This window comes from Monodon monoceros, unplaced genomic scaffold (assembly GCF_005190385.1).
Source record: "Monodon monoceros isolate NGI ecotype Baffin Bay Population unplaced genomic scaffold, NGI_Narwhal_1 Super_Scaffold_18, whole genome shotgun sequence".
Classification (NCBI taxonomy): domain Eukaryota; kingdom Metazoa; phylum Chordata; class Mammalia; order Artiodactyla; family Monodontidae; genus Monodon; species Monodon monoceros.
In genome coordinates, this window is record NW_021703774.1 from 38,209,010 (window position 1) to 38,281,098 (window position 72,089).

The following is a 72,089-nucleotide window of genomic DNA, read 5'->3' on the forward strand; positions in this document are numbered from 1 at the left end:
GTCCTGATCTATACATGAAAATTCCTTTCTGTAGAAAAGTTGCTGGAAGGTGTTGCAAAGTTGGGGTGTCAGAAAGCTGGCTGGCCAAGCAGCCTCAGAGTGACATTTATCTTTGTGAATTCACTCAGTTCTGGGTCTGGCCTTTGTGTTACATGACCAGAGATGCTGAATCATGATCATTAGAACTTGTGTATGAAAACCAAAATACCAATGTGTTAATTCACAATGAAAAATATAACTGTCAAGGGAAACGACTATTCATTTCATTCGGCGAAGACATTCCTTGTAGAAAAATTATATGGGAATTAAAATAACATTCAGAACTGTATTTGGTAAGGAATAAAAGGTTTAGTTTTATGATTCAAATATTTAATGGCATCATATCAGGTTTTGATAGAGATGAAATTACCTCCACTACCAGAACCAGATAGGTTTTGTACCTGCTCAGGAGACCTTCCCCTTTAGACTGAGACGCTGTCAAATACTTACTTCCCAGGCTTTTCTTGGCTCAATTCCTGATTTAGACATTCCTGCTTTAGGGATGTTGTTTCTTTCAGTGAACTATTTTCTGGCCAGAGAGGCTTATTTTTGGTTCGATCCATTCTGCATTGACCTACTACAGAAATCTTCCAGGACAATCTTTATTTTTAAGTGTTTGAAGAATACCTTACTGTGGACCCCAAATACCACTCTGCATACATCTGCATACTAGATGTTCACAACAAGTCCTCACTTCTACTTACTGGTGAGCAAAATTAAAAAAAACCAAAACCCCCAAAAAATTAAAAAAGAAGAAAATCCTAAGTAGCTCCCAATGCCAGGCAGCCTGCCGCAGAGCAGACGTCCTCAAATCTGGTGAACGAAAAATGCAGTTCCTACTCCTGCCTAATGAAATTCAGGAAAGCATTACAGAGCGCATCGCCTGCCAGGCTGGAAACCCTGCCAGACTGCAGCTCTGGCCTCACCTCCACTCCGGGCCTCCGCCCTCTCCAGAGTTCTCCTCCAAGGCTCGACCGCAGGTCAGCGCATTGAGAAAGCGCCAACAGAGCAAGGACCCTGTCCTAATTTTATTTAACAACTGACAGCACCCACTCCCCTAATGAAATAGCAAAGACCAAAAAAAAAAAGGTAAGAGAAGGAAAACGGAGGAGAAAGGTTACCAAAAAAACCCAACAAAAACAACCACCTTTTAGCAATATACAGCTGTATTGCTCGGCACTGGAAACTCATCTCGGAAGCCTCAGTCTCTCCAGGGAATCAGGCCCCAGTTCTGAGGATCAGAAACAAAACTGCAGCGTCTGGATGGTTAGGATCGAGCCTACTTCTCCGGCCACCTGGGCCTCGGGACCCGAAGACCGCCCTGTTACTCCGCCCGACTCCACCGCGGGCAAGCGCACGACCCTAGCTCGACGCTGTTGGAGAAGCCATGAAACTGGGCAGCCGGTCCTCCGCAGCATCTCAAGAGGGCCGCGCTCCTGCCGAGGCCTGTCCTGACATCGCGCCGCGCAACCCTCCAGAAAAAAGGGGGGCCGCTCTCATAACTCGGGCGCCTAGGGTCTCACCAGGCCCTTTCTCAGGCCGGCCGCGTTCCTTCCGCCCAGATAGGCAAAGAGTCCGGATGCCTCGCGTGCGCCTCCGCCCGCGAGCCGAAGCGCCCCCTAGAAAGGAAGCCCGAGAGGCGGCCGCGCCTCTACGGCGATTTTATTAGCGCTCGGTCGGGGTTGCCCGGTCCGTCGGCGAGCGGGGCTTCCCCTCCCCTCCCCCTCTTCCCCGGCGCCCCTCCTGCCCTCCCCCGCCCGGCGGCCGGAACCTCCCTGCGGGGCGGAGTGATACCGGCGGCGCCGTAGAGCGCGGCGCGGCCGAGAGGGGCGCCGGGGACCGCGCGGGGCGGCCGGCGGGCGGAGGAGGAGGGGAGAGAGGCGGGGCCGGGGCGGGTTGTTGTGAGGCGACTGCGCTACTGCCGGACCGGGGCGGTTATGGCGGCTCCATATTAACACCCTCCTCCTCCTCCGCCGCCACCGCCGTCTCCTCCTCCTCCTCCTTTCCCTCCCGCCCGCGCTCGTAAGCCATCTCCCCCGTCACCCTGACGCCTACCTCTTCTCCTCACCTTTCCCCCTCCCCTCTTCTACCATGCCCGGCATGATGGAGAAAGGGCCCGAGTTACTGGGGAAGAACCGATCGGCCAACGGCAGCGCCAAGAGCCCGGCGGGCGGCGGTGGCAGCGGTGCCTCGTCCACCAACGGCGGGCTGCACTTCTCGGAGCCCGAGAGCGGCTGCAGCAGCGACGACGAGCACGGTGGTAGCCTCGAACTCCTCCCAGCCAGCCCGCCTGCCCCCCTCCCTCCTCCCCTCCCCCAGCCCCCTCCCCTCGCCGCGCTCCCGCCCTCTCTCCCCTCGGAGCCCGGGCGCTGCGGTAGCCTCGAACTCCCGGTGCAGTGCAGCAGCACCCGCCGCGACCCCCGTCCCTCCGCCCTCGCCCAATCCTCCGCCCTCGCCCCCCCCCCCCCCCCCCCCCCCCCATCCGCTGCCATCTCCCGGAGTGCCCGGAGTTAATATCTTCCCATCCACCCGCCGCTTCTTTCCTCCCTTCAGCAATTTTCATATTTTATTAAGTGTTTCTTCCTTTTTCTTTTTTCTTTCTTTTTCTGCCCCCACGCCTTTTTCTTTTTTTCTTTTTTGACCTTGCTTTGCAGATGTTGGGATGAGAGTCGGAGCTGAATACCAAGCTCGGATCCCTGAATTTGATCCAGGTAGATCTGTTTGCTTAAGCAAAATCCTGTCTCCCCTTTTCTGGGATTGGTTTAGGGTGGAAGGGGTAGAGGGCGGGCGGGTGGGGTTGGGGTCCGGGTGTGCGGTTGGGAGGAGATGCGGGGCTGGGATGGACAGGCATCTTTGGCGGGGAGGCTGTCACGCTTGGCAGGGCTGTGACACAGGGCGTGTGGGCAGATGTGTGCATTGCAAGGTTAACATGGTTCCTTTGGAGGCCACTTGCCCGCTGGTGGCATCACCTTTCTACCGCTTGAGCCCGGGGTGAACGGAGGAAGACGGCCCCTCGGCGGATTCGGGGGTCGGAGGCCGGGGGTGGAGCGGCTGCGGGGCCGAGAGCTTGAGGAGAGGGTGTGCGGGCTGTGTGTGGAAGAACCATGCAAATGTCAGTTGCCACACCACCGGCCCCCGGGAGCGGAGGCCCGCGCTCTGCCAGGGCGGCGATCCCCGAGCTGCTGTCACCGGCCGAAGCCGAGGGCGAGCCCTGCCCGACCCGCGCACACACGGGATTTTCTTTTTTCTTTCTTTTTGGCTAGGTGGTGTAGCTTTGGTGGCGACAGCTTTGCGGAGTGTAGGAGCCGCGGAGCGAATGGGATTGGGGGAAGAGGGTGGGGAGAAGCCAGAGGCACACCTCGCTCCAGAGCCAGCCCTGGGAAGTCAGACCACAGGACAGTGACTGCAGCTGCCAAGGAGACATTTTCTCCCCTAGCAGCCAGGTTCCAGCGTCCTCTGCCAGCCCAGCTTGCGGGCTCCCTGTCTACTTTTCTCCAAACAGGCTCTCTGGCGGTCACGGGATTTCAGCCTGGACGGGGATTGGGCGAGAGTTCCGCATATGGAGGCGCCCTTGTTGGAGCCTCTCGGAGTGGAGCGTGTTTCCTTCTCCCCCCAGCCCACCACAGACCCTCTTCAGTACAGGCTTTGGGCAGACTTTGAAGGGGCTTCCCCACCCCCTCGCTTCTTGTTTTTGCCCATTGCCCGCGTAGAGCAATGTGTCTCTGTCAGACTCTCGAATTCTATATTAGATATTAATAGGGCTTACTTGTATTTCTTGGGGGGGAAATAGCATGTTTATTTGATTATAGGGTCTCGGTGGGTATTTTCATTCCTCTCCTGCCCATTACTGCAATGCAAAGTGATATTTACCAACCATTTAAAGATTTTTAGGGTTTAGACAGCTTTTCTTGTCCCAAGGGAGAGGGTAAAATAATGTGTGTTAAAAGGATTGTCAATGCAGGCTATTTTCAACAGGTAAAAACAATGATACAAGAGTGCTCACTAGATCAGAGTTGCCTTCTAAATGACATGGCTTTGATACATTTTATTCAAAAGCTGCCTTCTAAATGACATGGCTTTGATACATTTTATTCAAAAGCTATCAGTGTGTGTGCTGGAGGGCTTCAAATAATTTTAACTGTTGTGAGACTAATTTTCTTTATTAATGTAGCTAGTAGGTGAATGGCACTTTCATATTACAGTGCCGCCTCAGGTTTTAGCTTGACATTTGGAAAGTGCTTGCTCTGGCTTAAGACAGACTGAATTAATCACTCATCTCTTATTTTTGTGCCCTGAGCAAGTCACTGGCCCTCCCTAAACCTCAGTTTCTCTAGCTGTAAAATGGAAACAAAAATACTTAGGGGAATTCTTGCCAAGGTTGTGTGAGTGGACAAATGGCAGTTACTCAATGAAGATTAAATTTCATAATTGTGAAGAATGATTCTGCATACATTTATTCCTTTCTGATTTGGGGCTTTCATTGGTATCCTGCTTTTTCTAGAATAAACTTATTTCCAAATTAGAACTCAGCAGCGTAATAAGCATACCTATCTTTTTGCCCCATTAGATAGGTTTATATTTCATAGACAGCTGTACACAAGTTGATTAAGGATCTTGTATTTAAGACCCAGACTTCATGCTAGACCAAATTTATGCATGCCATAGCCTGATCACTGTAGCAACTTTTGGAAAAAATTTCAAGCAAACAAATACTAGAACAAATTTCAAAGTTTGAAAAATAATTCATTGAAAGTACAGAATACTTTTTATGTGGTTTCACATGGCCACTATTTGTATTATCCAATTTATGTTATATTTTGTCTAAGTAGAATATTTGTCTAAGTAGAATATTTGAGGGAAAAATCACAAATATTACAATTTTTAAAGTTATATTCTCAATAATTTACTCAGACTATATAGTTGATACTTTTTATTAGAATAAGGACAAATATGATATTCTTTAATTTCATCTACAAGTATGCCTCAGAGATAATTGCAGGTTTGGTTCTAGACCATTGCAATAAAGCAAATGTCACAATAAAGCAAGTTACACGAATTATAGTTTTCCCAGTGCATATAAAAGTGTTCAATAGCATTAGGTCTAAAAATGCAATGTACATACCTTAATTAAAAAGTACTTTATTGCTAAAAAATTCTAACCATTTACTGCAATAGTAACATCCAAGATTGCAGATCACCATAATAATGTAATAATAATGAAAAAGTTTGAAATATTGCAAGAATTACCAAAATGTGACACAGACATGAAATGAGCAAATGCTATTGGAAAAATGGTGCTGATAGACTTGATGGACATATCTGTGAAGCACAATAAAATGAGTTATGCCTGTATTCATTTTCTCCTTAATAATCTGCAGAATATTCAACCCAAGGACACAACTAAAACCAGTTATCATTTAAACTTAGGTGGGCTTTTCTATAGTTGTTATAGGCAAATCTTGTCAAGCAAATGTAGATTATCAATTATTAGACACCTTTTACAAGGAAATTTTGAGCCTGTATGCCATTCAACATAGTACCACTGCTCTATCTTATTCTAAGTGTTGTGGTGGTGTGTGAAGTTTTTACTCCACGTCAATCAATATCATTGGGTGAGAACTTAAACATATTTCTTTGGAAGAGATAAAGAGGAAAAGATGTTTATTAATTAATGATAGAAATTGAGAAATGGTCAGCTCCTCTCCTTTTCTCTTCTTCATACTATTTAGTCTCATAAACCACTCAGTCTGTCTTCATGAAGATTGCCCACCCATAGCCATCCAAGTCATTTGGAAGAAAAATTCCTGAGGTATCAAGATTATGATGATCAGAATGTAGGAAAATTAAAAGAGGATTTTTTTGTGGAGGTTATTTTTATTGGAGGAGATGATTGAAATTAAGCACAGAAAGAATGAATTATTAAAATGAGTATTGTACAAAATATGAGAAGAACTGAGATTTAAATTGGAATTACTGAAGTTAGGACATTAGGAACAGCTTATGTTAATTGATGGACCATTGCTAAGAATGCCGTTATAAAAATTTACTAAGCGGATTTTTGATTCTTTTTTAGGTGACTCTTTTCCTTTTGATTCTTTGCTAGGCCCTCCCCAACTTTTATTTAGTGCCTACTGACTATGCTTACGTCACGAGGAGCAGTTTTGTGTGGTGATTAAGAGTCTTACCTCTTATCATATGCCTTTTAGCCACTATGGTGTAGTGACCTTGGATGAACTGGGTACCTGATGTGTCCAAGCCTTAGTTTTCTCATTTGTAAAAGGGAGATACTCTTAACTATATGACAAGATTAAGTAAAAATTCATGTATATAAAGCAGTGGCATTCAAAATATTTTGCCTGCATACTCGTAGAAGAAATTTGAAAAAACAGATTCACATATTTTTAAGTTGACATCTGTTATTTGTCACTGAGTTTATTAGTTGAAAAATGTAATCTTCAGTGTACTGAAAATGTTAACACTTTGAAATAAAGTTGTTATATACTTATTTTAAATGCATCCAATTAAATGTAAATACGATAGTAATGTGGTAGTATCTATTTTATAAAATATATGAACAGTCTTCTAACATTGTTCCTTTTGTTTTTGAAATCATTTCCATGCATTTTCCTCACAGAATTTTATAATACATTTTTGTGCTTGAAAGTGCTTTATTGATCACCTATCCAATTTCTCTACGGTCATAGTATGTATTCTTGTGAACATAAGGTTCTAAGTGTTAAATCTCTTCTGCTTTGAGTTGTTATAATTAATGTGTAATTAATTAAAACTGTAATAGTCATGGTGCCTTGAGTAAAAGAGAGCTTTGCTGATGTTCGTTTGGCATCATAGAGGTTTTTAAATTTTAGGCAGTGTACTCTTGTAAGATTTGGGATGGGTGAGAGACCTGCCTTTTTTTTTTTTTAAAGTGAGGGAAGGGTGTTTGTGAAGAAGGAGGTCAGAAGTAGAATAAGTGTACAGCTTAGACTGCAGGTGATTTCTCAGGCAGATTGTCTTGGGAAAGAAAACATAGGGAAGTTTGAAGTCCTGAAAACTGATTCCCAGAAAACTTATTAATGCTTGTGTACTGCTTGGAATGTCTTTGTTTACCTTGGTTTGAAATTGGTGAATTAAGTATATTTTAAAAATATTTGGAGTGTCTTACTGATCTCAGTATTTAAGTTCTTTATATAGAATATTTGTTCCATGATTTCCATCAAAATCCTTAGTTGGAATGTCTTAAATGAAATCTTAAAAGAAATAGAAGATTTATATTTTTGTACTTACTTTGAAACTTGCTATTGTATAGAAATCCTAATCAAAATTATACTTTTGTTGTTGGTTTTCCCCAAATTGGTCTCATAAATGTATTTTACCAACTGTAGTTAAGGAGATCTAAAAGTTTTCAGAAGGCTTGAACTTTTGCTTCATTTAATACTTAAAAAAACTGATTGCTCAATAATTTTATTTTCATAGCTGTTGAGCTACTATAGTCTTTTAAAATTGTGGTTACTTGCTGTCTAAGTTTTGGTTTGTTTATTTTTGATCCATTCAGAAGATAGGCTACTTCTAAGGCCTTGGTTATTTTGCTGCTGAGTCAAATTGGATTCTCAGTATTATTTCTGAATATCAGACAGTTTTGAGGTATAATCTTAAACATTGTTATAGATAAAAGCAAAATAAAAATCGTGGTTTTGTGTCCTTTAAATATTTTGGTTTACTTCAACTTTTATGATGGAAAGGGTAAAGCTTTACTGAATGCAAATCATCCTGAGAGGTAAATTGTTTTTAATAATGCAAGTTACTTTCTCCTATTCTTTTATAGGAGAGGAATCAGGTCTGAGTTGTCAGTAAAACAAAAAAGTCATTTCAGCTATTCAGTTTCATTTTCAAAGGGTTGGTAAGAGAGGTCATCAGCCGTTTGAGTTAGAGCCCCATGAGATTTTATACATTTATATTTTTATTTGATTGATAGGTAAGAAGCAGCCTTTCCAGAGTACAGAAAGAAGGGAACTTAAAGAACTGTCTTCAGTAAGCATATAGTAGTAATCATAAGTCTTAGGTAGTGCTTACCACATGCCAGGTACTTTACATATATGAATTCACTTCATTTTCGAACAACTCTGTGAAGAAGGTGCTCTCATTATCCCTATTTTTAAAGATGGGTTAAACTGACGCAGAGACAGATTAAGTAAATTTGCTCAAGGTGACAAAGCTAGGAAGTGGCAGAGCTGGGATGCAAACCTGGAGTCTGGCTCTATAAGTGGTTACACTCTTAACCATTATACTAAGCTATCTCTCATTTCCTATAAACATCAGTCATCTTTTGGTCCTAGTGGGACACATATATGATTGAAAATGGTGGAGCCCAATTCAACTCAGTAGTCAGGGAAAGAACATTGTGAAATGCCTAATTAGGCATTCTCTATACTCCAGATATATACACCCATATTGGAAGAGCTGTTAGTCCCCACAGTTTGGATGCCAGTTTCTGTGAGAAGATCGGGCCCTTAATTACAGTGCTAAGAATTTTTGAGGAAACTTAACTGTTGTTCTTCATGGGCAAGAATACAAAAAAAAAATAAAAAGTTTATATCTGTTTAAGAAGAGTTATTTAATGAAAATATTTTAATTCAGATTTTCTGTAATACAAGAATCAGATGCAAGGAAATATGTCTAAATATTAAGCATGTATGCTATCAAGACTTGAGACTTAATGGAAGCCTTTTCTTTGTTGCATTCCATGTTCTTTTAAGTAGTATTTAAATTATCTTTGTCACAGTCCATAGTGAAAATGAATCAGTCCCATACTAAAGGATTGAAGTTTAGGATACTCACTAGAAATAGCAATAGATTTTATTAATTAAATAAAGGCTTCTGATCAACTTAGATGTCTGTTTTATTTCCACTGAGTGGTTTAGCTATTTTGCTTTTGTGTTTTTATTTTATGTGGTTAAAAATTAAATATATATCTTAATATTTTTTAAAGAAGTTTTCTAAAGACAGCTTAAAATTTATTTTTATTGAATATAAATTTTAGATAATGTACTTCTAACTTGCATTTTCTTAAATTCTCAGCTCCTATTTTTATCCTCTTATTAAAGATAGTTATGACAAAATGCAATATGTTTTGCTTTTAGGTTTATTTTGTTATTATGCTTTTTTCTAATACTTTTATAGTATTCTCTCAATACTTTTTTCTCCATACCTAATTTTTCCTTATAGTAAGACATACATAACTTAACAATTTTAGCTTCATATTGCACTAACAGTGTGTCATTCTCTAACTAAAATTTGTTGATTGAATATACAGTAGTGATGTGTTATGATTCTCCAAAAATAAAGAACGGCTGAATGACATTAAATTATTGCTTGATAAAGTCTGTAGTGGGGAGTATAATAGTAGTTACTTTTACCCCTGGAAATGAATATTCTTTATTCTGAATATCTTATAACTTTATAAATGATTACAGTTTAACCTCAGAATTATATTAATGTTTTCTGTGAGTAATTTTGGAATTCTAGGCATTAGTTGCTGGTGGCTATCAACAGCTCTTAGTTTGTTTTTGTTTTTGTTTTTGTTTTTGTTTGCGGTACACGGGCCTCTCCGCTGAGCCTGCGCGTCCGGAGCCTGTGCTCCGTAACGGGAGAGGCCACAACAGCTCATAGTTTTAATTAACTTGAATGCATCTAAGAACTAGGAAGAAGCCAGGAAAGGACCATCGAGTATTTAAAGACAGAACCTACTGGCATGGACTTGGCTCTGGGATAGCTGTGTCAGGCCTTTCGTTCATTCTGTCTATTCTTTTTTATTTCTTAATAAATCTTTTTATATATATAAATTAATTAATATATATATTTATTTTTGGCTGTGTTGGGTCTTCGTTTCTGTGTGAGGGCTTTCTCTAGTTGCGGTGAGCGGGGGCAACTCTTCATCGCGGTGCGCGGGCCTCCCGCTATCATGGCCTCTTCCTGTTGTGGAGCACGGGCTCCAGACGCGCAGGCTCAGTAGTTGTGGCTCACGGGCCCCGCCGCTCCGCGGCATGTGGGATCTTCCCAGACCAGGGCTCGAACCCGTGTCCCCTGCATTGGCAGGCAGATTCTCAACCACTGCGCCACGAGGGAAGGGAAGCCCCTCTGTCTATTCTTAAATCAGTTTCAAGAGCTTGATTTTTCTGACTTTTTAGATTATAACAGATTAGAAATAAATTAGAAACAGCAGGCTTCCCTGGTGACGCAGTGGTTGAGAGTACGCCTGCCAATGAAGGGGACACGGGTTCGTGCCCCGGTCCGGGAAGATCCCACATGCTGCGGAGCGGCTGGGCCCGTGAGCCACGGCCGCTGAGCCTGCGCATCCGGAGCCTGTGCTCTGCAATGGGAGAGGCCACGACAGTGAGAGGCCCCCGTACCGCAAAAAAAAAAAAAAAAAAAAAAAATTAGAAGCAGCAATAGTATGCTTCTAGATTAGAGGTAGACTCAGATTACATTAAGGAGAAATAGCATTATTAACTTTTCCATGGTTTGACTTTGTTTTCCTCTTACACAGAGTACAAACTTTTATAAATATAAAAAGTAATAAATGAAATTAACTCTAAAAAGGAATAACTGGCAGATTCCTAGCAAGGAGAACAAGATTAAATAAAAACCATAAAAAGCATATACAGGTATTTAAAAATTATAATAATCTTGGCCCATTTAGATATGGGCAAAACAATTAACTCATCACCTGAGGTATTTGCTCTAGTTTTAAAGCCAGAGTTTTTAATGACTCCTAAGTAACGTATAGAAGGTTAAATCAGATTTACTACCCGTTAAGAAGTAGGGATATAAAATGTACTTAATAAGGTCTTTCTTTTTAATTTAAAGAGGGTAAGCTTCAGTGTTTGTGAAATTTCGTTGGTATCTGTAAGTGGTATATTTACTATATTTAGTGTATATCTGTTTTCCTTCCTTTGTTTTCCTGTACTTTGTTTCTTTGTCCTCTTTTGCAGGTACTGTACTAAAATAGAAATAAAACTTACTTTGTTTATACTTATTTTGAATGTAAAGTTCATCATATTCAAAATAATTAATTTTTTCCCCAGGTGCTACAAAGTACACCGATAAAGACAATGGAGGAATGCTTGTATGGTCTCCATATCACAGTATCCCAGATGCCAAATGTAAGTTTTCTGAAATTGAATGTTTATGTCAATAGGGAATCTATCAACCAATTCAAAATGCAACTTATATTTGTTTTTGGGTCTCTTAGATTCTCATAAGAAATCAGTTTGTCTTTGTTTTGTTTTGTTTTTTTGATGGAGCTTGTTATGTTAGAATGTTTTTCCTTTTGAAAGATAGTGGGTTGATCATTCCAATTTGTGTCAGGCCCAGGAAGACTGAAAATACCTAGGATCTGATGGCATTGCTGCTTAAATCCTCAAGCAGGGGAGGGAGTTACTATGTAGACATCTGCACAGGCTATTCCTCAGTATATGAAGCTGTAAAGAAATGCCTTCAAACTTCCAAGAGCCCACTATCATTACCATTTTAAAGAGGAAAGGGGAAAGAACTGACTTCAGCAGCCATCAATCAGGTCATCTTTGTGCTCTCCATTTCTGGACGGAGACCTTCTGGATCATTGACCATGCACTTCTTGAATCATGGTGTGGCTTTAGACTTCAATGTGATGTAGCGGACCTGATCCTTTGCGGCACATCAGATATAGGAAACGTGCAGGTAACAAAACTAAGATCCCCACCCCTCCATTCAGTTATCATTTGATTTATTAAAACAAACAAACAAAAACCACTGAACAGCTATTCTAGTGGCTGTAAAATAAGCTTGTCTTTTAAAAATATTTACTAAATCTTAAAGATGTCCCATGATGGTTTATTTAGTTTCATGAAAATTAATGATGTCCTATATATCATGTGCATAGTAAGTCTAGTCATACTTATTGATGCAGTAAGAGAACTAAAAATTGAAAACGGGGTATTATTTTGCATACCTGATAATTCTTCCTATTTAAGAGCTTCAGAATACCAGCAAAAAGTCTAGCTGGTAACCTAGGAATTATATGCCCTTGAGGTATTCTTAACAGAAAACACAAAATTGTACATTTTGTGTACTGAGAAACCTGAAAGAGACGATCAGGTTTTTTGGTTCAATCTTCATTATAGGCAGAGGTTTTCAGTCACAAACTGAGCATTAGGGTGTCATTGGCGTTTGCTGTTTTAGCACTGTTTTATACAATGGTGCATTTCTTAGCAAAATGGAAAACAAAATTCAGAAAGCCAACATGTCCTGGTAGTGGTGTGTCCATGTGGAATATCCAACTGAAGGTACAGGGTAGTGACTTTCATCCCTGGCTGTGCTTGGAATCACTTAGGGGAACTTTAAAAAAAATTCTGTTGATGTCTGGCCTCTACCTCAAACTGATTAAATCAGAAACCTTGGGGGTGGAGCCAGGACTTACTTTTTTAAAGCTCCCCTACTGATTCTAGTGCATAGCCAGGGTTGAGAACCACAGGGTGATTGGTATTGTTCAGCCTTCTATTTATAGGACTATAAGACATTTTTGTTAATCAGCATGTGTTTAGACCTGTCATATGTTTAAGTACTATGGGTTCTAAATAGAATATAATATTTGGATTTTCTTCATCAAAAGCTTCCAGTCTTAGGGAGATATAATAACATCCATAAAAATTAGTTAATCTTAACAGCATTATTGTTATAACAGCATATTTATATATTAAACTGTACTGTACTATTAATAACAGCAAACTCTTAGTAAGTACTTAAAATGGGCCAGATGCTGTTTCAAGCACTTTACATATATTAGCTCATTTAATCCTTGGAGGAATAGTATTAAATATAGTACTATTTTTATCACTATTTATAGTGAGGAAACTAAGGTACAAAAAGGTCAAGTTAATTGCCTAAAATCCAAAAACAAGCGACAGGGCTGGGAACCAAGTCCAGGTAGCCCAGCTGTTCTAGGATTAGAATTCTCAACCACTGCTTCTCAAAAATGTGCTTAAAGAATTTATATATATATATATATAAAATATAGGATCAAGAAGGACTTCACGTAAAACTGAGTCCTGCTGAATGTGAAGTGGCAGATTTCTTAGCAATGAAGCCTTGAAATAGCCAGTATATATATCATCATAGAAACTGCTTATTTAAACAACTCTACTGGCTTGATTACAATAATTGAGGATGAAGAAAAATGGAATATTCAAACATCTTTTGTATAGCTAGCCAGAAGAGCTGAAGAAAATTTTAGGAATACTGAAGTATATATAAATTGTAATTATGTATAGCTGGCAAAACTATAGATAAACCATCCTTTATACAGTAATCAGAAACGGGAAGGTAAAAGCTTTGGGAAAACTCTAAACATGAGATGGGGTCTTAAATAATTGTCTCTTCAAATAAAGACTGCAATAGAAGTTACCTAATATTTTATACTGTAATTAGGCTTTATTGGCTAACCACAGATTGTTCTTTTTTTTAATACAAAAATAATTATAGTAATGTCAGTGAATTTAATAAGTAGATGCTGTATGGTCACAGAGATAACTCATACTAAGTAAAATTTTAAACCAAGTGAACTTCTGATCCTGGTCATAGAAGTGAAAGTCTTTTTTATAGTATTTCATGGAAAATGACTTTGGCTATTTTTTTACCCCTAGAGTGTAATTGTTTTTAAATTTTGCTTTGTTAAAAAAAAAAAAGAGTCAATCGGGCAAATGAAGTAAATGAGAATAATTAATTATATAACATTGTTTCATTACAGTGGATGAATATATTGCAATTGCAAAGGAGAAACATGGCTACAATGTGGAACAGGTATGTAGAGAAACATTTTAATATTAAAGTTTGCCTCAGTATTTATCAAATCCAAAGAACATCTCATGATAGTTTCTGTCTTAAGAAACTGCATAAGTTCAACCAACTTTATAGCTACTACAAAAGTCCTAGCAAAGTCTGACCTTTCATCATCAAGGATTTTGCTTTTATAAACATTATTTATCTCAAGGACTTGAACATTTTTCTCTCGACACCTCTGTTTCTTATCTGTTTTGAGTTCTTAAAGTATCTGAAAGCCTTCAGGATTACTGTAGCAGATGCTCAAGAAAAAGGGAAAATATTTTTAAGTAGAGGTAATTCTCTTTGACTTTTTAACCTAAAAGTCCTAAAAGTTAAACTTTTAATTTAAAGAAATACTTAAGATTTTTAGATTTTGAAGGAAATCATTCACAAAGGGCTTTAAAAAAAATTAGATAACTTTAAAAGGAGATATATATATCCCTAGTAATAAGGGAATGGAGAACATGGAAAAGTAAAAGTGAAATAGAAATTCTTAAATTTCATTTTGACTGAGTAAAAAATCAACCTTTATCAGAATTAATATAAAGTAAGTGAATTTTCTGTAACCTGGATTATTAAGAGCTAACTTTATAGTTAGTAACATGATTAAATAATAGAAAGTCATTTCAGTGAAGCTGAGATGTTTATCTAAATGTAGTTAACTATTCTGTGGATTTTGAAGACTTTGATTACGTATTTTGTTTTTAAGCCTCGGCTTGCTTTCTAATATTTGTTTGAGAAGGTTAATCCTTCAAAATGTGACTATACATATTTTCATTTTCATTTTAAGGAGTATTACCAAAGTACAGAAATTTAAAACTCACTATTTAAAAAGTTGCTGTATCTCTTCTTAAAAAATAAATCTTTATCCCCTAAATGATACTCTGTACCTTATAGTAAAGATAAAGACCTACCGCTTACTTACGATAGAAGGGAAAGTTGTTGAATTGTTAGAAATTATCCATTTCAGGCTTTCCTATGATTTGGTAATAAAGTCATTGAAGTTATTAATATGCCTCATAATAATTCTTTGTGTATATTATGATAATAAAGAACATTTAAAAATATATGTGGTAAAATATTGTTAAAGTTGCAGTTGAGGTACTCTTACTTCTTAGAAGTATTTAGCCCATGATACACTTGTAACAGGTTAAAACCTAAATATTTCTCTACCGAGTCTTGACTGAGCACTTCTAGTTTTGTGTTATAATTGATAGTTTCATTTAAGTATTGACTTACAGGTTATTTTTCCTTTTAGCATATTTTTCTCTACACATTGACAAATGAATAAATGTGAGTGAAAGTCTTGATATGAGCCTACAAACCTGCTTTAGTAATTATAGCCACTCTCCTCAGCTCACTTTTTCTAGATTCTACAGCAAATATGGTATGTAAGAACATTTACTGTTCTGAGGCCCTGATTAAAAGAAATAAATAAATGAGGTCTGCTACCTGGGCACCCCTGATTAAAAGCCCCAAACTGTGAGTGTATCTTCAGTTGAAGTCATAGGCTTAAGATTTTAACCTAATTTGTGTTTAACTCTCTTAAGTGTGATGGAACATAAGTCCATTAAAACCAAAGGGGAATGATTTCTCTTCAAAGGCACTTGGCATGTTGTTCTGGCATAAACATAACATTGAGAAGTCCCTTGCTGATCTCCCTAATTTCACTCCCTTTCCGGATGAGTGGACAGTGGAAGATAAAGTCCTATTTGAACAAGCCTTTAGTTTTCATGGGAAGAGCTTTCACAGGATTCAGCAAATGGTATGGTAATTTTGCTCTTACTGTGATTCATACCTGAGTGATAAACTTATTCTATTGTTAAACACTTCCTAATTATTAAAAACAAAAAAGTTTTCCAATCTAATTTTAATTTTTAAAAATATTTTTAAATAAGTATATTTTACATACAGTCTTATTTTCTACTATTCTAATGCATGATCATTATGTGTCATTTCATTGTAATAAATTAACATTTATTATGACTTAAGTATATGTTTAATAGAGTTATTAAATATGTCTGTCATTTCAGGAAAAAAATTTCAATTTTATTTTTAAATGTCTCATTTTTCTAACATTAGGATTTTATTTTCAAATTTATATTCCTTTGGATATGAAAACCAATTTTTAGAAATTCTGTATTATTTCAACATTGTTCAGGTGCTGTTGCTTTTTTTTTATTTAAAGAAAAGCTATTTCTATTTGTTAAATTTCTAGTATTGTGTCAAAATAATATAAATCTGAGAAGTTGCTACATTAAACTCTTTTAACTTGAATGAATGGAAATTAGATAATGTTTGCAAATATATCTAAGTGTCTTCCATAATCAAAGAGAACATTTTTAATTGGAAGTGTGTGTGCTTGTTTGCCAGTATGACAAAGCAGTGCATGATCATTAGTCATTTTGTAGCTTAAGTCTATTTGCATCATTTATCATTTTAATTTTATCTCTCCTTTCCCTGCTCAGAATAAATAGGAATATTTATTTAGAAATGTGAGTGACATAGGTATGGTGGGGTGCTATGACTATAGCTGCATTTTTTAGCTCTATAATTCATAAAGGTACCTGGGAAAATATTTTTTGTCTATGCTTTTGTTTGCTAAGTATCAAAGAATAATAGAAATATTATTCATTCTGTTAATCAGAGTTTATGAATAAACTTGCTTGATATTAACATGATTTTTTTTTCAAGCTTCCAGATAAGACAATTGCTAGCCTTGTGAAATATTATTATTCCTGGAAAAAAACTCGATCTAGGACAAGCTTGATGGATCGCCAGGCTCGTAAACTAGCCAATAGACATAATCAGGGTGACAGGTGGGTTGAATGCCTTTATGTAGTTACAGGTATTGCTTGTATTTCCTAAGGCAGAACAATTATCACAATACAGTGTAAATGCTTCTTATCCTTACATTCATGTTTCCACTCTGACGAGAAGAACTGAGTGATCAGAAATCTTAATAGTAAGAACTCTCTTCAACTCTTTAACTGTTAATCATAGCCAGCAAACCTTGCAACTGAGTTATATGTGAGTTGTATTTAACTAATCCCAAATGCTTCCTTTCAGTACTGATGTATTCAATACATATATTTAGAATATATTAAGAAATATATTCTCTGGCAGATGGTCTTTCCACAGTTATCTGAGTAACTGAGGTCCACATTATTGTAGCTGTATCTTTCTGGTAGTATAAAAGATCGTTTTTTCAGTTCTCCACTTGGAACACATTTATTAATTTGATATAATAACTTATTATTTCAGTTCTCCAGTTGGAAAATAAGTATTATATCAAATTAATAAATGTGTTCTTTTTCCCAAATGATATTTCTTTCTAAATATCTTTCCTATTGGGTCTCTGTTTTTTAGCTAGAAACGTTTGCTTAAATGATTCTATATACCTAAAAGGGTAAATGTTTCTAAACACTACAGAAATCTAAACTATAAAAGCTCATCTTCCCAAGGACAACTCCTGGGGAATATTTAGTAAAATTATTAGCCAGGTATATTGCAGTTTGATGAGAGCACTGGAACACAATAAAAGGAAGTGAATTAAGTTTATTAATCTTTGGTTTTTTTCAGTGATGATGATGTGGAAGAAACACACCCAATGGATGGAAACGATAGTGATTATGATCCCAAAAAAGAAGCCAAGAAAGAGGTAATGATAATCATTAGGGTGCTTATAATTGTTCTACAAATCCACTCCAAAAAACGAATAGTACTTCATATAAAGAAAAACATTTTTATGTAATGGGTTAAAAGGTAGTAAATTTCAATGTTAATTGGAGGTTTTTGGAAAAACGATAACATCTAGAACTCCAATTAGCCAGTGAGTTAAGTAATTTTGGGGTTATCTCATCCACTCCGAAGTATAAAAGCCCTGCCACGATGTCTACTCTTTTTTTTTTTTAATAAATGTATTTATTTATTTATTTATGGCTGCATTGGGTCTTTGTTGCTGCACGCAGGCTTTCTCTAGTTGCGGTGAGCAGGGGCTCCTCTTTGTTGCGGTGTGTGGGCTTCTCATCGCAGTGGCTTCTCTTGTTGCAGAGCACGGGCTCTAGGCTTACGGGCTTCAGTAGTTGTGGCTCGAGGGCTGTAGAGCACAGGCTCAGTAGTTGTGGTGCATGGGCTTAGTTGCTCTGTGGCATGTGGGATCTTCCAGGACCAGGGCTCGAACCCATGTCCCCTGCATTGGCAGACGGATTCTTAACCACTGTGCCACCAGGGAAGCCCGATGCCTATTCTTTAATCCATAGAAAAGAAGTAGAACCACCCTCAGATAATACAATATTAGGTGTAGAATATTCTTGGAAAACATTTAGTTTATTCCATGTTATAACAAATTATTAATTAGTACCAGGCATACTGACAGCAGTGAAAATTGAAAGCTGCATCAAAGGAAGACATGGAAGAATCCCCAACTAGAAGAGCACTCATATTCCTCAATTTAATGATAATAACGATGACTTAAAATCATTAAAAAGAAAAGTTTTAAATTGATATGCATGCTCATTTATTAAGGCAAGGAATTACATAATTGTAAAAAAATAGACCAAATGTTGATGGGTAAAGGCTTGTGATGTATTGGCAGCTGTGGAATAGTGAAAATAACATTGAAAATTGGAGAATGTGACTTCATCCAATATGACTCCCATTCCTCCTCTTAAGGAACTCAATGCCATGGCCCATTCTGGCCCTTGTCATCTTTCATCAATGAAATTTAATAAATCCTACCCTTAACTTGATATTTTACTGATTTTCTTACTACTGCTAAATGTTCTCAAATTCCTTGATTCCTTCATTTCTTTTCCAAGTCTCCTTGTTTCCCTAAACCATAGACCAAATGACCAATTACTTAAGTTGCTCTCTTCCCAGTATCTTTGACTCCCCATTTCTCTCACCCTTCTGCTATTCCTTCTCTAACCCTATAAACCCACAATGCTGGATCAATTGCTATTCTTGGTCTGGTGTAGCAGGAGAAAATTGCAGGATCATGTACATTGTTGCTACTTACAAAAAGTAGTTTCCAATCTCAGTGTAGCCCTTAGCACCTCTCAGTTTTTTTTAACCTGTAATTTTCAGTTTTTTCCATTGGTAAAATTAAAAGGTTCTGACAATCAAAGAGGTAATTTGTATAAAAGTACTTATTACAGTACCCAGTACATAATAAATCTTGAATAAAATTTATTATGTAAGCAACTGTTTGAACATTCATCCTTTGCTACACATCACCTACCACCTCTCCACTCCCCTAAAAAAACTTAGCAGATAACTTCACTTTCTACTTCATGGAGAAAATATCAAGCAGGAACACCCTTAAATTCCAGCCCTTCCCCTAACCTCTGTGCTACCATACTAGCCTTTTTATCTGAGTATATTTACACTTAGGATGTTATATTAAAATTATTGTCTTTTGCCCACTTTTGCCCACTAAGCTGTGAACTCTTTGAAGTCAGGGCCTCAGTAACACTGGAACATCTGGTATCCCCTAGCACTTCACATAGTACTCATTGTCCACTTCCTTGCTGGTACCTGATAGGATCAGATTTTTAAAATGTCACAAATCCAGTAATATGAAATTACTGAATGAACAGTCTGAGCTGAATGCCTCTCTCTCAAGATAGGCCCCTCCCCTTGTTCTGTATAATTTCACTGCTTGTTTGACCTATCTTATCCCCTCATATTGCCTCTAGGACCTTCTGTTTGTCATACTTTCAACCTTTTCATTGCAGCCCAGAAGTAAGCTCTAGTCTTTTGTTTAAAAGCATGACTATCTCCCAACCAGTCTAGAAAGAATTATCCTCCTTAGCATGGCTTCACTTGAGTTTACTTCAGTCAGACTTCTGTCCCTTTACTTCTCTGAAACTGCTGATAGGCCAGCAGTGACCTGCTAACTGCCACATCCAAGGACTGGTTTCTCAGTGTACTCTCCTTGTGCTTCCTGTATTATTTCAAGTTATTGACCCCTCCCTTCTTCTGAAAATCTCTTTTTGAGTTTTCTAACACCATTCTCTGATTCCTGTCTACCTTTTTAACCATTGTGTCTGAGTTTTAGTGACTTCTTTTTCTCAATTACTCTGTTCATTTTGTCATTACCATTTTTAATTCTCTCTCTCAAATAACTGTAAATTTTGTTCTTTTCTCTTTGGTCTTCTAGGTGACTGCCTTATTTTTAGGTTCTCATCTCTTCTCTGAATTACTGACATTTTCTATCTTATCTTAATTTACCTTATCTCCATGCCTCCAGACTCTGCACCACACCTTCCAAGTCCATTCTTCACCCTGCTGCCAAAGCAATCTTTTTAAAACCAAATTTACTGTTTGCAACCCTTCCATGGCTTTGTCCATAGGATAAAACAGTCTTTCTAGTTAGGCATTCCCTGCCCCACCCCACTTATTTCACATTCCTAAGAGAGTTTCAGATAAGTGTTTTAGTTCCCCCAGCCTTTGTTCTTTGTTGGTCCATTTTTTTTTCTAGAATTCCCTTTCTTCTCAAATCTGCCAGGCAAATTCCTCATAACTCTGCAACATGTAGCTTGTCTATGAACTCTCCTGTGCCTTATGTTGAATTGACCACCTCCTCAGTTTTCTTTAAATCCGTTGCAGTACTCATTGAGCTAAGTGGTACTTGTTTACATCTGGTTTCCCCTCACCTGCTTACCTATCCCTGGGTGGTAAGCCCTTAAAGAGCAAGAATTGTGTCTTAACTACAGGGCCTGGTAGATAGTAGGCTTTCAGTCAAATTTATTTTAACAGATGAGAATATATGTTATGAATTCTTAATTACTGTACAAATATGAGAGATTAGGGATTTGGGTTTAGTTATGTAGGAAATGTATGTATGTGGAATACTGTTTTTTCCAACTATGCGAGATGGTACTTACACATTTGGTCTTTTGTTGGCCTGTGATCTCATCCTGTTAGCAAATGTAGTGAGGGGAGTAAAAGTTAAAAAGTGTTAAAAACATACTGCAAGGTTGTGGTCCGAGGCTCGTACTGTTTGTCAGCAGCTTCATTCATTTCTCTGTTCTTTCACAGATGATAGGGACACCACTCAGGGAATGATACTATAGCATTGCCTTTAACACACATCTTTATAGCTGCTTCTGCATGTTGTTGACACATTATATGGAAAGGTTTTTATTTTTAACTTTTAAAAATTATGAACTATACATACCATAGACTATGTACAATTTAAAGAATAATAATAAAACAAACACCAGTGTGTCCATGACTGAGCTCAAGAAACAGAAGTCCTTTGTGTATGTTTTCTTTATTGCACCCCTCCCTTCTTTCCAGTGGGAACATCTATCCTGAAATTTATCAATTATTCACTCCCTTTTTTATAGTTTTATCACAAAGTTATGTATCTCTGAGCAACTCACATTTAGTTTTGTACATTTCAGACTTGATTTAAATGGAATTATATTGTATGTGTTCAGCTACCCGCATTTTTTTGTTGCTGTCCAACATGTTTTTGCAGTTCATTTTCATTGCTGTATTACAGTGTTCCCTTGTATGCATATGCTACAACTTAACCACTCTCTAATTAATGGACATCATTTCTAGCTTTTTATTATTATGAACAATACTGATAAGAACATACCCTGGATACATATATATAAGAGTTCCTTTGGGACAGTGGTTCTCAGCTAGGTTTAGTATTACTCACATAAAGGGCATTTAAAAATTATGGATGTGTTTTTGGTTGATGGGCACCACTGGCATATAATGGGAAAGGGATGCCAGCTCTCCTGAAATGCACAGCACAGATTGTTCCACCAAAATGCCAGCAGTGACTTAGTGAGTAATAATGCCCTAGGATTGTTTGGAGTGGAATTACTGTATTTTAGGGTATAACCATGTTTAACTTTCCTAGGTAATGGCAAATCATTTTCTACATTTGATGTACTTCTGTTGGGCTATGAGAGTACTCATTATCCAGTTCCTTGCCAATACTTTATGTGGTAAGACTTTCAAGATGTTAGAAATCTGATAACCTGAAATGGTATCTCATTGTGTTCTCAGTTCATTCATGAGATTACTAATAAGGCCGATTATTTTTCCATCTGTTGTCTATTATTGTGTCTTTTTTTAATGCTTATTTGTGTTTGTTTTTTATCTATTGGTTTGGTTTTGTCTTTTTCTTAAAGACAATGTATAAAATTTTAAGTTTTAAAGTTTTGTTTTTTACACTTAAGTCCTTGATCTTTCAGTAATTAGGTTTTGTTTATGTTGTGAGATAGAGACCTGTTTTTATTTATTTGTTTTCCAATATGGAAGCGAGTTCATTTCCTTCAACTGGTCTGCCATGTCAGCTTCATCATAGATGAGGTTTCTATATATGTATGGCTCTCTAGTCTGCTTCTCTTGTCAGTTATATATCCCTTGTCAGTCACACAATGTCTTGATTACTATAACTTTATAAGCCTTGATAGCTGCTAGGATGAGTCCCATTACTTGGTAGTGCTTCTAAAGGTGAAAGTCCTTGGCTATTTTTGGACTTTTGCTCTCAAACTTCAAAGTAGGAAAGTGCTACTTGATGTTCCGTTGAATCTACATATAAACTGGAGAGAAATGAATCTTTAATTGTTTGTAGATTAGTTTGCATTTCCTATATAGAGGTTTATATTATCTGAAAATAACAGCAGTTTTATTTCTTTTCAGTCCTTATAATACCTTTTATTTCTTCCCTTACTGAACTGGTTAGAATCACCAGTATAATGTTGAATGAAGTTATGATAGCAAATATTTTTATCTTATTCCTGACTTTAGAGAGAATGATTTTTACGTTTCCACATCAAGTAGGATGTTATTAAAGGTTTTTGACTTGCTCACATGACTGGTAGTTGATATACTAGCTGTTAGCTAGCATTCCTCTCTAGCCTGGTGGTCCCTTAGTAATTTGGTTTCTGACCATGGCTGGTTGCCTCCAAAGTAATCATCCCCAAATCTACTGCATTCTGTTGGTTTTAAGTGAGTTAGTAAAGTTGGTCCAGAATCAAGGAGAATGGGAGAGAGTCCCACTTCTCAGTGGTTGGAATGTTGAGGAATTTGAGGATATGTTTTAAAACCTCCAAGTCTAGAATGTCGAATTTTCATAAATGTTTTTCCATGTGTGCTTGAGAGTAATACATACTCTAATTATTGGTTACAGGTTTTTTATGTGTCTTAATTGAAGCTTGTCAGTTATATGCTTGAAATCAATATTCTGTTACTGCTTGCCTACTTGCTAGGGTTGTTTCAGTTGGTGTTTATGTGCTTATCTGATGGATTATTGAGAAATAATACATTTTATATTTTGAAGCTATTGTTATTAGGTGTATAGAAATTGTTTTATCTTGTTGAATTGAACCTTTTATCAATATGTAATGACCCTTTCATCTCTTTTGATGTCTTCTACTTTTCAAGATTATTTTGTCTGATATAACTCTATCACCTTTCTTTTGTTAAGTGTTTGCCTGGTATATCTTTTTTTGTGTGTGTGTGGTACATGGGCCTCTCACTGTTGCGGCCTCTCCCGTTGCGGAGCACAGGCTCTGGAGGCGCAGGCTCAGCGGCCATGGCTCACGGGCCCAGCCGCTCCGCTGTATGTGGGATCCTCCAGGACCAGGGCACGAACCCGTGTCCCCTGCATCGGCAGGCAGCCTCCCAACCACTGCGCCACCAGGGAAGCCCTGCCTGGTATATCTTTATTGCTTATTTTCAACATTTCTGTGTCCTCACATTTTAAGTATGTGTCTTACAGGAGCATATAGGTTGGGTTTTATATTTTATCTAGAGAGTTTAGCTCCTATATACCAGTCATGATCATTGCTATTTGTATTTTTGTTCTTTCTTATTTTTACCTTCTATTTGACTTGCTTTTTCTGGTTTTCTTTCCCTTCCTTTATGGCCTTCTTTTTGGATTAAGAATCCATCTCTTGTTTGATTTTTTTTTTTTTAACTGTCTACTAGTTTGGAATGTTTCTATATTTCTATTCTTACTGTGTATTCTGGAAATTTTATTCTGCATATTTAACTTAAAGCCTAATATTGGTGTTTTTAATGGGATTCTAATTAATATAAGACCCTTAGGCTGCTTTGACTTCAACCACTATCCTCTTGATTTATATGCTATTTTTGCCAAGTTTTAGTTACATCTTATTTTTTAAAGTATCTCATATTAAACACATAGTCGGGGTTAGTTTAGATTTACTCACATGCTTAAAATTAATTTTGCTTATCATTCTTTCTTGAATCTTAGAACTTCCTTTGAAAATAATTTTTCTTTTTTCTAAAGTGTATCTTTTACAGGTTAATTTAGTGAGTCTATTGATTATAAACACAGTCAGTTTTGGAATGTCCAAAACGTCCTTCCTTGTTCTTGAACACTTAGTTTTGCTGGGGTTAGACTCCTAGGTTGATGGATATTATTTGAAGATATTATTCTACTGCTTTCTGATTTCTGTCATTGCTTTAGAGAAGTCTGCTGTCAGGCTAGTTACCATTCCTTTGGAGGTAATTTAGCTTTTCTCTTTGTCTGCTTTTATGATCTCTTCTTTGTCTTTAGTGTTCTGTAGTTTCATTTTAATGTATCTGGGTATGGATTTCTTTTTTTAAACTTGCTTCGGATTCATTTGTACTTTCTGAATCCTGTCTTAAGTTCTGTAAAATTCTCATTTGTTGTCTCTTTGAATATAGATTCTTCCCTCATTCTCTCTATTCTTTCTTTTGGGAATTCTTTTAGAAATGTAATGGACTTTTCACGTGTCTCTTAACCACTCATATTTTCCATCCTTTTGTCTTTCCATACTTCTGTACTATGTTTTGGGCATTTTTCTCATATGTGCTTTTGAAGTCACTAATTTTCTTTTGAGCTCTGTCTGATCGGCTAAGTAACCCATCCATTGAGTTTCTAATCTTATTTATAATATTTTTTATTTCTAGGTGTTCTATTTGGTTCTTTTGCATATCTGCTTGGTCAGTTTTGATAGACTCATTTCTTATAAGAATATTCCATATTTTCAGTTCTTTTATTTCTTTGTACACATATAACACATTTATTGTATTCTCTTTACCTAGTAATTGTAATATTTGTCATCTTTGCAGATATAATTCTATTGTTGGCTTTCTGCTGTGTTTCACTCATGAGGCTTGTTTGGCACTTTGTGGTTGTGAGCTCATTTTCCTTGGAACATATTTGTTGAAAATTTTTGAGACCTGGTTTTACAGTGCATTCTTCTGAGGATAGCTTGCCTTTACTTCTGCTAACTGTCTGAAGGCCCTACCAACCTGAGACACTTCAGAGTACATTTTCGACTTGGAGTTTTTCAGGCCAGACATTCCTGTAAATTTAGTCCCCAAACCTGCCTGAATATAGGCCTGTGGTTAGGGATTCTTAGGGAAGACTTTTTGGTTTCTTTCCTTTCCTTTCGGCCAAAGATGAAGTAGGCATGACTTTCTTTAATCATCTTCTCCCTCTGCAGGGCAGGGGCACTTTTCCTACTTTGCACAATGATGGAGTCCCCTTCCAGAGTTCTGGCTTTATCTCCTGTGCCCTGCACCTGTTGTCCATTGAAGCCTAGGCAAATGTCAGCTCCTGCATCCTTGCTTATCCCTCTGGTTTCCTACTTTCTCATCATTTCTGGTCTCTGAGGGATTTCCTCACCTCTCTGCCAGCTCAGAAATTAATTTAAAAGATTTAAAAAATATGTTTGATCTAGGGACTTCCCTAGTGGCACGGTGGTTAAATATCCCCCTGCCAATGCAGGGGACACGGGTTTGAGCCCTGGTCCAGGAAGATCCCACATGCCACGGAACAACTAAGCCCATGCGCCACAACTGCTGCGCCTGCGCTCTAGAGCCCATGAGCCATAAGTACTGAGCCTGTGCACCACAACTACTGAAGCCCTCGTGCCTAGAGCCCGTGCTCCGTAACAAGAGAAGCCACCACAATGAGAAGCCCATGCACCACAACAAAGAGTAGCCCCCATTCACCGCAACTAGAGAAAGCCCGCACGCAACAAAAACCCAATGCAGCCAAAAATAAATAAATTTATTTTTAAAAAAAAATACTTGATCTAGCAATTTTAGAAGTGCTATACTGGGAGGAGTTTCCCTGAACATCAAATCTGCCATGTGTTGCTTTGAGTTGCATTTTAAGCAACAAGGTGGATTATACTTCACTATACAATTATTTTGTGACTTTTTTTGGAGTTTCTTTTCTAAAGAATTGGATTATTAAGTCTATTCAGTGAAATAGCCTTCAGCCTAATGGACACAAGTTTCTAATGGATTCCTGTCTCAGAAGCACAGAATAACATTGTATTTTTACATCACACTTTAAGAATATTGCAAGTAATAATGAAATTCTCCTTAAGAGTTCATGGTGATCATTGTTAGAACTTTCCTAACCTCTTCCAAAATGCAGATTTGAACTTTATTTTATTCACAGATAAATAGACTTGGAGTCTAGAAATGTTGTTAGGATTAAAATAACCCTGTGCCCTTTTTAATTTTTAGAAGGCATAGTTCTCTTTCACCAGCGCTAAAGTGAGAATGAGATGTTACCTCTTTTTTACCAGTTGTCTAATTTGCCACTTGTCATGATTCCTAATTTGCCCTTTTTTTTTACTTTCTTTAAAACTTTGCACTTAATAAGTTATAGCTTCCCCCTCCCCTTTATTGCTGAGGGAAAATATATCCCATCTTGAAGCAAACAGAAATAGTTTAGAGTCCACCTTATTTTTTCATTTGTTCATAGTCCTCTGGGCATAGAAACCAAACATTTTATTGAGTGGATTAATCAAAGATACGTTATGGTATATGCTCATTTCCTCCTAATTGATGAGTTGTTGTGTGTGTGTGAATTTGGACTCGTATGTAATATAATTGGTTAGAAGTATTTTGTAGGTGTACTTAGTGTAACAGATACTTCTACTAGTAATAGACTGTTTTCAGTTTATACATTTGTAAAAACCAAATGACCTATTATTCTGTCTTTATTCTTCCAGGGTAATACTGACCAACCTGTCCAAACTAGCAAGATTGGACTTGGGAGGAGAGAATATCAGAGTTTACAACACCGCCATCATTCTCAGCGTTCTAAGTGCCGTCCACCTAAGGGCATGTATTTAACCCAGGAAGATGTGGTAGCTGTTTCCTGTAGCCCCAATGCAGCCAACACCATCCTGAGGCAACTGGACATGGAGTTGATCTCTTTAAAACGTCAGGTATTTTATAAAAATCATATTTTCGATGATTCTATCTATTTTGCTTATATACTTTTATCTCAGTAAACTCAAGTTTTTTTGCAGATTTTCTCAGCCACCCATTTACATAAGCTTTGTTTTTTTATTTACCTTGTTTCCAAGTTATAAGATGCCTCTGTCTTTCTAGATTTGAATCCCAGCATTGCTACCTGTTAGCTTTGTGATGTTGGGAAATACTGAAGTCTCTATAAGCTTCAATTTTTTTATTTATAAAATTGGGCGTAATAATCATACTTCTCTCACAGGTTGTTGGGAATTATTTGAGATAATGCATGTAGATTGTTCAGCAGTGTTTGGCACATTTTGAATGCTCGGTGAATAATGGCTGCCCTCTTCATTATTATCATTATCACCAGTAGTAGTAGCAGCAATGTTATTTAAAAGTATCATTATCATAATCAGGTAGTGGTTAAGTTAGGTTTTAGAGTCAGTGATCCTAAGTTCTAACCCTAGCTACACTGTCTACTTCCTGCGCAACCATAGAGGAGCTTGTTTAACTTCTCTCAACTTCAGTTTTCCCATCTCAAAATGAGGATAATAATATTTTTGCTTGGGGGGAATTAAACGAGATAGTATATGGTAAGTGCTTAAAACATTACTGCCTTGCACATAATATGTACTCAATTAATGGTTGTTATTAGGTCTCCGGTCTTTCTCAGTCATGTTTTCCTTTATTTATTTGTTTGTTTCTCTTGTTTTAGGTACTCTTCTAAGTCTGTACTTTCTTGCTCTAAATTAACCAGCCTTACACTATTTGCCAGAGACTTCTGAGTCTACTTCTCAAGCTGTGGCTTTTCTCCCAAGCTCTATAGCTACATTTCCAGCTGCGAGCTAGACATCTCATCTAACCCCCAAAAGATTTCTTTCTGTGTTCCTTGTCTGTTGAAACATCTGAATCATCCTTGACTCATCCCTTGCCTTTATCACTCCCCCAACACACACAAACATAAGTGGTAAGTTATGTGAGTTTCATCTCTGAAATTTCCTGTAAATCAATCCCCTTATTTTTAATCTCATCCCTACTACCCTTGTTCAGGCCCTTATCACCTCTTATCTGACAATCCCTGTCTTGTTGATTCTCCTTGCTGTCCATCTCTCTTCAGCTCTATGTTACACATTGTTATTAGTGTTATCCTTTTAAAATTCTGGTGTAATCCAGATGACTCATCTTAAAACTCTTCATTAATTTCCACTTGCCTTTAGCAGGTTACAGCAGAGCTAGACAGGAATTTATAGGAAGGTCATGTTAAGAAATTTAAAATTCATCATGAGTTAGAAAACCACTGAAGGATTTAAAAGAGGTATAACATGGTCATATTTATGTTGTTCGGCTTTATCTCTTCGTATTTTTTTTCCAGTTGCTCTAGGGATTATAATATGCATCCTTAGCTTACAGTGTCATCCTCGCTTAGATATTACAATGTGCATCCTTAGAGTTAATATTATACCACTTCACACATAATGTAAGAACCTTGCAACAGGGTAGTATGGACCGAGATAGTTTTTCTCTATACCAAACATTCAAATTTCCCTATCCCTTGACCCTGGTTACTCACCCAAACTGCTTTTATATTTCTGTTTTCTTCTCCAGCAAAGTTCCTGAATAAATATCTATCACATTAGCTTACTCTGCTTTCTTACCACTTATTCTCAGAGGCTTCCCAATCTAATTTCTTCCCTACATCCCATCGCAGTTCTGCCACTGAAAAAGCTATCTTAAGATTGTTTATGAACAAGTTGCCAGGTCTAATGCCCTCTTCTTGGTTCTTATCTCTTTTGACAACCACTTCTTCCTTCTTAGAATTCCTTTGTTTTGACTTATATGACCCTGGACTCTCAAGTATATATATAGTATATATTTGATTGAATGCTTTGCCTTTAGTCGAACCATACTTGTGTGCAACACTCCCATCTTCCAACCCACAGCACTCCTTCTCTTTAGAGAACTTCTGAAACACTTTGCCTGTGATATTTTTAAAGTGCGCAGAATTTTTTTTTTTGGCGGTACGCGGGCCTCTCACTGTTGTGGCCTCTCCCGTTGCGGAGCACAGGCTCCGGATGCGCAGGCCCAGCGGCCATGGCTCACGGGCCCAGCCGCTCCGCAGCATGTGGGATCTTCCCGGACCGGGGCACGAACCCGCGTCCCCTGCAACGGCAGGCGGACTCTCAACCACTGCGCCACCAGGGAAGCCCTCGCAGAATTTTTTTAAGTAATAAAGGAATAAAATGTACTCAGTCACCTGTAATCATACTTAATCCTCAACACTACTACTTCACTACTACCTCACTTAAGACTATTTTTATTGATTTTTTAAATTAATTTATTTTTTTAATTTATTATTTTTGGCTGTGTTGGGTCTTCGTTGCTGCACACAGACTTTCTCTAGTTGCAGCGAGCGGGGACTACTCTTCATTGCGGTGTGTGGGCTTCTCACTGCGGTGGCTTCTCTTGTTGCGGAGCACGGGCCCTAGAGCGTGCGGGCTTCAGTAGATGCAGTGTGTGGACTCAGTAGTTGTGGTTCATGGGCTCTAGAGCGCAGGCTTAGTAGTTGTGGCACACGGGCTTAGTTGCACCGCAGCACGTGGAATCTTCCCGGACCAGGGCTCGAACCCGTGTCCCCTGCATTGGCAGGCGGATTCTCAACCACTGCACCACCAGGGAAGTCCTATTGATTTTTACAAAGGAACTTTTTTAAAGCTTTAAGTTCCTTTCTTGGATATTCGTTTGATGTGTAACATAGTAAAGATTTGCGCTCTTGGATTTGCAAATTCTACCACTTTTGTATCCCAGACGCATCTCATAAGCAGTGTCCAGACTGAATTCTTCCGTGCCCACAAGGTGTCTGTTCCTCTTTTTGCATTCCCTGTCTGGATGAATAGCACCACGTACCCTCAGTTACTCAAACCAGTGACCAAAGAGTTATCCTTGATTACTCCCCCTCCCTAATTCTCCACAATCAGTTGTTTACAAAGACATCTTAATTTTGTTTCCAGGTTATTCCTTAACCCATCTCTGTGCACCACAGCCACCGCCACCCCTTCATTTCTACTGTTTAAATCGAAGTCCTCAGCGTTTCTCATTCGGATTGTTACATTAACTTCTATCTTCTTCACCCCATTCTGTTCTCCAGATTACTACTGGAATTATCGTTATAAAAGTGAAATATGGTTGTGTTGCTCCCTTGCTTAAGGTTTCCTTCAGTCTTTAGGCAAGATTCAAATTCTTTGGTCTGGCCCCAGCCTAACTGCTTGCTGCTGCTTTAGGGCTGTCATGTCTTTCTAATGCTATTCTGCCTGGAAGACATTCCTTCCCCACAATCTTGTCTACCTGCTTCATTGTTATTAATCCATTAAAACTCAATTTAGGTGTCATCTCCTCTGGAAAACTTTCCCTAATCTTCCCCATGATCCACACCTGCTAACACATGCAAACACACTTACTCTCTTCTTTCTCTCTCCAAGACTACGTTAGGTGTTTTAGCACTTATCATACTTTTATATTTATTTATCTCCCCACTAATCTATGAAATCCCTAAAAACTGAGACTTCACATTTTATCTCTTTATATCTATCTAACATGGCTGATGAATTAACTTCATTTGAACCAACCTAGATTTATACATTTTAGCTTTGTTTTTAAGATCTCAGGTGAAAAAAACTTTTGCACATCACTTTATAAATATCAGATTGTCCATACCGGAAAAACAAAAAATAGAAAAAAAATAAACAAATGAACAAACAAAAAATCCTAACCCTTAATATTCTAGGTAGAGATTAACAAAATTGCTAGTGGAATAGTAGTTTCAAACTTGGCATGGTTCAAAATCAGGTTCTACCTCCTATTTCTATAGCCTTGGGAGTTTCTTAATTTCTCTGTACCTTACCTTCCTCATCATTAAATTGTTACAATAGAAATAGTTCTGCTATAATGCTTGTTTTGAAAACATGAATTTTTTCCAACACAGTTGATATACTAGGGAACAGTTTGAACATAATGTGACTTTTGCATTTGCTTACATGTGATTTTTGTTAGGGAAAAACTACATCTTGCTGAGTACATGCCCACACACTTCAGATGTATACCAGCTACCTCAATTCACTGTGTGTTATGTGCCATCCACATCCACATCTGCTGTTAAAACTTTTTGTCTGTTTTCAAATAACCCTTCTTCAACCACTTCCCAATGACTCACAAATTGCAGTTATTTTGACACCCACTTACGTAATCAACCTTTTAAGGTAAAGTATCATCTTTATTGTAACGCTTGTGGATTTCTTTACTATTTGAATGTATAAAAACTATGCTATCATTTTTATTAGGTGTCTGTCTTACGTGTCACTGATGAAGTTTTTGAGTGTTGTGTCCCAAGCTCCTTTTCCCCATAAGCCCTGTGGCTTTTATTGTGCAGTTTTGCCTAGTACAGTGGCTTTTGAGAATGCATATGTCAGGTTATAACAGAACTGATTGTACTTACTTCACAGAGTAGTTATGAGAATTAAGTGATTTATTACATATGATGCACCGACAATGATGCTTAACATAATAAACACCTAATAAATATTATCCACTGTCATCATTATTATTCTCATTAGAATAATTGTTATTTGATCAAAGCATTATGGTAATGAGAAATATTGGTGGAATTTAATCCCTATATATACCAGTTGTCTTGGATTATAAGAGACATTGTTACAGATATTCAAACACTATCATTTATGAGTCTGTTAGATATGTATATAGTTGATGTGTATGTTACTTGAATGAGTGTTGTATCATACACTAAGTGTGATAAGTGTCCTATCCTCACGAACTTCAGTTTAACAGGGTGTTGATATATATCCTTTTCACTTATTGAATACTCAAAAATTCACCTAAGTAGATGATCTAATTCATATTTTGGGTTATTTTGTTGAAGGTTCAGAACGCTAAGCAAGTAAACAGTGCACTTAAACAGAAAATGGAAGGTGGAATTGAAGAATTCAAACCTCCTGAGGTATGTTATTGAGGAGTACATGTGCTAAGTACAGTGAAACCTTGTTCTTTGAGTTATCCAGTGTTCAACTACTATTTTGGTTACATGTTAATACTTTGAAGGTTTTATAATATGGATAATTTATTATGTCTCTATTTTGTCATTTAGATAGTTACTCTCTTGAGACTTGGCTAATGATTTACATTAAATCATTTCGTCCCTGTCCTTAGCACTTCTTATCAAGCAAAGTAATTAGGGAAAATAGCGATACTAGTAGGCCCAGTGCATGTGAAACTAGAAGGTCATTAATGAACAAGCCAGGGCATTTTTAGGTCTAGAGCAGTGTTTGTTCAAAGCCCTTTCCTACCTGTGTAAATTGGTAACAGGAAGAAAAGATCACAAAAAAAGGAGCTCATTTTAACAGCTTTAACAAAATTTTACTTTAATTTTGTGTATTTGGATTTTGGCTCAGGTTTCCAATTAGGATTTTAGTAGGTGGACTTACATTCTTGTACTCATATCCCGGAAAATATAAAATCCAAAAACAAGATATAGATTGGCCATTTTCTCAAGTCTTACTTGTACTTCAGCTAAAATTTAATATGTTTTTTATATTTGTGATGACTAAGGATGTACTTAAATGCTCATAAAATCCAATCAAATATTTTTACAGAAACTTCTATTATAAAGTCTTTTCTCTTTTCTCTCTCTTTTTTAAGACTCCTGTGTTATGCTTCATATCCTGGACTTGCTTTTCTATGTATGTAATAATCAAATAATCCTACTTGGTCTTAATGGGATGTTTTTTTCCCCCAAATCACAGGTTGACTGAAATATCTACAAAGGAAATATGTATGAGGGGATGGGGGGAGGCAGAAGAGTAGTACTTCATATGCCATCTTACTCATTAGAATCTTTCAGAAAGGAAGAATCATTATGAAGGAAGTTGTTTTTGTTTGTTTTGAGTAGTCTCTTTCAAGAAGGTCAGGCAATGGAAAAGAATGAAATATATGTAGACTAATATCTCATTCCAAACCCCCAGGTAAACTGACAAATATTCTAGTGATATTTAAATAAAGATAGTGTAATGCAAAGAATACTGCTTTATTTTATGTTATATTATTGTGACAAAAAATTAAATTTTGTATTGGAATTAATTTAATATTTAATTATGCATTATAAAATGCATAAAAGCAAAAAACTTAAAATGCCTATGAGTTTATAATTTAAAATTAAATTAAAAAATATAGCAGATGTTGAAAACATTATGGGAATATCTTGAAGAACTTTATGCCAATAAGTTTGAAAATTTAAATGAAACTTAGAAATTCCTAGGAAAATATGGCTTACCAAAAGTGTCTTAAAAAGAAAGAAAACTGAATAATTTATAACCATTAAATAATTGAAGGAACAAATAACATTTTTTCTCATAAGAAAACAGCAGGCCAAGACAACTTTACAGAAAAAGTCTACCAAATTTTCAAGGAAATAAAATTCTAATCTCAAATTTTCCAGAAAATTGCAGAATAGTCTCATTCACTAACATTATATAAAGTAAGATGTGAAAGTACAATAGCATTTATAACTTTCCTATATGTTGCTTCTTTTGATAATCGCATAAGTCCAAAGAAGTAGATGAAGTAAATGCTGTTATTTTACATGAGGAAGTTGGGCCTCAGAGAGATTAACTGACTTGATCAAGATCACACATCTAGTAAATAGTGAAACTGGCTGTATTTCAGATGCTTAGAGTCCAGTTTAATGCCATGCTGTCCTAGATTAATGCCATGCTGCCTCTTACTTTTGGAAGTTTTCATATAATAGTAAAAGTGTATATTAGATTCTCACATTTAAATGCAGTTATTGGGGGACTTCCCTGGCAGTCCAGTGGTTAAGACTTCACCTTCCAATGCAGGGGGTGCAGGTTCGATCCCTGGTCAGGGCGCTAAAATCCCACATGCCTCGTGGCCAAAAAACGTAAAAGAGAAGCAATATTGTAACAAATTCAATAAGGACTTTAAAAATGGTCCACATAAAAAAAAAAATCTTAAAAAATATTAAAAAAAATAAATGCAGTTACTGGTTTAGAAGTTATCATTTATTATATCTCTTGGTTTATTGTAAAAATAATGATCAAAATGAAACAATCAAAATCTTAACACACCACAATCCGTACACTGAAGTTTATATATTACTTTGAGGTTGATTTTGAACTCACATGACTTGAAAAATGTATATATGTTTTATCATCTAGAAAATGCCCGGGATATATTTATATTTATCACATTGTTCCTATTGCTTTACAGGGGAGAGCAACCTGAACAGATATATTTCAAAACACTAGATTAACAGTTATATTAAAGACCTTGAAAAATCATGTAATCTATCCCCTTACCTTTAGGTTAGCTGGTACCTAACCTAAAAAATTTCTCCCTAATACCTAATAAAAGAATTTTATTAACCTTTTAAACAATAGGCTACTAAATTATGTAACTCAACTGGAAGTAAACAGTTACTAAGATGCTTACTTATTCATTTGGTTGTATTTGTTATTTTCACTGATTTAGGGAAAATATTGGTGAAGAAAGTCCATTCACTTCCCTAAGTATTTATGATCACCTGTTTCATGTAAGGCACTGCATTAGGCAGTGTGTGTGGGGGGAAGAGGCGACACCTAAAAAGGAGGAAGGATAGATTTTTTCCATCTACTTCTTAAAAGAAGAATTTATAGTCTAGATATTATAAGACAAACTGATTAAAGTTATAGATTTATAAGTAAAGATCTTAGGAAAATAAGTGGCTATTATTCATTCCAGCTAGGGTAATCAGGGAGGACTTCCTAGAGGGGGAAGTTTCAGCTGTAGTTTGAAGGATGAGTAGGAGTTTTGCACATACAAAAAGGGCAGGTGAAGGGAATAACGTGAACAATGGTTTGGTGTTGAGCAGTACATTCAAAATATAAATACAGTGGGGAAAAATAAAAGCACTGGATATTCCCTGAGCACTTCTTATGTGCTCATTATTGTGCTAATTACTATTGAGAATTCAGTGGAAGTATAAAACAATGTTTTCTCAAGAAGCATATTGTCTACTTGGGAAGGCAAACTTGGTTGCAGAGGATGAATGCACAGGGTGTATGAGAGATGTTAATAAGGTTGAGTTTAACAGGGACTTCTTTGTGATAGAGGTCAGTGGGCAAGAACACTGTGAAAACAAAGTCTTTGTGAAAGCTAGGAAGAGAAGTTTGCCTCTTAAATTGAGTCAAATGGAAAGGCCCTATAGCTTCTTCAATTTAGGAAGGATGTAATGCAAAATTTTTATTTTGGAAAAGGTATCCTGGCAGTGTTTTACAAGATACATTAGAAACTTTAGAGCTGCTAAAATACCAAGCATGTGAGTGATAAAGTAAATGGTAAACGGGTACTGGGTAGTGTCAGGTATTAGTTGTAGGAATGGACAGCAAGTGATAAATCTAGAGAACATTGCAAAGTAGAAGTTACTGTATCTCCTAGAAAGTATGTGAGAGTGTTGTGGGGAGCGGTGTTATGTTTGGTTATGCTTTGATTTGTTGTGGGAGGAGGTAAGTGGGGGGCAAGGAGATTAATGAATCTAGGAAGGAAGAAACTGAATAAGGAGTGCTTTTTGAAGCTAAAAATTTCCCAGTCTGGGTATTTTCATGCATAGGTGTGTGACATCCTTTCATTATGGATGTTCGATGGAATTTTCAACACTGAGTAGCGGTGACCTTTTCTAACTCTTCCAAGTCAGAGGTAGAGGTAGTATGAATCCACTACTGACAAAAATGGGAAAGATGTGAAGACAGTTTAGCAGGGGAAGGATGTAGTAAAGATGCTGAATTCACTAAGGATGTCATAGATTGTTCTAGATGGCTCTTTGGGGCCTTCTACATTATCATCGTTACTATTATATACTGGATTGTTTTATATTAATATTTTATTATTTTTAAAACAACAGTATTTCAGACTGGGGTTTGCTGCAAACCCCAGTGGTACCTCATAGCTCAGTGGTACCTCATAGCTCACCATTACCTCATAGCTCAGTGGTACCTCATAGCTCACCATTACTGCCACACAGTTTTAGATTCCTAGATATAGTCTAGTTGTCCTTTCCTTAAGTTAAACAAATCTCTACCAAAGTTTCTTGGGTCTAAAATATAAAAATCAGTAACTTAAAGGAATCCTTTGTATTTTTTAAATGTTGATTCTCTTTCTCCTATAATGTTCCCTTTCTTCCACTGTTTCCATTTTGTAACACATAGACTTTTAAATTCCATACAGTTTCAACTCCCCCTCTGCATTTTTCCACTGAAGCATCTTCTTAAAGATTAATATTGGTGCTAATGACCAAATTCCACAGCTCTAACTCATTTCCCTTGCCTTTTTCTGAGCCCTTCACATAGTGATGACCTCCTTCTTCCTCTAACTTTTGAGAAGTTATGTTCTCTTTTATAACTATTATTTTCCCTTCTCAGCCGTAATTTTTCTTTCTCTACATAAATAAAGACATTCTCCAAATTTTTATCCTCAGAATGCATTTCTCTTCTGTTTGGAAATATACAGTCTCATCACTTTGCTATATTAAAGTCATATCATATGTACATTTAAATGACATAAATTCAACCATAGCTATCAGCCAAATAAAAAAGAGTATGTTTAGTAATAGCGAATGCAGTAGTACTGGCAATTCTGCCTAAACTCCATTTATTGAGTGTATACCCCAGAGTGAGCAGTTATGAGCTGGAAACTGTAAATCCACCATTCCTTTAGTCAGCTTTAGCTTCCATATGCCTCCTGAGCATTTCCTTGAACTGAGCGATATTCTAGTATTTAAATAAGTATTTATATTTTTCATTCAGTACTATCCTAAATTCGAGCCACAGGCTTCATCTGGGATTTAACTGAGAAACAGTGGCCCATTCCAATGCTGGAGGAATAATTGGCTATGTGGACTTTTTGAGAGACTGTGCCTGTCTCCGTGGCTACCTTTGTAAGAACATTTCAAGAGTAATTTTGGGAGGAAAAAAAAAAAACATTCACAGGCTGGTTTTAGTAAGATGACTCCATTGTTTTCCCTCATAAACATTTTCCAGACACTTAAAAAAAAGTGTTTGAATAGATGAATCTGTTTTAGTCTCCTGCCTAATACCTTTTTTCAGTGTATCCCAAGTTAAATTCCTCATCTTAGCCTTGCCTTCCCACATCTCCCAAATCCTAAATCCTTAACAGCATCACCCTTCTCCCAGCTTTCTAGGCTTAAAGTCTTACTCTGCTCATAATCCTACCCTTCTCCCCTTGCTCCTTACCGCCCCACCCCCTGCCCAGCACAATTGCTTATTAAATCTAGTATGAACTCATCAACCTTGGTTTTTATGGCACTTCCAAAAGTGGTCCTTACCGTATTTTGGTTTAGTTAAGTATCACCAACCTTCCAGGCTTATTTATCACTTCTTCCTGGCAAAAATCCTCTTGTTCCCTGTCATGGTATGCCTTCTCCTCATTTTTGCCTTTCAGAAACTTCTCCTATTCTTAAACCCATCTCAGACTCCAGTCCCTTCAACTTTCCATTTTCCCTATTCTAATCATTTTGACATTTCCCTCTCATCTTTGAATCCCCAGTATACTCTGTACTTTTTAATTTTAATAATAGTTATTCGTCTTCATCCCATCTCCTGATATGCTTGTAAACTGATAAATAAGTCTTCATACTGCTTGTTATTTCTCTTTCACCTTTTATTCTCTTTTCACTAATGACACCTTTTCCTCCAGCTTATGCCTTTCAGGTTTAACAAACGTCGATTGATCAATTTCTGCTGCTAAGGCACTGTGCTAGATGTTCTACATGTATCCTAACTTTAATCCTAAGAACAGCTTGCAATGTAGTATTACAAGAGATCCTTAGTATCCAAATGTTCATTAATCTAAGGGATACATGGAGAAGCAAAAGTTGCCAAATAAGAAAATATTCACTAATGAATTGAGCACCTATAAAATTAGGCTCTATTCACCAATTCTCCCTAATTAACTCTAGCTGTTGTCCTTCCCGTCCATCACAGCAACATCCTTCTCTGTTACTCTCTTGCTAATACAATGCAAATACAAAATGAAATTGTAAGCCTTGCAAAAGATGTGAAACTTCATGAAGTCTATGAAAGTACACGAGAATGACTTTAATCATTTGCAAAATTGTTGACAAATGGGTATCTAGCAGAATTAACAATGGAAAAAAAGAGGATGGTGACTGAGACAAGCACTTTAAAAAAGAATAATTTGAGTAACAAAGAATTAAGAGGGGTTTCAAAGAATTAAGAGAAATTTGTTGAAGTCTTCAAAACAAAAATGGCCTATATGCTATGCTCATGTTGTAAATTGCAAAGCTAGAGAATGTTATACCATTGTATAGTCAGAAGAGGTATGCCAAAAAATAAAATTAAAGCATGTAAGTGGAATCAGTGACTATTTTTTAATGAGCTAATTTTCCTAAGTTTTATTTTCATATTTCAGATCAAGTTACAATCAACCCTTTATTTTTTAACCATTTACTCTGAAATATTTGGACCTGTTTTAAATAGGTTCCAGTACCAATTATCCTTCGGTACCAAGGGCCTCTTCTGTCTACCTGTCACAGCCACGGTAGCATCAGATTGCCTGGGTATTAACTCAAATATTAGCTCCTACTTCATTCTTGTTACTCCTCTTGGGGGATTAACTGCTAGTTTTTCCTCTGTCATCTCCTTTTTCTTTTCACTTTTTTAGCCTTGGTTCACCCTTACTACTGCTTCTGTATGTCCTATTTCCCCTCTTTCTCTTTGCCTGTTTACTGTTATTCGTTTACCTTATCACCAGTATCCTAATCTGGAGGCTTATCCAGGCTTTGCCTGGCCTGCCTTGCTATCCCTTTATAATCTCATCATCTGGAATTCAGTGCTTTGTGTTTTAGGTTTTTTCCTCCTTTACTATAGGTGTTTTTTTTACTTTTTTCTTTCTTCTCTCCTAATTTTTTTTTGAATTTTTGTTTCATTCTTTCTTCCAAATGCTTGCTTATACCTCTTCACTCATGGTGAGAAAGTTGGTGTTACCCAGAACCGCTGTGTACTGTGGAAACTCTTATTGCTAAGACTACAAGTGAGATAAGCCCTAAACACCCTTCTCAGAGGAAGCCTTTGTTACTGTTTTGCCCAGCATGTGCGTGTATTACATTGGCCACTTTATCTGGGCAGTTTCTACTGCAAACCTCTGTAAGCCGGTATACTTATTTCTGTCCCTCCATCTACTGCCAAAGGTTCTTGATTACTCAGCAGTGGGTATACACTAGTGAAATGTGGTTAGCTGTTTAACTGATATTGTAATGCTGCCATAGTAAAAATCTTAAACTTAGAAATTTGTTAAACAAAAATACTGGAAAGAATGTAGGAGGTCTTGGGGGGAAAATCTATTCTTATAGTGGGTCACTCTCTGCTTTAGAAATGAAATATTTTAGGGCATAGGCTTGATCTACAGTTTTATGGTAATTTATGCAACACTGTTTTTGATGGAGTAAGGACAAGTTTAATCTAAATATGAAGAGAAGAAATTTTAGAGTCACAGATCCTTCTCTAAAGAAAACAAAGTCTCTTAAATGTTTAAAACTAGGCTAAAATTAACATCTGCAACGTATGATAGGAACATTGTAGTTGGAAAACAGGCGATTAATAGATTTCTCAGTTTTGATATCTCTGCCTAGAGTATAAGTGCGAATGTTGTTCATTCTCCCAAAATGGTACATTTCCCTTTCATTATCTTTTTGTGTTGGTAAAAGGTAATTCAGAATATATTTTTTAATTCTTATAAAAATGAAATCCTCATAAATCAGAGTTTTAGTAATCTCTTGTCTGTGATTTGGTGAAAAGTTTAAAAAAAATAAGCACTTTGGAAAAATGTCTGTCTTCATATCCTCATTAGGAAACTTCTCTTTAATTTTGTAGTCAAATCAGAAAATTAATGCCCGTTGGACCACAGAGGAGCAGCTTCTAGCAGTGCAAGGTATATTAAAGATAAGCAGTTACTGTTGTTAATAATTATTTAACTTGTCATGAAAGGTGACTACCGTAGTTCTTCCCTTCCTTTAGAAATGGATCAAGAAAGGGGTCTTGTGTTCACCACAAAGTCCTGGTGACCATGAATTCTGTTTTGTACTTGTGGATGTGACATACTGAGCCTGTGTGCATTTTGGGTCCTGAACAGCATGTAATGCATTCTCAGCACTAAATAAATGATGGTGGTGACAAGCTTGAACAAGTCATGGTCTCTCCGTGCCTCTACTTCAGTATTCCTGCAGTTGGGTTCATTCTTACTGTATCAGTCAATAACTCATTACTTAAAGCATAAACTAATTTCTGTTTCTGGTTTCCCTGATTACTCTGTATTTGATAAATGTCAGGTACTGAAAATATTAATGATATGCTTTACCTTCAGTGTACCATAACTTACTTAAGAGATATGCCACTGAATGCTTCAAAACCTGACTTTAAATATATCTATTTATACAAAAGAGAGACTTAAGATATATGTATATACATATACATATAACTTACTTAAGAGATATGCCACTGAATGCTTCAAAACCTGACTTTAAATATATCTATTTATACAAAAGAGAGACTTAAGATATATGTATATACACATACAATTTTAAATGCACTATTTGGAAGAATGCTTTGTTGTGTGAATTGTATGGCAGAAAACTTTTTGTAATATGAATACCCATGGGCAAATTGGAAGCACTATAATCTTGGATTTTCTTGTATTTGAGTTACTTAAAGAAGGGCATATTGTATGTTTTAATTCAGTGTTGTAGATTTTTTTTCCCTTTCAAGATGAACTATCTGCAGGACTGACTGTGTGATTTAAGTTTGGTTTACAATTTGTTTCTTCCTGGCTGAGCCCTCTGTATTGAGTACTAATAGCTTTTTTGTCTAGGTTAACGACTGTAAGAGGGTTGGGCCCCAGTGAAACATATACCTTTAAAAATAGTTCCAAGTATTCAAACATAGAGAAAATATTTAACTCAAAAATGTTGTGCAAGTATCATTCGGATATGAGAATAATGTAGTTAAAGATTGATTAATGGATGACTCTGCAGTTTGAATTAGAGTAAGAATTACTCACCCAGTGTGACTTGAAAATGTCACAGGAGGGTGCCAACAGGATAATGTCAGCCTTCCCTTTGGTATACAGTCATTTCATAAATAGAAATACTTTATTTGATGGAGGCAGGGTGCTGGATGTGCATTGAGCACATCTGTAATTGTAGAATTAAGTTTCTGAATGAGTCAGAACAAAGTTTAATTAGTTTATAATGTTCAATAATAGCTGTTTTAAAACTAAAAACTGACAATTTAAATTTTTGATTAAAAAATCAGTATTTTCAATGGCTGTCTCATATTTATTTAGAATTATGTCTTATGGCTCTAACATAGTTATTTGAGTAGGCATTGGTTTGACTGATGGTTTGACTGTTTCCCTTCATCAGAGTAGCCTATAGAATTTAACCCCGTCTTCCAGTATTTCATTGCTTAAAGGTTAGTATACCAATCCTGTACTCTTCATATAAGAAATTATCCCAGTGAAATGGTTTTCTTAAGAGAATCGGCTAGGAAGTCTGGGCTAATCTTTCTCTATATGTACAGAATCAGGATTTGATACTGTTCTACAGTACTCCTTTAAGTGGTAGGATCCATTGAATCTTATGGCTGAGTTGGATATTATGAAAAGCTGCATTCAAGAGAAGGACAATGGAAAGATTTACATATGGAGTTGAGCTATATATGTGGACATTATTTCAGCTTATAGATATTAAAAGAATGGAGTATTTATAGAAATAATCAAACATTTCCTCTCTCCTGAGGGATATTCAGTGTCATATTTTTATGCTCGTTTAAAAAGTAGTCCTTAAATAAATTACACTAATGGAGCAATTTGTATGGAAAGATTCATGTTCTTAGGATTTTGAAAGCACTCTCTTAGTATGTTAATGTCTTCGTTTTTATTTAAATATTTATTTTGACTCTGTGTGGGAAATTTTTATTTTCACTTTGAGTTTTTAGGGTTTTTTGGGTTTTGTTTTGGGTTTTGTTTTTGTTTTTGTTATATAAAATAAAACAAAGCTAAGCTATTTGTGTCCAAAATAGTTATTTTAGGGAGAATTAAAAAGTACCATCTTTGCTTCATGTGCCCATGTATTTATATAATACTCAAAAGTGTGTCTTATAAACAGTATAATCGTATAGTAATGTCACCTGTACCTGAGTCTCAGTGTGGTTAAGGTACATAATTGCACTTTTTATTTTAACATGTGTAATTCGGAAGTACTTAGCAGGTAATTGTTCTTGGTTTTTTCTTCTTCTTTTTAATCTTTATTTATGATAAGCCTTTATATGATATTATTCTTCTGGCCACTTCAGTTTCAAATCATTTATGTTTTGATACTAACATGTTTTAATTTATATAGAACTGTCTATTCAAGACATTTTACATATAGATTCTGATTTGACATTCATTTGTTAAATGCTTTATTTTATCTTGCTCATAGTTGACCATTACAGTGACCTAGAGAGAGAAATGTTGGCTCTAGTGTCACAAGTGAGATTTATAACTCTACTATTAAATAAACTTTTTGTTGTAATTCTGAAAACCAAATAAGTATATTAAGATCATTTCCTAGGGCTTAAATATATATTTCCCACTTCCATCTGCTCATATTGTTGTTAACTAAGTACTAGCCATTTAAATTGTAAATAAATATTATTTTAACAACAAATATTTAAATAAATAAATAAGCCATTTCCCCTTCTTTCTCCCTTATTTGGAAGGGGGGAAAATCATGCTCAGACCAGATAGGAATGTCTGCTTTTACTTGTGTAATCTATCACTTTATTATGTTGATTTTATTCTAACTATGTTATAACTTCAGTAGCATTCTTCGAGAGTCCCCAAGTGGGATATTATAAATGCTGCTTTAATTTAATTTAATCCTCTTAAAATACTTACCAAGAATGGTATTTCTACAATTTCTGTAATCTGTTTCAGCTTTGAGTATCTAAATTTTCTATTATAACAAATTAGTTAACAGTAAGACCAGTTATAGTCTTCACATATTTGTGTTAATGGTGAAATACCCCTGTTTGTAGCTTATGTCATATATATAAATATTTTTTTCTAATCTATGGTGCTTTTAGAAATTATCCTAAAATCAGTCTTGATATTCATATGATAAACATTCCTTATTAAGCAAGAATTAAGAAAAGAATTAGATTCTAGGTGTATTTTTTTCATGTAAAATGGAACAATTATTATCTGTTTTCAAAAAGTAACAATACATTTAAATGATAGTGCAAAACATCTGCTTTTTAAAGTGTATAGGAGCAGAAGCATGGTATACAACGTTTGACATTTTTATTTTATGTCTCCTCTTAAATGTATTCATTTCTTAGTCATTAGTGGTAAAAAACTAAAAAACAAACAAAAAAATATGCTTCCCAACTACAATATTTGTGCCATATTGAGATAAACAACAAAAAATTTTTCTAATTTTATCAAGGCATCAACTTTAATTTTTAGGTTTTTTTTTTATATATTACTTGCCTTCTCATATAAAAAAGGAAATGACAGAACTGTGTTCAAGTGAGTTATGCTTACAGTTAAATTTTACCTTCTCTCCCTATAGTTTATACATTCATTCCTTTTTAGGAGCAATGAAGTTGCAAGTCTAGAAATTGTCTTCTTCCTAATTTTATCTCCTACTTTAAAAAAAGCTAGAATGGTCCCTAAAGTCGGGGGGGGGGGCAAGAGATTTGGCTATTGATTAAGGCATAAGGATTGTAACGATCCTTACATGATCCTCAGTACATGAATGATCAAAAGGAGGTGGAGATAGATTCATACTTTTCCATCTAAAAGTTATCTGTTTGCATTAGACAGTTTCTTCTGTTACAACTGATATCACAAGAATGGAGGCCCAAAAGTATAATTGTCAACCCTCTGATGCACTTGCTTCAGATAATTAATGATTCAAAATTCCCAGCATTTTTGGGATGGAATTTAACTTGTAGCAAGAAGATGGGAAGCTTCAGAAGAGAAAGGCTAGACATTGGAAAGAGAATATATGATTTTGACTTTTAGCCATTGCCCAGATGCACCAATCACTGTCCCACTGCTGTTGATATCTTTTTTACCTTCTTTACTAGGAATTCTTGACAAGATTTACAGGAGGTGAAAAGAAATGCATGTTCCTGAATGGTTTGAGTTTAAAATTAACCTCTTATTGATAGGAAAGAACCATATCCTTGGAGTTTCTAGATGTCACTGTATTCTTACTTCAAAAATAGATTTTTGAAAAATTAATATTTTCCAATTATACTAAGTACATGCTCACTTTAAGACATTTGTGCAAGAAGCAGGAAAAAGTATCCCCCGAATTTTCATTACCTATATCTAGAAGTAGCTTGTCACTGTAATATTGGCTTTGGGTTTTTTTTGGAGTCCAAAATAAGATTTTAAAAATAACTTTTTAAACGTACTGAAAGCAGATTTATGATATCCTTTCTGTCAAAGTAAAAAAACGTCTAAATACCATGTCCAGAATTGGGAAACACCATATTACAAATGCTCCTGAACTTACTATTTTACTACCCAAAGCTCTAAAAATACAAATTGTTTTTTGGTTGGGTAATATAGAACACTGGTTGGAAAATAAAACAATGATAACACAATATCCTAATGAGTTATATTTTTATATTAATTCCCAAACAAAACTTTAAAAGTATATATTATAAAGATTATACGGTTTCATCTGCCAGTGTAGAAGCCATGTTGTTTCACTGTAACTTTGAAATGAAATTTAGAAATTTTACTGAAAACAATTTTTTCCTCTCCCTGGGAAATATTTAATTTCCCTCTTCTGGGGTTCTCTTAAGTTTTTTCCCACTCACCTTTGAAAACTGACCTCTTGCCCTAAAGGTCACAAATTTAATTTAAAACCGTGGTTCAGATGGACCTAAGCCTTTTATATCTTCAGGAGGAGTGAGAGAGATTTAATCTTTTTTTTGTTTTGTTTTAGAGAGATTTAAAAAGTATTCTACATTTATTTGTTATTTCATAATGAGATAATGAGTGATTAGATGATTTAACTTGTTTACTTTTTGATACCTTTAGTGAATTGTCAATCAAAAGTGATAGAGATAGTATTTCACATAAGGAAATAGAGTTACTAATTAGGAATAGTTGTGCTATCTTATTGTCTCACAGTATTACTTTATTGATTCAGCCTGTGATATGGGATATAATTCAGACCATAAAAATCTGTTTTTTGGGCTTCCCTGGTGGCGCAGTGGTTGAGAGTCCGCCTGCCAATGCAGGGGACACGGGTTCGTGCCCCGGTCCGGGAAGATCCCACATGCCGCGGAGCGGCTAGGCCCGTGAGCCATGGCCGCTGAGCCTGCGCATCCGGAGCCTGTGCTCCGCAACGGGGGAGGCCACAACAGTGAGAGGCCCGCGTACCAGAAAAAAAAAAAAAAAAAATCTGTTTATTGAAGAAATCCATGAGAAGTTGATCCTTCATTAGAATACAAATTTGGGTTTTCAAGGTCATTAATATTAGCATTCCCATTTTATGTGTTTTTTGTGCCTAGAATTTTTATCAAGGTGAACATTCTTTAAAGCATAGCAAAATTCTCATACCTGCAGTATTTAATGATGAAAATGAAGGAGAAATTTCAAGTTTTGTAGTAAGAACTTCCTAAGTCATTCTAGCACCAATTCTTATGAGGGATATAATATGAGATATGATGGACCTCGTTTTTTATAAACTGTGGAAAAAGAATGGACCACCCTTTCCTCAGGTACGAGTTGTAACAAAGTAGCTCTGATATCATAGGTTGTTAAAGATGGTTGCTCAGCACCACTACCTTGCGAGGCTGACCTCCAGAAGCCTACCTGGGGATTCATCGGAAGGAGTCAGTCCCATTAAGTCTTCATTTGGTGTTTCACTAGAGTTTGACTAGTTATCAGCCATAGTACAGAGCTTAAGAATTCCACCTTCTAGCCAAAATGTGCAACGTCACTGGGAATGTGAAAGTGATAAAGAAGTCAGCCATATGTGACTCTTGTAGCTTGGGAAGAATAATAGAATGAAGCCCTATGGAGGAGAAAAATCAGTCGTATTTCCTGAGCACTTCCTCTGTACTCTGCGTTGTAGTAATGCTGGTGGTACTTTGTATTCCATAGGACAGTACTTTCCAACTTTTTTCACATCATGGAACACAGAGAAAATTATGAAAAATTTCATAACACACTGAGGCAGACAGATGAGGCTATTGTTTGTCCAGAGGAGACTGCCAAGGAGCTCTAGCTCTTCCAGACCCGGCCCAGCCATCCTGCAGGTTAAAGACATTAATATCTGGACCCACTTATTCTCAGGACATGATTGAGACCCTTAGCCAGACTACAGAAGTCTACAGTGTGGTCTGAGCCTTAAGACTTTGCAAAGTAGTTGATACGAGACTAGCATACACAAGTTAATGATAAACTTACCTAGGTGACTCAGAACCTAGGTGAACTGAAGAAAATCCAAAGTGTCTGGGTAAACTAAAGTTCCTATAGGAAGTAGTTTTGGTTTGGGGGCATGCAATTCTGGAAATGCGACAATATTAGTGACAAGGTCTATCGAGCAAGAGAAAATAAAGTGGAAGACCAAAAAAAAAAAAAAAATAGAGTCAGAAGAAGAGGGGACAGTTATATAGTGGAGTTAGACTTGGGGACAGCTTAGTGGTAGGTTTTAGAGTATATTTTGCTAAACAAATGGGTGTTCGGAGGGTTGTAATATTGTCAGACTTGGAGTCAAGAGTTACTCTTAATGTGACTTCTTGCTAAGAATATAGCAGATCTAATCCTAGATTTATTTAAGGTTTTCATTTCTAAGCTCACGTATTCAGTAGCATTGGACATTTCTAGAATGTAAATTACATATCCATTATGAAAATTAGTACACTGGTAGAACGCTGTGTGTGATTTCCAATTGTTATCTGTTTTTCAGTGCAGTCATCTCAAGTTGAGTTGCTGTTTTCCAAAGTACAAGTAGTAGAGAAGTACTTGAGTATGCAGCAGTAATTCTTCATACGAAATGACCTTGGGTTCTTATTGCCAGATAAACCCTTGGTGGAACCTAGTCACCATTAGAATTTATACTCAGTTATGAAGTTCAAACTGGAAATCAGCTCATGGATTTAAGAGAATATAAATTCATTTATATTGTAAAAGAATATAAAATAAAATATTATCAGTAGTGTTTAAGTATCATTATTACTTTGTTGTCATGCATATGTCTTTCCCTTTGAGAACAGAGCAAATGAGCATAGTTTATAAACCCAAAACTCTGTATTAACAATGGGATATGGTTATAGCTTAATAATGTCAGGCCTCCTACCCAAAATGCTCTAAGAGAAAGGAACTCCCCATAGAGTCAAGGCTAGCAAGTTGAATGTAGCAAGAGATACTTACTCCCAAGTTTTCAATAAAAAATAAGCACAGAATTTAAGAACAGGAGTTATATCATGCTGGTGCTTTAGGTAATAGGTGTATCACCCAAATAGCTATCAGTAAGAATATGTCTAGCATTTCTGCTGGGGTATTAATATGTCCTTATATTATTCTCTTATGTGTGATTGTATACATGTTAAGTTTATCTAAATTCCTGTATTTCTGGCTGCTTAGGTTAAACTACAGACTTTAATATCATAGACATCAATATTTTTTTTCTCCTTTCTCATCTCTAATTAATGAGTTACTGTTTTCTGGTATTTTAAAAAGCAGTTATCAAATTGTAAAATAAAAATTTTGACAGCTTTTATATTTTGAGCTAAGTGCATCTCTTTCTAGAATGAGTCAGTGAATTTCTTTTAGAATTCCCTTAAGAGCAAATTATTGTCCATCTGAGTATATAAACTCACTTTAAACTCTGTAGCATAATTGACTATCTCAAGTTCATAAATCAAATATTATCCCTCATTTAATAAAATTTCCATAATTTTATGGAAGTTAGGTTTTTTAATAACTGAATGTACAATCCTTCTTAAATTTAAGGTAGTGATATTAAGCACAAGTATCTACAAGTCGTCACTATTATACCCTAATTCTTTAGGCTACAGAGCATATCTAGGAATCCTTCATATATACAGTCCTTAGAACTGTTAGGTGAGTTAAAATCCAACAAACTCTGAAAAATAGTTTCCCCTTTTTTCGTCCATCAGATTGTGATGATTCTCCTGCTTTTTATGTTTAAATTCTTATCTCATTTCTCTTCATTGGTACCTGGTAAGATAGGCAAGTAATTATGTTGAAGTTGGTGTTAAGACCAAAATTACAATGCTTTTCTTAATGGGGGAACCCTAAGACTACTCACTCAGTCCATTGAGGGGATAAAAGAGATGGTTCGTTCCCATCCAGTTTTGTTTACAAACGGTGTTGCTCAAATTTAGGTGACTGGCTACTAGGGAAATAAATGAATGTGGAATTGAGGATGGAACAAAGAATTCAATGCTTTACAATAAATGGACTGTATTTGAGAGTTCAAGAGAGGATTGGAGAAAATAACTGAGTATGTAAAAAATGGTAAGTTTCTGATTGTTCAGTTGAAGGCAAGTGGCTGGCTCGATGAAATGACATAATTGATAGTTTTCATCTGTGACCCTGATATCTTAGCCTCTATCTCAGAATTGAGAAATGAGCAGAGTTTATCAGAAAGGATTTTCATTGCTGGTATCTTGTGTGTGTGCATGATGTATAGTACACACAGCTCTCCTTATTGATCCTTCACAGGTGTATTATTTACTTTGCCTTCCAGGTGTCCGCAAATATGGTAAAGATTTTCAAGCTATTGCAGATGTAATTGGCAACAAGACTGTTGGCCAAGTGAAGAACTTCTTTGTAAACTACAGGCGTCGGTTTAACTTAGAGGAGGTATTGCAGGAGTGGGAAGCAGAACAAGGAACCCAGGCTTCTAATGGTGATGCTTCTACTTTAGGGGAGGAGACAAAAAGTGCTTCTAATGTGCCATCAGGGAAGAGCACTGATGAAGAAGAGGAGGTGTGTTTGTGTATGGAATTTGAGCTAATATGAGTTGAGGAATCACCATTTTGTGTGGTGTTCTGTAAGGTTAATTTGTCAGAGGACTAGCTAAATGAGCATGAAAGGTTGACAATACACTTACTCAGTGGTGCATCTCTCGTGACTCTTAAGTCATAATGACATGCTAAGTTCTGATCCTTGAAGAATGGAGAGTGTATTGTTCTTTCATAGTCTTATTTTTATTTCCAGTGTTAAGCTGTTTACTAGTAAAGATGCCTGTTTGGTAGCTTCGTTGCTTTTTTGGTTTTTGGTTTTTTGTTTTGTTTTGTTTAAAATAAAAGAAGCTTGTGCTTCCAAAAAACACTGGTGTTATGTTTTTGTTTTGTTCTGTTTTTCCTGTGACAGCCCAAACTATATTGTATTAAGTTCATTAGGAACTGTCATCTCATACGTGTATTTTTGTTTCTTCACCTCTAGGCACAGACCCCACAGGCTCCTCGGACTCTGGGTCCGTCACCTCCTGCCCCATCATCCACTCCAACACCAACAGCCCCCATTGCCACTCTGAACCAGCCTCCACCACTTCTTCGTCCAACACTGCCTGCTGCCCCTGCTCTTCACCGGCAGCCTCCTCCACTCCAGCAGCAGGCTCGGTTCATCCAGCCCCGGCCAACTTTAAATCAGCCTCCACCACCTCTCATTCGCCCTGCTAATTCTATGCCACCCCGTCTAAACCCAAGACCAGTGTTGTCCACAGTTGGTGGTCAACAGCCACCATCACTTATCGGAATTCAGACAGATTCACAGTCCTCACTGCACTAAGATTAAATTGGACAGAGCTGCAGTAACTTTTCACCCCATCATTATACAGTGCTCACCTGACTGATGCAAAAGAAGAAAGAATAATCCTTCCTAGATACTGAGGCTGCAAACTAGTTCTGTGGCAGTGGGCTAGCATAAGTAGATGCCTAAGAAATTTTTTAGTTCACGCAACTGAAATGTTATACAACAGAAAGCCTACAGTTAGCCTCCTTTCTAGAGTATACATTCAGCGACATGATCTCATTAAAGGAAAAGAGATTAGGTATTCTATATACCGAGGGGTTTTGTTTTGTTTTTACTGTATTTATTTTATTGAGAATCTTTATATTCCTGCCTCTTCATAGTCAAGGCTCTTAGTACAGGAATATTGACTTAGGAATTGTGAAAACTCCTTAAGTTTCATAAGTTAAGGATGTTCGACTTTTTCTCTTTTTTCTTTAATTTAATTTTTAACATTTTCCTATGTTAGGAGTGCAAGAATAGATAGCCTGCATTTCAGATTTTGACATATGTTCATTTAATGCATATTTAAGAAATTATAGCTGCATATCCCTTTTTTCAAAAACTCTTGCTTTTTTTTCTAAAGGAATTTAAATATATTCCTTTAAAAGAAAGCAATTTAATCAATTGCAAAGCAATTATATGAACCCACAAAGAATGTACTGAACCTGCTAACTCTTTAACACACAGTTTAGGGTCCTAGTGCAAAGTCCTTGCTTAAAGGTCATTGACTTGCCATCTTGCAGTAGTAAGAGGATCGGAATAATAATTTTACATATAAATGAGGATTTAATCTGTTAAAGTACAGTGTCTTTAAGTTTCTTGAAAATGGAGTTAATTTTGATTTTTTTTTTAATCTTTCTAAATGCTATCTGCTTTTAACTAGTAGTTGCCTACATTGGGGACTTTAGAAGAGAATTATATTTTGTCATTTATGTGGAGATAGTGATTATGGAAGCATTTATTTACAGTACCCTTTTTGTGTTTAGGTTCTGAACTTTAAATTGCCGTCAGACTTATTAATATGGTCTGTATTTAATATAAAGGATGTTTTCTTGATAAATCTCTATTGTACTATTTGGATGCATTTGTGTATTCCTTGCAGCTGACCTGTACTTCTGGGTTTGGTTTAGGGTTAAATCATCAACATTATTTCATAAAATAAATTTAAGAATTTGTTCTGTGTTATCCAAAGATGTATCAGTATATTGTCACAATTGTGCTGTTAACTTGAAATGCTGAGACCCCTTTTGTAAAGAAACAAATAATTTCAAGTCTTCTTAATTCAACACATAATCATTAAGCACCTACAAAGAATATTTTACAAGTGATAGTATTTCAACAATGTATTACTAATATTTTTGATACAGTGATTTCATATTGGAATCATGACCTGTGCAAAGGGACAGATCTCTTAGATTGCTATACTAGTGGAACTTAAGCTAAATGTTTGCACATTCACATTTTCACATTTAGAACTATTTCACGAAATGGTCAACATCAAAGGCCCTAGTTTATATTTCGAGATGTCATATATTCCCCAAATATTGGGTAGTCCCTGCCTTTGGCTCTAAAGTGTTAACGAGCTATTGACTTAAATCCATTGATAAGTTTTAATTTTGAAGTTTAGACCACTTCTTTCCATAAGGACCTTAAGTTCTGGCATAATCTAAAACTTTTTCCAGGATGTGTTCTTTCTCTCTCATTGGATCACCTTATGATTTAAAATTCCTAATATTCAAGAATTTATACTTATTTTTATTTTAATAGCCATGGGGACAGTTATATATCTTAAAGGAAAATATCTAAAGCATTTTTTAAAGTATTTAGATTGTCTTGCATATGTGCATACTATACAGCTTCTATTGTCTTGTCTCTTGTCAGTAGACCTTCAGTATACAGTGTGTGGGATATGTGAGTCAAGTTGGTCAGCACCAGCATCTGTCCAGCTGTTAAGTATATTGTGATTCATTTAAAATCCATTCTATCCCAACCATGGGCAAAGGTGCTGTATCTGAGGGATGTGCTGTAATTTGATTTACATACACTAGAGCACACAGTAGAAAAATCTTAGCTTCGTTAGTAATATGACACATGTATATAGTGAGATGTCTTTATTGTGTGCTTTGCATATTTTGTAAATATTTTGCACGTCATTATTTTTCTTTTTTGTTTAAGCAGTGTTTGGCCTGGAAGAGTGATATGCTTGCTGCTTAATCAAAGGATTAAAGAGTTAAAGATGTGTATGTCTTCTATTTTTATATAATTTCATGTTGTATGAGAAATTTAGGACCTCTTCACTGTGAAATTCTAAATACTGATTTTTATAAAAAGGAAAAAAAAAAGCAAAACCTGAAAATCTTTTAATGACCATTTCATTAATTTCAAGTTTATCAGTTTAAAAAAAAATCTACACCCAAGTATTTTTTTCAACTAAAAATAAATCACGCTGTTGATACATCTGGTGATATTAATAAAAATTATTTTTCTATATGATTTAATTCCAGTGTAATATGATGGAGGTAAAAGTAGGTTATGATCAACACTTTTTCTTAATAGTCTTATAATAAAGTGAGTAAAATATAATGTAAAATAAAGGTGAAAGAACGTCAAATTCTGTCTTAATATAGGCCTACATTCTTTTTAGGAATAGATGTAGAGAACAAGCCAAAAAAACCTGGCAGTCATGATTTTCAACTATACTAAGAATGTTGCAAATACTTTGGTTAAAGTACCAAGTTTAGTTATTAAATATGTTGTATTATTTTAATGTTTCTTCCTGCTATCAAAAGAATATTATCCATGGATATTAATAACTGCTGATCACTTAACACTGGGGTGTCAGTGTCTCCTCAAAAATAATAATCTGACTTAGAACTCAAAGGAGGATCTCTGTGCTTTCCTGAAATAAATGATGAATACATTCTGATAATAGGAAACAAGAAAGTGTGTATTAGTTTTTTAATTTGGACATTATAGATATATAGATTATAGATATATCATTATAGATATATCATTCATAAGATTACAGAGTAAGTGAATACAGAAAGAATCCAAGAACCAAGTTTGAGAAACCATGCTATATTATAAAATGTCTACAAGAAAGTACCTCACTTTTTGATGCATTTGTGGGGGTACCTTAACTGCCTCTCTTAGGGAAAAAAATAGGTCACATGTAACTCCTCCCAAGTTAAATCTTGATTAACTGCCTTAGTGAAGGAATGTTCTGCAACAATAAATTTTAGTAACAATGGAGTTTGGGAGTAAAACATTAAGAGGAATGTTCCTAAATGTGTGACTGTTCCTAAATGTGTGTCTAAGAGGCCATGTGGCGTTATCTTCCCTTCTTCTGTTATCAGAAGAACACTTAAGAGAGAAACAATGAAGACCAGAAATTAGTGTTGGATTAAGATGTTTGCAAATTGTCTATACCAGATTTAAAGTAGGCTATTGATAAGGAATGGGTCTTCCTTTGCATTGTGGTGACTTAAACTTTACAATCTTAAAGCTGGAATTTGGGTGAGCAGTCTCAGAAAAAGATGCTGGGAAAGTGAAGTGGAGAGATCTAGGAGCAGTCTTCACACTGTAAATGGCATGAAGGGTAATCTTCCAGAATGCTTTATAGAATTATCTTTTTTTCTGGATTATTTTAAGAAAGGTTAAATTTTTATTCTATTTAATTTAATTTTATTTAAATATATAAGATACAATTACCGATAACTAAGAAGATCCTGAATAATACCACAACACAAGGTATCTATCTCTTGAGGTATCTATCTGGCTTACTGCCCAGAGCAGCTTTCATAATTGGCAGGATTTGGCTTCAAAAGGCCTTTATTCCCAAGATCATTTTTGTTCACATGCTGTGCCCTTTCCAAAAGAGAATTTGAAAACAATCAGAATTGTTGAGGGGCTTGTCACTTGACTTATATATAAGAAGTTCTCCCTGTACCATGGTGACTCTTCCAACTCCACTGAAGTTACTTCACCTCCCTGTGCCTCAGCTTATTTATTTTTCTTTCCACCCAAAGTTTGGTGAAATGACAAGAAATACAAAAACAGAAATAATGCTTAACAGTGCTGGAAAGCCAGAGAAGGTGCCACCAGCAGATAGAGACAGATTTATGACAAAAACCTCATAGAATTAAAGAAGCTCCAATTCCGCGAAGGCAAAAGAGCAGGAAAACACTGACATTCTCTAAAGGATCCCATAGTAACCTCAAATTCGAGGGATATGGAGCAGCCTCCAAGGATTCCTGCTTCCCGGTATTCATGCCATTGTGTGCGAGCTGGACTTAGGGACTTGCTTCTGACCAAGGGAATACAGCAAAGTGATGGAAAGTCACTTCTGTGGTTAGGCTAAAAGACTGGGACTTCTGTCTTGTTAGCAGATTTCTCTGCTTGCATGCTTTGATGAAGCAAGCTGCCATGTTGGAGAGGCCCATGTGGCAAGGATCTGAGGCAAGCACCCTGCCAACAGCCAGCAGAAAACTTAGGCCCTCAGAATAACAACCTGCCAGGACCTGAAACCTGCCAACAACCACGTATGCTTGGAAGTGGATCCTTCCCCAGTTGGGCCTTGAGATGACTAGAGCTCAGCCAACACCTTGATTGCAGACTATGAGAGACCTTGAGACAGAGAACTCAGCTAAGCTGTGCCCAGATTTCTTAACACCACAGAAACTGTGAATTAAAGAGTGTTCTTTTGAGCTGCTAAATTTTGGAGTAATCTGTTATGCAACAATAGAAACAAATACAATGAACAAATATATACCATCTTCACAATTAAAAGAAAGTTGGAGTGACTGTATTAATGTCAGACAAAGATTTCAAAGCAAGGAGTATTGTCAAAGAGATGTTCACTGCATAATGATAAAGGTGCCAATTCATCAAGAGGATCCCTGATAGAACTGCAAGAAGAAATAGGCAAATCTGCCATTAAAGTCAGTGACTTAAATATCCATATCTTAATAGTTGATAGAACATGAAAACCCAAAATGAGTAAGAATATAGAAGATCTGAACAACACTATCAACCACTTTTACCTAATTGAAATTTATAGATCATTCCACCCAACAACAGCAGAGTAAACATTCATTTCATGTGCACATGAAATATTTCCAAGAATAGACCATATTCTGTGCCATAAGCAAGTTTTAATAAATGGAAAACTGTTCAAGTTACCCAGAATATGTTCTCTAAGTACAATGGAACTAGAAATCAGCAACAGAAATATGGAAAATTCTCAAGTATTTGGAAATTTACTCATTTCTAAATAAGTTATGGGTCAGAAAATAAGTTACAAGAGAAATTAGAAAATATCTTGAACTGAATATAAGTAAAAACAGTATATAAAAAATCAATGGCTGTAGCAAGTTGTGCCTAGAAGGAAGTTGATAGCTTTAAACGTTTATGTTATATAGGAAGATAAAATCAATCATCTAAGCTTTCTTCTTTAAAAGCTAGAAATAAAAGAGTAAATATAACTTAAAGTAAACACAAGAGAGGAAATTAAATCATAATTAAAATAAATGAAATAGATACCAGGAAAACAATAGAGAAAAATCCCTGAAACCAGTAGTTGCTTCTTGAAAAGATCAACAAAATAGAAAATTCATTAGTTAGAAAGTTTCGTAGATCAAGAAAAAAATTGTGCAAATTATCAAAATCTAGACTGGAAGATGGATTATCACTACATAACCTACAGAAATTAAAAGTATTTGTAAAGGAACCTTATGAACACTTTACGTCAACAAATTTGTAAATGTTTTTAAAATGGACAAATTCTTACCACAACTGTCTCAAAAAGAATAGAAAATCTGAATCAAGTAAAGAAATTGAATTTGTGATTAAAAGTCTTCACACATAGGGGCTTCCCTGGTGGTGCAGTGGTTAAGAATCCACCTGCCAATGCAGGGTACATGGGTTCGAGCCCTGGTCCAGGAAGACCCCACGTGCCGCGGAGCAACTAAGCCTGTGTGCCACAACTACTGAAGCCCGCTTGCCTAGAGCCCATGCTCCGCAACCAGAGAAGCAAGCGCAATGAGAAGCCTGCGCACTGCAACAAAGAGTAACCCCTGCTCGCCACAACTAGAGAAAGCCCGCGTGCAGCAATGAAGACCCAACACAGCCAAAAATAAATAAATTGATTTTTAAAAAAGTCTTCACACGTAAAAAAGTCTTGGCCCACATAGCTTTATTGGTGAATTCTATCAAACCCTTTAAGAAATAACGCCAAGCCTACATGAACTCAGAAAATACAGGAGGAAGGAACACTTCCCTATTCATTCTATAAGAGCATTATTACTCTGATTTGAAGCCAGATAAAGACAAGAAAAAAAAAAAGAAACTTCAGACTAATGAACAGAGATGCAAAAATCCTTAACAGATATTAGCAAATAAAATTCAGCAGTAAAAGGATTGCAGAACATAACCCAGTGGTGTTTATCCCAGGAATGCAAGTTTGGTTTAACAAAAGAAATCAATTCAGGTAATATACCAGTTTCACAACCTCAGCACTATTGACATTTTCGGCTAGATAATTCTTTGTTGTGCATTGTAAGATGTATAGCAGAATCCTCAGCCTTTATCCACCAGATGCCAGTAGCATCCTCTCCCCCACCTCCAGTTTATCAAAAATATCTCCAGCCATTACCAAATGTCCCTCAGGGAGCAAACCCCTCAGTTGAGAATCATTGCAATACATCATATTAATAAAATAAAGGGAAAAGGAAAATGATCATAACAATAGACACAGAAAAGATATTTGACAAAATCCAATACCTATTCCTGATAAAAACTCTCAAAAAACTAGAAATATAAGGGAACTTTCTCAACCTGATAAAAAACATCCACAAGAAGCCTATAAGTAATATTACACTTAACTGAGTGCTTTCCCCTAGGATTGGAACCAAGCTAAGGATACCTGTTCTCATCACTTCTAGTCAACATTGTACTGGTGGTTCTAGCCAATTCAATATGGCAAGAAAAATAAAGGCTTACAGATGTGAAAGGCAGAACAAAAATTGTCTTTATTTGTAGATGACATGATCTTGCATGTAAAAAATACTAACAAACCTCCAAACAGTTATAGAATAATGAGTTCAAGAAGGTCACAGGATACAAGATCAATATAAAATCAGTTGTATTTTTATATACTAGCGATGAATGGTCTGAAAATAGAATCCAGAAAACAATTTTACTCACAGTAGTATCAAAAAGAATAAAATATTTAACAATATATTTTAACAAAAATGTGAAATAACTGTTCACTGAAATACATAAAATACTGCTGAGACAAATTAAAGAAGACCTAAATAAATGGGGGGACATACCATATTCATGAATTGGAAAACAATATTGTTAAGATGGTAATTCCCCTCAAATTGCTTTATATATTAAACCCAATCCCTATCAAAATCTTAGCTTTGTTTTGTACAAATTGACAAGCTAATTCCAAAATTTATATGGTATTGCAAGGACCTAGGCCAGGAGCCAGGAAATTTTTTCTCTAAATGGCTAAGACAGTAAGTATTTTAGGCTTTTCAGTCTCCACAGTCCCTGTTGCAACTATTCATCTCTACCAATGTAGTTCAAAAACAGTCATAGAGAATACATAATGAACAGGCATGGCTATATGTCAATAAAACTTTATTTACAAAAACAAGTGGCAACCCGGAACTTAGATTAACCAAAACAATTTTGAAAAAGAAGAACAAAATTGAGTGACTTACACTAAGTGATTTCCATACTTGTTATAAAGTTGCATTAATGAAGACAGTGTGATATCGGTGTAAAGATAGACACATAGATCCATGGAACAGAACAGAGTCCAGAAATACACTCACAAATATATGGTCAATTGATTTTCCATGACAGTGCCAGGGTAATTCAATGGCAGAAAGGATAGAATATCTGTATGGGAAAAAAAAAAGGATGATCTTTAATTCACACCTCCCACATGGACATATATACACTACCAAATGTAAAATAGATAGCTAGTGGGAAGCAGACACATAGCACAGGGAGATCAGCTCAGTGCTTTGTGACCACCTAGAGCGGTGGGATAGGGAAGGTGGGAGGGAGAAGATATGGGGATATATGTATATGTATAGCTGATTCACTTTGTTATAAAGCAGAAACCAATACACCATTGTAAAGCAATTATACTCCAATAAAGATGTCAAAAAAAAAATTCACACCGCCCACAAAAATTAACTTGTAACTGATTATAGGCCAAGATGTATGATCTAAAACTATAAAGTTTTAGAAGAAAATATAGGAGAAACAATGTAACCAATAGCATGATCGATAATAGAAACAAATTAATAAATTGGATTTCATCAAGATTTTAAAAGATCTTTTCAAAGCCAGAATGTATGTGAACTCTTAGAACTAAATAATAATAACTCTTACAAGTCAATAAAAAGAGAACAAAAAAAAATAAGCAGAAGATTTGAAGACATTTGTCAAAGAAGATATGCAAATGACAAATGAGCACATGGAAAGATGTCACATCATTAATCATAAGGGAAATGCAAAGTAAAGCCACAACAAGGTGTGTATAACACCCACTAGAATGGCTAGTATTAAAAAGACTGACGATATCAACCGTTGTCAAGGGTGTGAAGAAACTGGAACCTTCTCATACAGCCGGTAGAAATGTAATATGCTACAGTGATAAGCCACTTTGCAAAGCTGTTTGGCAATCTCCAGCAGATTAACTGTACATGTACAACACAACCCAGTAATTTACTCCTAGGTCTACCTAAAGAGAAAGAAAATGTATGTCCACACAAAAACTTGTATTCAAATATTCACAGCAGCATTCTTTCTTTTCCTTTTATTCATAGCAGCATTATTTATAATAGCCCAAAGCTGGAAATAATCCAAATATCTATCAGCTGGTGAATGGATAAACAAAATGTAGTGTATCTATACAACGGCATACTATGCAGCAATTAAAAGGAAGAAACTACTGATATGTGCAACAAAATGGTTGAACCTCAGAAACATTATGCCAATTGACACAAAGTGGTACATGATTATTTACATAAATTTTCCAGAAAATGCAAAACTATAGAAACAGGAAGCAGATCCGCTCTTGCCTGAGTCCAGGGCTGGGAGTGGGGATTGACCGCAAAAGGACAAGGGGTGATGGATTTGTTCTAAAATTTCATTATGGCTATGGTTGAAAAACTGTATACATTTACTAAAATTCATTGATTGGATGAATGGTATTGAAAGTATAACAGTAAAGTTGTTTAAAAAAGGAAAAAGTATGAAACAAAAGTATGTGCAATAGGGACTCCAGTGTTTCCATAATTAGAGGCCCCCATTGTGCCCACAGAAGATCACATGGGATTTCTCAGGACAGAGGGGCAAGGTCATGGAATACTGAGGTGTGGTTGGAATCAAAGACATTTGAACTTTATTTGTCAAATTTTCCCAGGTTAACCCTTTCCTGAGCTTCTGCCTTTCCTTCTTAGTTCTTCTGTCTTGTTTTCTGTGAAACAGAAGATGTGGTTAACCAAGGTATAAGAGCGTTGTTTAAAATCTCTTCATACAGCGTAGCCACCATTCTCAAAAAGAAGAAATACCAAAAGAAAAAAAAGAAAGGTCTTCCTTGTTATCAACTTATTACAAAGTCTAACAAAGCCAAATCATGCCAATCAAACCCTTGATCTTACTTCATGGTTCCTAAGGTTAAATAACAACCTTAAAATCTATAGTTTAATGTCTTACAGTGAATTAATGTTAGGCAGAATTAATGTTAAAATGTCTTTCCAAGCACTGATGGGAATTTGCATGTGTGAATCTTATTAAATGGACAGAATCCACATTTAGCCAAGCATACAATGAAGACAGCAGGCCTAATTTTAAAATAATAAAAATCTCGTTTCTCCTACAAAAAGAGTGACTATCAGATAATCAGACCATGAACAGAGAATGGGATGGGTGAGTTGTGTGTACTGAGTGGGGGACCCCCTGGAACAAATACAGAAAATACAGGTACAGCATAAGTCTGTTTTCTTCAAATAGGCACTGAGCCTAGATGAGAATAGAGTGAATCAAGTAGAACAAAAGAAACATGGGTTTTTTTTGAGCTACTAAGCTAAAAGTGCAGCTGCTGGATGCATGTACATGTGAGATGTGTGTTCATGCCAAAACCTGCACACAAATGTTTATAGTAGTTTTATTCATAATTGCCAAAACCTGGAAAAAACCAAGATGTCCTTCTGTAAGTGGATGAATAAACAAACTGTGATACATCCAGACAATGGATGTACCTCTTGAAAAAGTCTTTGGAAAAGGTTTTTTTTTAGTAAATCTATTTATTTACTTTTGGCTGCATTGGGTCTTCTTTGCTGTGCGCAGGCTTTCTCTAGTTGTGGCTAGCAGGGGCTACTCTTTGTTGCCGTGTGCGGGCTTCTCATTGCGGTGACTTCTCTTGTGGAGCACAGGCTCTAGGCACACAGGCTTCAGTAGTTGCGGCACGCAGGCTCAGTAGTTGTGGCTTGCGGGCTCTAGAGCTCAGGCTCAGTAGTTTTGGCACACGGGGCATGTGACGCATGCTCCGGGGTATGTGGGATCTTCCCACACTAGGGACCAGGGCTCGAACCCGTGTCCCCTGCATTGGCAGGTGGATTCTTAACAACTGCGCCCCCAGGGAAGTCCAGAAAAGGAGTTTTTTAAAAAAAATTACATCGGTCCTAGGAGAAGCCCCCTTTCCCCCAGCACTCCCTGCCTCTCTTCTGTGGTGGCCAGCACACTGACAAGCAGAGATGAATAAAGGTTATTTGATGAAAGCAAAGGAGTCTCGCATCACTGGATTAAGAAGTTAGATACAGAAAATCCACAGGCATTCATTCATTTATTCTCTCAAGGCAGGACCTACTTAATGAGAAAGTGCGCATTCTATGTGCTCAGTACCCTGAGGTTTCGCTTTTTGCCTGGGAGGGGTATGCTGCTGTTATCACACTTTCCATGTGTCGTTCCATTACAGGCAAGGACTTTCCATTTTAACTTGCAGTTGAAGTTAGAGGTGCAATGTAAGGCCCAAGGAGAGGATTTTTCCTCCTTATATGATCTCACTGATCTTTCCGTGATAGAAGATATGACCTTTTATCCTGCTCTAACTAACCCACAATATTCATCAGTCTTTGCGCAAAAGGTCAGCCCAACGAAGATAATGCATCCATCTATTATTCCAGTAGGTGGCGCCCTCCCCACTCCATCAACACCATCATTCCATTGACAGCCAAGGCTGCCATCTTTTATTCTTATCAATTTATCCAGCAAATTAAACAGCTGAAAGCCATGTCTGAAGTCTGGGGGTAATCTTAGGGTGTTTAGAATAAACAGATTAAAAGTTTATCCCTTTTCTTCTGTGCAAAAATTTAGTGAATAGTCCAACCTGCCCTTATTTTTCTAGAGGAATTTAGCTTCAAAACTGGATTGTTTATAACATTGCAAGTATTTCGAGAACACTAAAACTGCTAAAGTTCATCTCCTTCTCAAAGTTGTTTTGTCTGAAGTCACACCAACCATTTCTTTGAGGGGCAAGGTGGCGTAGTGACTAAGAGCCTGCAAGAACCAGACTCCCCAGGTTTGAATCCCACCTCTCCCAAACTAAGAATTTTGCAATTTGGGGCAAAGTGTTCAAGAGATGAATTTTCCAAACTATAAAATAGGGCTGATGATCAAATGGGTAAATATGGGTAAAGCACTGAGCACAGTACCTGGTGTATAATAAACCTTAACGTTAGCTACCATCTGCAAGTATTTTAATGTTTGTTTCCATTATTTAATGTATATTTATGTCCTGTCCTTCCCATCCATCTTCAAGTCCTTGAGGAAAGAGAGAATGTCTCCTTCATCAGACTGGGCTAGGTCCCAGGGTTTGTTTTCTCTATTCTCCCAGACACCCTGCAGAGGATTCTGTGACCAACAAGGGGAACTAGCAACGTGTCCTTGAGTTCCAACTATCGCCCATCTAAAATTCCTCTACCTTCCCACTGAGGCTCCTAGCCCTGGAGTTGTGCAGCCTCCCCTTCCCACTACTAAAAGATTCACTATCTATCCCAGCATGAGATTTCATCATATTTAAAGTTTGGATATCACTTTTGGGATAAACTGGCTGCTTTATTCAGTTGACGGGGAAGAGGGATCTGAAGAGACAATTGGAGCATAGTCAATGACAGTACCAGGGCCCCGAGCATACCCGCATATATGCATACAAGACATTGTGTTTCTAGCCAGTGAGAGGAAATATAACTCTACAAAACATGCTGTTTAGTGTGGGGCTGTATTTGCAGCATGCTGGGCAGCATGGGGATGGCGGGGTAGATAATGAGAAAGGAGGTGAGTGCAGGCAACCATGCGAGAAAGTGCCCACGGGCCCCATCTCCCCCATGGGGTGGTTTGAATCTGGATTTGTGGCTGTCGCTGAAAAATAAGAGACCAGATAAGGACAGGCTGGCACGGAGCCTGGCTGCTGCTCTAGACCCCCACACATGGTCTTTAGTGTGCCAGTGTCCCTCCCCGTCCCTGGGACGACAACTTTCACCTCTCTCCTGTGTGTTTCCTACCTGGCTCCTGTGCCTATCTGAGTGGTGCCTGTTATTATTCTTCCCTTTTACGGATGAGTAATCGAAGCCCGGGCAGTTAAGTAACTTTCCCACGGTTGCCTAGCTGAAAGTGAAGGAGCTAGAATTGGAATTCTGGTCCCTTTCATTCTAAAGTCCATGATCCTTATAATCCATCAGTCTTCACAGAGGAGATTTATGTAGAGTAAAAATATCATTTAGAACATATACGCATGGAGAGCAGTAGTGTAAGAAAGAGCCCCGTATTGGGGAGTAGGGAGACCGGGACTCAAGGTGAAGCTATGGCACTTGCTGGGTGTCATCACTTCATGTCATTTCTCTGGACCTCAGATGGCTCATCTGTAGAATGGGGATGACCAGGCCTACTTCACAAGGTTTTGAAGCTCGAAGGAGATGTCTGGGGAGTCCTTGGAACGGCAAGCTCTACAACTCTAAGGGATTGTTGGGCCAGCAGCAAGGAGGAGGGCTGGCAAATTTGTGCTGCTGTGAAGGAAGGTGGGGAGGGACCGACCTGAGCCAGATCTCAGACCTTGGCTAATGGGTCAAAATATGAAAGGATTGGCTGAGCCTGGTTATCCCTGACTGAAGGGTAAGATGTGTACACTTCAAACGCCCCTGAGGGAAACCAGAGATGATTTTTATTTGTAGGTACTCATGATTCTAGTGAGGGTAGGTTAGGTCTCTTACGGGCTGGGTAACTGCCTCTCACCGTCCTGCCCGACACTTTCCTGCGCTTCCTCCCGACCCGGGGGCCTGAGCCCCTCACTGCCCCCGCTGCCGCCCCTTCAGGGCCCCAGGCCCGCCCTCCTTCCTCGGGGGTGGGGCTCCGAGCGCCAGGCTCCGGGGCTGAGAGCCGAGCCCCCGCCTCGCCGCCGCAGCCCTGGAGTCCTCGCGCGCCTGCAGCTGGGAGCCGGCCGAACCCCAGCCCGCCGGCCCACACGTGAGTCCAGCCCAGTCGCCGCCCGGGGCGGCTGCGCCGCGGGGATTGAGCCCCACGCTGTAGGACTGGAGTGAGGGGACCGAGGAGCACTTTTCGGCTCATCCCATTTACTTTGAAACAGAAAGCGCCGCGGCGGCACGAGCCCCCCGCCGGGCTGCGGGGACCCGGGCCTGGCTGCCCGTCCCACTCGAGCCCGGTGAGTCCCCGACGGCCGCCGGGAGGGCGCGGGGGGTGGGCGGAAGGAGGAGACGGGGCCCGGACCCGGGGTCGCGGGAAGCCGGCGGAGCAGGTGGTCCTTGATGCGGGCGAGTGGGTGCGGCGTGGGGGGCACCTGGGTTCCGGGAACCCGGAGCGGGTTTTCTTAGCAGAGGAGGGGTGTGGCGAGGACGGAAACTGGGGGTCCCGAGCCGGGGAGCGGCTCCAGGGCGTGAGTGTGAACTGGAGGGGCCAGGTTCAGGTCGGGGTGCGCAGGCGGGGGAGGACCTTAAGGCGTGCCCCGCATACCCGCACTGCAAATCCCTGGTTCCCCCTCCATGCCCTTAGGTCCCCCCTCTTTCCACGTTTGCATGACTTTCCAGCCAAAGTATTCTAGAGTGAAACTTTAATGTTGGCATGAATGGAAACCTCCAAGAACCGTTCGATTGAGCGTGCTCATTTAGAACCACCCTCACCCCCAGCCAAGGGGAGCTGAGAGGGGTCTTGCAGGAAACCAAGATTCACAGAGGTTGAAATGAGTTACCCAGGGACACACAGAGAATTGGTGGAAACCAGATTGCCTCCCCCTCGTTACTGCTCTGCAGGGTTTTGGCAGTTCTGGGAATTTTCAGTGAATACTGGGGCCACGCTGTTGCCACTAACCCCTCTGGCCGTCTCCTCCGACTCTTTCGGCTGGTTCTGCCCCTTCCTGCAGCGTTTCCATATTTGGCTATTTCAGATTTACTTTCGTCAGAGCTCAGTTATCTCACTGTGGCAGGCAGGGTTGCTCAGGGCTCGCGGTGGGGTTGGTGAAATGAGGCGTGGCTCCCGCCCGGACTGCCCCCTGCGCACCCCACCTTCCACAGCGCCGGGCTCTGACCCGGGTCCCTTGAGGATAGGCCTCTAGTAAGCAATGGGATTAAGTAAATATTTATTGGACACAGGTGCTGGGTGAGAACTGTGGTCGGGTCAGTGGAATGCATTCCTCCTTTCAGAGATATTTGCATTTTAAAAGGAAGACACAAAATACAAAGAAATTGGTTGAAGTGCTTCTGGAAGTAGAGCAGTTCTGGGGGTGTGTGAGATAATTTTAGGCAGGGAAAGGCTGGGCTAGAACCTCTCAAATCCGGAGTGCAGCTGCCTGCTCTGCTTTACACACAGACAGCTGAAGACAGGGGCGTTAGCACAGTTGATGGTTTGGGTGAAAACCTTATCATCTAAACACTCCCACCTCCAACTCTAATTGGAGTTTGGACTGGAGAGACAGAAATTGCTGTAGAAAAGATGAATGTGAGGTGGAAGCAGAAAATGTCTAGCTTTATCAAGGTGCTTTTGTTTTGTTTTTGTTCTTGCTTTGAACTCAGTGGAATGGGTTGGTGCTCAGATGCTGGAACCTCTCTTGCTGGGTCCTGGACATAGGCAGGAGAAAGCCTCCCATCTGAGCCAAACTCTGGAAGTCTTGCCAGAGGGGCGGTGATGGAGGTAGTGACTTTCTCAGGTCCTTGGGGCAGAGGTCTGTGGCTGGCGTAAGGAGAAAGACGGGCAGTGTTTCCATCAGTCCGCAAGCATCACCTGAGTACCCACTGGCTGTGGGTGGCAGAGTAGCGGAAACAATATGGAAAGGAGATGGAGTCGCGTCCGCTGGAAGTACTAACTGTAGGGACTGAGATATTTCAGGGGAGATGACTGCAGAGTGAGGGAGCTGGATGCCTCTGAGTCAGTGCCATTAGGCTAGCCATGGGAAAGGCTCGTCAGCATTTAGACAAACAGACCTCCTGTGATTATCTCAGCTTTACTGGAGAGGACCCTGAGGAAAAACGAATAGTGCCTTGTTTATAAAGCTCTTTCCTTTTCAAAGCATTTTGTCATTGCTCTTGTCATTTTGTTCTCATTTTGTTCTCCACGATACCCTTGTGATTCAAGCCAAAGCAGGATTATTCTCCACATGGCCCAGTTGGTGTGGGTGAAGCACTGAGAAGTGAAATAACCCTTTGGGCTCCACTGCTGGGCCAGGCCTGGGTCTCCAAGGACTCCGGTTCCTCTGCTCCAGGCCCTTCACCCTGGTTTCACAGAGAGCTACATCTGCCCAGCTCCCCCTCAAGAAGGGTTAACAAGGGGACCCAGACTCTAATAATGCATGTATGGTCTGTTCCCGGCAACACAGAGCAAGTTCTCCTCCAGACTCTGACCTGGCCACGGCATGAACAGACACCCACTCTGTTAGTTCTACTTTGGTTAGTGAACTCAGGGCGAGACCTGTGTCTGGTCTTGTTTGTATTCTGGCATCTGGCACAGAGGAGGCCTAAACAAATGTTGGCCTTGAATTCATTTGAACCATGTCTCCCTTGGGCTCTGAGCTGCCAGGGCCTGATGGCTAGGGAACGTGTGCTGGGTGAGGCTCTGGAGAGACAGGTTGAGCTGCCAGCAGGGCTGGCTTAAACCCCCGAAGTCAGAGTAGCACTGTCCAGTTGAGAGATAGCCTGTCTCACCTGATGAACTTCTCACTGCCTCCCTGAGAGCAGGGAGAGATAGGTGCTGTTCCTTCCACTTTACCTGGCTGCAAGCCGGACCTCAGAAGTGATTTGAAAGATCTCACAGCACGTAGGGACCGGCCAGGACTCCAGACCAAGTCTTCAGACTCCAATCCATGTGCTCTTCTCATAGTTTTTTAGCTAGAGGAAGCCAGGATTCTGGGCAGGAGGGCGAGGGAACCAGAAAGGCATGCATCAAAGGCTGCCTGACACCTCTGTCACTGATCCGGGGTCTTTAATAAGAGCTGACAGACCAGGGGAAGGGGATCATTGGCCGACTCTGCCTCTGAACAGCTCTTCCTGTCCAGGTGATGGCTTTTGCTGACGTTCCTCTGGGGCAGGAGCTATCACCCCAGCAGAGTGTAGTAGGTGGATGGGTGTGTGTGTGTGTGTGTGTGTGTGTGTGTGTGTGTGTGTGTGTGTCAGGGTTAGAGGGGAGCAAGCTGCAGGGCAGAAGTCATCCCCAGGGCTGCTGAGGCCATGGTCGGGCCCCAGTGAGTTTGTTGCTTTGCGCAGAGCAAAGCTTTTTGGAGGGTCACACAGCGGTTTTTCCCCCCTAGAGTCCCTGGCAGGCCCTGTCTTGTAAGGAAGTGGGCTGGAGGGCCAGGGGAAAATAAAAGTGAAAATACTCAGTGGTCCTCATAGAAAAATTCGAAGTCCATTTGCAGTGACAGTGATGAGCACTTTCTGCATTTTGTTACCTGGAGGCAAGCGGTGGTACAGGCTTAGACGGCGCTGTAGCAAGAGCAGTGTGCACCCAAGTGTCTGTGCAGGTTCTGTGGCCCTGGGGTTACTAATGGAGCCCAGTGAGCGCCCCTCCCTGGGAGTGGGGAGATAGGTTCTTGTGGGAGGAGGTACCCATCTCACTTCCAGCAGGTCCTCATGCCTCGTTTCTTGACACACACTCCATCAGCTTCCCTCCTTGCCAGTTCAGAACATCCCTGGAATTTCCCCTATAGCTTTTTTTTTCTCTCAAGGAAAAGGTGCTCTCCTGACCAGCGGGAGGGCACCTTCTCCACCTACACCCCTGATGCAGCTCTCTCCTCCCTCGGAGATGGAGATGGAGACGATTCCCTTCATAACTCCCTGGCCACTGACTCCTTCCCCTCCACCACATGCTCAGTCTCTTAAACAAGAAGACCCCACGTTTCCTCTCCCTTTCACTGACCAGCTCCTAGAAAGAGCAGCCAGCACTTGCCCTTGCACTTGATGCTCTCCTCCTCACTTGGCACCGTGCACCTGCCCTGCTGCTTACATTGCCCTTTGCAAGGCTTCCAGGGCTTGGGAATCCTCAGTCGCCAGCCTGCTCTGCAGCTGTTGCTCGGCTCCTTGGAGGGGGCCACACCGTCCCCACTGACGTTTCCTTCCTTGACCTCGAGCTTCTCGTCCTCCTCCTGCCCTGTAAGTGTCAGAATGGGGCCAACACTGTGTCCTCGGGCTGGCTTGCCATTCCTACGCTCCTCTCCCTGGAACCCTCCTGTGCGCCCGAGGTTGACCAGCGCTCTTAAGGAAAGGCTGATCAAGTCTCCACCTCTCACCCAGCTCTCTTCTTGGCCAGTTTGATTTGTGATGGATACACAAAATCCTCACCGTGATGTTTCAGGGGCCCCTTAGATACTCGTCCCAAGCTGCCTCTTCCTCCACGTTCTCCCTAACCCTTGCAGAGATCATTGCTGTCCCTTAGCCACCTCTGTCCTGTCTCTCCCCAGCCGGTCCTGATCTACTGTCTATTCCCAGGGCTGCAACCTGAGTTCCCGTCCGCCCCCCACTTTTTCCTGTACTACCTGAGCTGTCCATTCACTCGCTTTCCCTCCCTTCTGTTTTCTCTTCCACACTGTTGCAGAGGGGACTCCTTAATGCATAGTCTAATCAAGACCTACTACTTCCACTAATGGTGTAGTGGGAATAGTATGGATTTCAGAATCTGGCAAGCTTGGGTTCAAATCTGGATTTATGGCTTGCTGGTTGTAGTTGTATGATGTGGGCAAGTCGCCCAACTTCCATGAGCTTCTGTTTTCCCACCAGTAAACAGAGATAGTAATGTCACCCACTTGGGGTTGCTGGAAGGATTAAATAAGGCAAAATATACACAGAGCCTAGTGTATGGCGGGTTCAATAAAGCTGGTTTTCTTCTTCCGCATGTTTGACAGCATAGGGAGTTGTGGGGTCTCTGGGGAGGTGGGAAATATGCGTCTAGCCTAAAGGCATTCAGATTTAAATTAAAAACAGGCAAGCACAAAAACTGCCACATACCAGGGTAGACCATCATTTAAACTAGCCTATTGCTGTCGCTTTGCAATCTCTAGACCAGGCCAACCTCAGGGACCAGAGTCGGTGAACTGGAATGGGGCAGGGCATGGTGGGGATAAGTTGGGCCGAGCCCTTGGCAGGCAGAGGGCAGAGAAGGGGACTGGAAGCGTGAGATAGAGGAGGCTCAGCCCCAGGGGGTGGGTTTCAGAGGCAGGTTTCCAGTCCTTTAGAAGGACTTGTGGGCAGAGCAGTGCAGCCTTGGAGGAATCATAGTGCTGGGCAGGGAGGCAACACAGGGACCCCACAGAAGAAATAAAATGGACTTAGGAGGCAAAATACAGGCGCTGGCTTGTATGGCTCACCAAGAGCAGAGCCATTACTTCAGTGGGATCCAGCTGTGAAGTGAGAGCAGGATGAGGAGTGAGGTTGACTTGGGACAAAGCTGCCAGCCAGAGCCCTCTCTGTACTCCCTTCCTAAGGGGGATGGCTTGGAACAGCCAGGCTATGTTCTGAGCCTCCGTTAGAGGAGTCCTTGATGCTGGAGGATGGAGGCAGGGGGTGGGGTTAAGCTGAGCAGGTCACAGAGTTCCCTCATCTACCTTCAGGATGTTGGGATTCTGAGGAAGAGGCTGGGCAGATATCTGTGGTACAACCTAGGAGAATTTCCCATGCTTCCCTGGGTTCAAGGCCAACTAATGTACTATGAAGTAAAAGCTTGAGTGTTAAGTAGATGCAGAATAAATAAAAGAAGTGATTCAGCAACTGGATGGGATCATTCCAGGAAGCCCTCCTGAGGAGTGAGGAAGGTGGACAGAAGGGAGGGAGAGGAGGGAATGTTGAACCATGGGCAAAGGCATTTCTGAGGGATAAAGGAAGGAAGGAATAGTTGTTCTTAATGTATGGGAAGTAGATTATTCTAGAGCAGATTGATGTTGAGGTGGTTTATATGAAAAAAAACTAATAATTTGGGATGTTGCTTGAACCTCTCCATAGCACTCCCATAGACTTCCTCAAAAATGCCTGGTGCCATGTATTTGCTTTGGACGGGCAGACACTAAATTCTTTCAATCTTTCTGTGATGCTAACAATTCACTGATACTAGGTCTTTCTAACAAGTGTGACTGCTGTAACCCCTGTCTCTTCCACCTCATAACTGTAATGCTGAATTTTCTCAGTGTCAGCTCTCTTTAGACCATGTTGAACAGCGGCAGGGCCTTCTACACCTGACTTATCTATTCCTAACTTTCTTCACATCGTTTCTCCTTCCTGGAATGCCTCCTGTTTTAATCTACTAATCCGTGCCCCTCTCACTCTTTTCAAAGAAAACTCAAAATTCGTTTCTCGTTAGGAAGGCTGGTCTCCAAGAACACGCCCAGGTTCAGTGATTTGCTAGGAGGACTCACAGGATTCAGCCTATAGTCATAGAGCTAAGATTTATCACGGTGAAAGGATACAAAGCAAAATCAGCAAAGGGAAAAGGCACATGGGACAAAGTCCAGAGGAAACCAGGCACCAGCTTCCAAGTGTCCTGCCCCAGTGAATTCACGTAGGACGTGCTTAGTTCATCCAGCACAACTGTGACGACACGTGTGAAATGTTGTCTATCGGGGAAGCTCATTAGAGACTCAGTGCCGAGTATTTTTATTGAGGACCGGTCATGTAGGCACCCTCTGCCTAAACCAAAATCTCAGACTTCCAGAAAAAACAAAACAAAACAGATGTTCAGCCTAAATCACATTGTTTGCACAGTTCAGGCACAATGAGCAACTCAGGGTGGTGAGAGCCCACCCCGAATCCACCTTTCCAGACATCAGCCAAGGCCCATCCTTGTAAGCAGACCTTTCTAGGGGTAGCAGGTGCAGGCCTGCTCTGTTAACCCTTTTCTGCACAGCTTCCCTACATAATCCCACCTCAGTGCCTAACTATAGTTATGCTATAGAGAGAACCACCCTAGATAAGGAGCCAGAAGACCTGGGTTCCAGCCCGACATGGCCGCCTACTGCTGGGCGACACTTTGGATCCCTCAAACTCTATTTTCCTCATTTGGAAAAGGAGAGTTGTAATTCTCGTTTGTAGAGTTCAAGGGTGACTGCGATGATCAAGTGAGATGGCGGAGTGGGTGTCCATCCCCCTTGATTGATCACCCACTGTGTCTAGGGCCGTGCGTGAGCACGGGGAGTACGGAGGGAAGCGTGGTGAAGTGGCTTTGATGGGAGACAAGCCCGAGGTTGAATCCCAACCAGGCAATTGCCAACTACGTCACCTTGAACACGCTCTTCAATCTCCCTGAGCTTCAGGACCCGACCTGTAAACTATGAACGTGAGTGATGAAACTAGTACCCATCCCTCATTGAGTTGCTGTGCAGAATGAGTGCAGCAGCCCATAGAAAGCATCTAGCCACAGTATCTAGCACACTGTAGGCACCCAAAGTGGCAGCTGTTCATTTACTCAGGTATTTGAGTGGTTGCTCTGTGCCAGCGCCTTGAAAAAGACACAGTCCCGGCCCAGCTTTCTATTTGCTCATGTAGACTAATACTGAACGGATAATTACATTAAAAATGAATGTAATCGTACGTGCTATGAAGGAGAAGTACAGAGTGATAATAGGGCGTGTACTGAGGAAGAAGGGGCTGATTAGCTGGATAATGATGCTTAAGCTGGGCTTGGATGAGTTTAGTTCCGTGAGAAGTGGGGGGAGGGAGGAGAGGATGTTTCCAGCAGAGACAACAGCTTGAGCAAAGGGAGACCAGCCTTAGGGCGAAGGCTGGAAGGAAGGAAGGTTCTTCTCTCCTGTGAGGAACGGCAAAAAGGTCAGAGAGGCTGGAGAGTAAGGGGTGGGGAGGGAGATAACCTGGAGAAGTGGGTGGGACCTCGGTAGCTCAGTTAGGGGTTTGGAACTGTGAGAGTAACGGGAGGCTGTGGAAAATCTGTGTGGGTGAGAAAACCTTGGCTTTTTCAGAGGCTAATCAGTCTGCTGTGTGAGGGATGCTTTGGGGGAGTGAGTGGGTGAGGGGAGACCAGCCACAGGAGGGGAGGGGAGGGGAGACCAGCCACAAGAGGGGACGCGAGGGGAGACCAGCCACAGGAGGGGAGGGGAGACAAGTGATAGGAGGCTGGTGCAGAGGCCCAGGGGAGAGGGATGTGGCTTGAATCGGGGGTTTGTTGTGAGGGAGGAGAGAGGGCACTACCAGCAATGATACCAGTTGTCTGGTGACAACAGCAAGATAAAAAGCAGCCCTTCACCGAGAGGGAGCACTGGAGAGAGGAAACGTTGGTTCCATTTTGGGTGTGGTGGCCTTGGAGTGCCTGTGAGACATTGAAAAGGAAACACTAGGAAGGCAGTAACATGTGGGTCTAGACGCAGGGGAGAGAGACATTGGGGGTCGTTAGTTCGTACGTGGTCTTTGATGCCAGGACAGTGTGGATTCAGGGAAGCTAAAGGGGAAAAAATATTTTAAAGTGTGTGTTTGGGTTCGGGATGGGGGTCGGGGCCCCTAACA

General features: G+C 38.7%; 2 protein-coding genes across 9 annotated transcripts in view; both read left to right on the forward strand.

Moving 5' to 3' along the window:
• The first annotated feature begins 1,843 nt into the window (after positions 1–1,843).
• Positions 1,844–52,671, forward strand: RCOR3 (REST corepressor 3). Of its 7 annotated transcripts, none has more exons than XR_003794353.1 (13): positions 1,844–2,296; positions 2,694–2,750; positions 11,121–11,198; positions 13,820–13,872; positions 15,497–15,658; positions 16,588–16,712; positions 17,476–17,554; positions 26,895–27,113; positions 32,069–32,146; positions 40,107–40,164; positions 48,654–48,786; positions 49,019–49,260; positions 49,720–52,671. XR_003794353.1 is itself a non-coding variant. In XM_029227824.1 (13 exons), the coding sequence occupies exons 6-13, from the start codon at positions 15,506–15,508 to the stop codon at positions 50,062–50,064; spliced, it is 1,299 nt and encodes a 432-aa protein (XP_029083657.1). In that variant the 5' UTR covers positions 1,844–2,296; positions 2,694–2,750; positions 11,121–11,198; positions 11,404–11,754; positions 13,820–13,872; positions 15,497–15,505; the 3' UTR covers positions 50,065–52,671. The 7 variants fall into 7 exon arrangements, 6 of the variants coding, with proteins under 6 accessions (XP_029083657.1, XP_029083655.1, XP_029083656.1 ...); XM_029227824.1 differs by lacking the exon at positions 48,654–48,786 and adding an exon at positions 11,404–11,754; XM_029227822.1 differs by lacking the exon at positions 48,654–48,786.
• A 10,867-nt stretch (positions 52,672–63,538) lies between these two features.
• Positions 63,539–72,089, forward strand: part of TRAF5 (TNF receptor associated factor 5) — a 45,930-nt gene continuing 37,379 nt past the window's right edge. The window contains exon 1 of one of the 2 annotated variants that reach the window (XM_029228116.1): positions 63,539–63,612. The gene's annotated coding sequence lies outside the window, so the exon portion shown is untranslated. Of the gene's footprint in view, positions 63,809–72,089 lie in introns of both variants that reach the window. The other variant, XM_029228115.1, reaches the window with a different exon arrangement.

Excerpts from the sequence above, each read along its gene's own strand:
- RCOR3 (XM_029227822.1), top strand. The coding sequence starts at position 2,131 with ATGCCCGGCATGATGGAGAAAGGGCCCGAGTTACTGGGGAAGAACCGA. Across the intron at positions 11,199-13,819 it reads CAGTATCCCAGATGCCAAAT|TGGATGAATATATTGCAATT; the intron begins GTAAGTTTTCTG and ends GTTTCATTACAG. Across the intron at positions 32,147-40,106 it reads AAGAATTCAAACCTCCTGAG|TCAAATCAGAAAATTAATGC; the intron begins GTATGTTATTGA and ends TTAATTTTGTAG.